This window comes from Sceloporus occidentalis, unplaced genomic scaffold (genome assembly GCF_023333645.1).
Source record: "Sceloporus occidentalis isolate IW3139 unplaced genomic scaffold, rSceOcc1.0.p SCAF_235, whole genome shotgun sequence".
NCBI classification, from domain to species: domain Eukaryota; kingdom Metazoa; phylum Chordata; class Lepidosauria; order Squamata; family Phrynosomatidae; genus Sceloporus; species Sceloporus occidentalis.
The window spans coordinates 177,422-248,997 of NW_028317215.1; the positions used below are offsets into that span (position 1 = coordinate 177,422).

Genomic DNA, 71,576 nt, shown 5'->3' on the forward strand with positions numbered 1-71,576 from the left:
GATCATGTGTGCCCGTTCTGCTGCTCGGGTCCTGGACGTTCCTGCTGAGCGGAGGAGATTAATGTGCAACTTTGTAACTCCCAGAACTGAATGTGAGAATCCGAGGGCTGAGATAATGTCCCGCAAGGGCCTCTGAGCGGCTCATGTTACTGGGCCTGGCCGCAAAATTCTTGCATTAGTTTTCTTAAAACTTATAAAATCCTACAACCAGTACATATATATTCCTATCATTCACCTATACATTCCTATCATTCACCTATACATTCCTATCATTCACCTATACATTCCTATCACTTACCTATACATTCCTATCACTTACCTATACATCTCTATCTCTTACCTATACATTCCTATCTCTTACCTATACATTCCTATCATTCACCTATACATTCCTATCACTTACCTATACATTCCTATCTCTTACCTATACATTCCTATCATTCACCTATACATTCCTATCACTTACCTATACATTCCTATCTCTTACCTATACAGCCCTATCTCTTACCTATACATTCCTATCTCTTACCTATACATTCCTATAATTCACCTATACATTCCTATCACTTACCTATACATTCCTATCTCTTACCTATACAGCCCTATCTCTTACCTATACATTCCTATCTCTTACCTATACATTCCTATCATTCACCTATACATTCCTATCACTTACCTATACATTCCTATCTCTTACCTATACATTCCTATCATTCACCTATACATTCCTATCATTCACCTATACATTCCTATCTCTTACCTATACATTCCCATCTCTTACCTATACATTCCTATCATTCACCTAAACATTCCTATCGCTTACCTATACATTCCTATCGCTTACATTCCCATCATTTATCTATACATTTATATCATTTATCTATACATTCAGGGTATTCCTGCATCTCTTGTGAGTCTGCATTGGCTGCAGTTGAACTCCCACTCCCATGATGTTCAACCAGCAGTAGACATTTTTTTTGAGGATGGTAACTGTTGATTGTGGGTGTTTCCCACCTGTAGAAGGGACCTCTGAGGCTTTGGAACTCTACATTTTGACACCGACCCAGCTCTGACATTACAAAAGGTTCCGGGGGCAGTTGGGGGCACCTTTGGTGAAAATCCCACTGGTGGCCGGTATGAGAATTGCAATCCCTGCTGAGCTCTATAGAGACTTAGTAAATTTAAATTTACTGCGACGGTGGTAGATAAAGGGAACAGCCTTCCAGCAGAAGTAGTACCGGTATATATTTTGGTTTTCTGAATGGGTCCCTAATTAGAGCCCCGTGGTACGCTTTATACCCCAGCCTTGCCTATATTGCCTAATCTAATTCTACATTAATCCCGGCTCAGCGGGGGATGGGACAAAACCATGAATGAAGCAAACAGGATTGACACATTCCTGGGAATTCTGAAAGGTTACCTCACCCTGCCCCTTACGCTGGTCAATGTATGTACTACGTATTAAAATAAATGTTTCCCAACATGCACCCGGCCCCTGATTGGCTGGTGTTGAAATAACTGGTGCAGGAATCAGATGGATTATTCATATGAACAGTGATTCCCATGCAGGTGGACTGAAATCCGTAACCCTTAAAATACTTTTATATTTCTAACACTACACAAAGAATATTAATTAATATAAAAGGAATCGATGACATCATACTACAAAATAAAATTCCGGAGGAGGCCGTTGGATCCGGGGCCGATACCGATTCATTCCATCTATACTGATTAATATTTAAAGCGTATCTTCACTTTATTATTTATATTACTTATTTAAATTACAGCGCTACTGAATATTTTGGCGCTATATAAATGTAAGGTATATATATTAAAAATAAATCACGCTGTCTCCACCTGGTTTCCGATCCTGAATCCCAATCCTCGAGAACCGGTTACCAGGGAAAAGCCTGGAGAACGCCAGAGACAGAGCGCCGGCGACGTCTCACAACGAATAAAAACAGAAATGATGGCAAAACAGTCACAAAACTTTCATTACGTTCTCCGCCGGCGCTCCTTTTCTTGGAATCTCGCCATTTGGGCTTTAATACATCTGTTAAGGGTTAATAAATAAACAATAATAGGAATAATAATAATAATCTAATTCTCGATTTCTTTGGAACGCTGAACTATATCCGCCGGGAAACGTATCCTTCGGATCCCGCTGTTTATGTCCCTTTGTGTAACAATGTATCGGGAATGTTCTCGAGATAATTCCCGTCTTCCTGGTAGAAAAGGCTTTGGGGGTAAATAAATAAACAGCTCAGGGGAGGCAGGGGCAGCAGGCAGGAGACAATGACTAGCGAGGGGCGGGAGAAGCTGCGTTCATTGAATAAAGCCCTAAACTGTCGGACAGGCATGCAGTCCCATGGAGTCCTCCCATAGCCGGGGCTGATTCTGTCTGCCGGACTCGAGCAGGGGGGCAAGAGACAGGGGTGCAAAGTATCTCTGCGTCTCCATGACAATAACCCGGCTCAGCCAGCGACCCCTCTAACACCCCCTACTGGGGTCACAAACACTGTCCCGGGAGTTCCAGACCAAGCAGATGTAGGAAGCGGAGAGGAAGCCGGTCTTCTGGAGAAAGACCAAGTTTATAGGATAAAGATTTGTCTGGGAAATACAAAGGATGGCGCGGGGACTCGGGGTCCACAGCGACGAGGTAAACGAAGCCCCTTTCTACTGACAAATATCTGTTTTTTATTATTATTTCGCTCCTGTGGGAGCTTTTTATTGAATTTTTGTCTTGTGTTGGGTGTGGAAGGGGTTAACTCCGGGGCTGGTTACATTTTACCCACAAATGACATGTTCTGGAAATTCTGGAGATCGCCAGGAATCCAGAAAAAGTTACTTTTGTTTTAGATAAATTAAAATTTTCTTTTGTTATGAAACACATACTTTGTTTACAGATACTTTGTTTACAGATACTTTGTTTACAGATACTTTGTTTACAGATACTTTGTTTACAGATACTTTGTTTGTAAATATCGTTTTGTGTGCGATCCGCGCAGAAAGATAAAAAATCATAAAAGAGAATAGAGCGAAATAGAGAAATGAAGTCATTTCTGTAAATATTTTTTTTTCTGGATTCTCCCTGAGAAGAACGAATTACCTTGAATGTGATCATTTTGAATTAAATTTCATGTTTGTGTTCCGTGTTCTAACGTCTCCGTCCCGCCGGTGCTGGGGGGGGGCCAAGTCGGGGCAATAAAATTGGTTTTGCGTGGAAGTAACACGAGGGGGGCGCGGAAGTTTCTAGTCGGTGGCTAGCAGGGGGGGGGGGTTGGAGAAAAAAATGTGTATTTTTTCTGCATGGAATGCGGCTAATGTGTTTTCTTTCCCGTGAAACATGTTTAATGCGTGTGTCTGCGTGTACACGCGTGTACGTGTAACATGGGTGCTCTCATCGAACATTTTTCTTTGTTCTGTGGATATTTTTACCCCGGTCAATTTAAAATGAACTTTTTTCGCCTCCTTACAGAGCGGGAGGGGGGTGTTGGGGGGGGTGTTGGTGTCCTCAGGTTCTGTTTAAATGTAACAGACGAGGTGGGGGGCTCTTTTTCGGGGGTCGACGAGGATTTCCTTTCCTTCCTTCATGATGGTTTTGACAGTTGAGTTCCTGTTTTTTCCCCCCCTTGAAATGAGTATTTTTAGGAGTTTCTCTATCCCATTGAGGGTAGGGTGGGGGGTGGTGGAGGGGGTGCAAGCTTAACCCTTTGGTATCCAGAAAATTGCATGCCATGTTCTGTTGGGGACATTGACTTTTTAAGTGGCGGGAGAGAAAGACCTAAAGGGTTAAATATGGGAAAGAGCTTTTTTCAAAGAAAAGAAAGGATACAAAAGGTTTAAAAAATCCCCAAAAAATCCCCCCCCCCATATTCCTGCATCTGCTGACGATCCTGCCGCCGCCGAGGAATTTTGCCCCACGGGCTGGGGGTGTAAACAAGGCAGACTCCTCCGCGGGCATTTAAAGGGGCTGCTCGGCCCTGCTGCCATGTCTGTCAGTCTGCTCGGTGAGTCCGGACAGAGGGACGGATTCCCAGCTCCCTCCGGAGCTCTACAAACAGAGCGTCTTTTGTGTCGGTCGGACAATGGGGCCGGACTGGGGCCGGCTGGCATTGATTGTGCCGCCTCGGAATCTGCTGCGTTGGGGAGCGATGTGTTAATGAGCGATCCTCGGGGTCCGGAGTCCGGGGCCGGTGATGCTCCTGTAAAGCGAACGTGAAATTGGCAGAATTTGGTCAACCTGAAAGGGTTAAAAAAGTCTTGGGTGACACGTAAAAAGTTTTTTATCGTGTTCACCATAATTCAACAGGGTTTGTGTGACCTCTGACCTCTAGCCTATGGTGCGTTTGGGAATGTGGGGGGAATCCCCGGGGGTCGCCCGGTCCCATAACCCACATTAATACGAATATCGCCCGCAGTCCGCGATGTACTCGCCGGAACGTTACAGGAACTCGCGCTTTACTCGTTGCCTAGGAAACGGACGACGTCGAATGATTATACGATAAATCCCCGGGAGCTTTACGAGGTTTGTTACGTTTTTTAGATTTGAGAAGAAAGCTGCAGCTCCAAAGTGGCGGTGATCAGGAGTTCTGGGTTTCCGGCAGCGAACCCAACTGGGATCAGACGGGCGACAAAACGTAGAACTCTATAGAAAGTTCCAGTATAGAACCATTAACTGGAACATTCACTGGTTTCCATGGTGACTGCTCCACATTTCTGTTAAGGGGACTCGATGGTTCAGGAGGGACCCAGCAGCAGCCGCCGTTGCCGTGCCGACGTCTCCTCCATTCAGCAAAAAATGTATTTTCAGGAATTTCAGTTTTCTGAAAATGTATCTTTTTTCCCCCACAAAAAATTGTCACTTTTATTGACAAAGATTGAACTTTTTTAGCAAACACCCAATTTATCTCCCGGATTTAACGCTTATTTTACTGCATCGCCAGAAATCATTTCTCTTACAAAGTTTCTTAATACGATTCGCTGATTGGCTAATCTCCACAGAAACAGGCGCAGGGGGAGGGGCAACCGAATATCACATGATCGCCCACAATGGGGAGCTTCTTATTCTTCACGGGGGTCTCCAGTTTATTAACAGAAAGAGACCAGCGGCTCTTTAATAAGCTTCCGGAGAATTCTCTCCCCCCCCCCTCGCCGTGATCCCCTGTGAATGGAAGTTGCTGCGTGTTCAGAAGTATTGTCTGTAGCGAGCGCTAATCGGCCCTCAACGGCCCTCATCTGGGAACCGCAGGAAGGTTATGGATGGCGTTCAAAAATGTTAATCAATTGGCATAGCGTGGGCCGCCACCTGGCCAGGCTTTATCCGGCTTCCAGGGAAATCAATTATTTTTCCGCCCCAGCCCCCCCCTCAAGGTCAGTTTATCACGAGCATTGCAGAAGCTGCCACTTAATGAGCGCGTTTGGAATTAAGGTGGGCGCGAGTAAAGCTGCAGTGCCACTTCTCGCCGAAATAAGAGATAATGGAAAAAGGGAATTCTCCGCAAACAGCGCCTTCCAAAACTTTTCTGCTGATATGGCAAGAAAGAGCTGAAGCCTAGCGATTCTTGTGTGACATCACATTCAGGCTACGATCATCAGACCTGCGGAGAATCGGCATGAGGCGTAACGCGGCGTCACTAATTTATTTGATTCTGAAAATATTGACCCGTTTCCTGCTGTTTCTATACACATTATCGGGGCTTTTAGGGCTGTAGAACCCTGCGATCCCCTCATACCCAGCAAACATTCTGACCTCCTAGAAAAGAGGGGCAACAGGGGGAGGAAAGAGGGACATCAGGGCAGGAGAGAGGGGCATCAGGGATATGGAGGGACTGTCTCTCCAACTCAGGGACATTTGGAAAGTATGTTAATCTGTAACCCCAGTGACATGGAGCGCAGCCCATTTAATCATTACCTGGGTATAGACGAGCGCGCCGTGTACTGCTGCTTTAAATGGGGACGTTATTCCTCCCCTCTGGAAGGATCCCAGGGTGACGCGCGGCGGGTCTGGCACAGCCGGCGCTCCCCGTTTCCAGGGGAATTATTTCTGTGTACTTTTGGCTTTGATGGTCGGATGAATACAAGGTGATGCGGCGTTCAGAGCATAAACATACCTGCGCGGCCTTGTCGGGAGCTCTCAGAACACGCCTGCGGAGACAAAGTAACCGGCCGCTGCCAGGAGCCGACGCGTTTCCCCGGGAGCTGACGCTCTGCCGGAAGCCAACACGTTTCCCCGGGAGCTGACGCTCTGCCGGGAGCCGACGCGTTTCCCTGGGAGCTGACACTCTGCTGGGATCCGACGCGTTTCCCCGGGAGCTGACACTCTGCCATGAGCCGACGCGTTTCCGCGGGAGCTGACGCTCTTCCGGGAGCTGACGCGTTTCCCCGGGAGCTGACGCTCTGCCATGAGCCGACGCGTTTCCCCGGGAACTGACGCTCTGCCATGAGCCGACGCGTTTCCCCGGGAGCTGACGCTCTGCCATGAGCCGACGCGTTTCCCCGGGAGCTGACGCTCTTCCAGGAGCCGACGCGTTTCCCCGGGAGCTGGCGCTCTGCCGGGAGCCGACCCGTTTCCCCGGGAGCTGACGCTCTGCCGCGCCGAACTCCAGACTGAACCCGGCAACAATCTGTAACAACAAACCCCAAATCGCTTTCCTCGACTCATTCATCATCCCGGATGTATCTGCGCTCGGGGATGAAAATCCTCGCGGCCCGCGGGGGCCACACAATTCACAGTAAAGTCAATCATGTGACCGCCCCACCTCCTGATGGCTATAAACTGCAACTTGATGTCACTTTATGACTTTGCTTCTGTCGAGGTTTTAAACAGAATAATATATTGTGTATCGCGTGGGGTAAAAGAAAAGAGAAGAGAGGGAGAGAGAGAGAGAGAGAGTGAGGGAGAGGGAGATGTGATGGAGAGAGAAAGAGATGAGTATAGGGTAGTAGATAAGTGGAACAGCCACCCAGCAGGAGTGGTAGAGGGTAATACAATGAGGGATTAAACATGCATGGGATAGACATACGGCTCCTGAATCTAAGACGAGACCAACGACTGATGGGCCGGCGGGGGCCGATCTGCCGGCAGGTTCTATGTTTCTAGTTATGAAGCTGATTGATACATGCAGCGTTCACCGGATTCTGTCCGGATCTGGAAAGTTCCCGGCTCGTGGTGGGATGTAGTTGTGGTTCATCCAACGCTCCGGCGCTGCGTACAGAACGTGGTTGTTACAAATATCCTTCAGAAAGTCGCCCATTTTTATTTATTTATGAAATATAACCCCCCCCCCCGGAGCGCGTCTCCTCCTCACACATTATATCCAGAAAAGGGAAAATAACATTAATAGAGTTTTGCAGCTGGAGACACGAATTTCATAAAACAAAGTATTGGGACGCCAGAATTTAACAACTCGGCTAAAAAAAAACCTTTTTCATCTACAAATAGATTTACTGAAATATAAAGTTTTTGCCTCGAATCTTGAAGCATTTTGACCGCATTTCTTGATAATTGGCCAAATATATCTATTTTTCAAATCCTCCTCACTTTCATCCCTCAATAAACATCTTCATTTTATTTTATTATTCTAATTATGTCTTTTTTAGCCACAAAACATGACGGAGATTCTTTTTGATGTAAAACTTGGCGGAATCGGTTTCTTCCAAGCTGGTTCTAGACTTTATTTAACTGGAGAGACACCAAAGAAAACAAAACGGGCCATTTCTCCATAAATCTGATTGATCCCGTTGTTATGACTATCTAAGGTAACGCTCTCTCCCGCCGAGCCGCCGTCTTTACTGTTATTCGAACGAACAATAAAGATCCTTTAAGATCATTTTGGGATAATTCTAGAATTATTCTATATTTATGTTTATTTTTATTAATGGGATTTACAGTTTTCAGCTGGAGAGACCACTTTGGACGATTACGTTTTAGACACTTGCTTCATTGAGCCGGCGCTTATGTGAATTTTTTTCCCCCGAAAAAAACTTTTTATATATATTTTTTTTTTTTTTCATTTTTTTTTTTTTACCCAGGCTTGATTCTAGAAATTTTTTTTTTTCAACATTTACACTGAAATATTTTTTAAAAGATTAAATCTGTCTTGGAAATATCTTTCTGGAAAATATATAATTTTTTATTTTTTTTTCTTAAACTTTGATTGATTCCAGAGAAAGAAAAATCTACTTTGAACATAGTTTTTTTTTAATTTCTTTTTTTAATTCGCTTTTAAATCCACTGAGTTATATCTGTCTTAGAAAATAAATTTAAATGCTGCCCCGACAGCTTCCGGAGATGAAAACAGAAATATTCTCCTCTCCCGGCTGCTTCGGCTGTAAAATCTAGAACTGACCAAATATGGCTAAATGTTCTGCTCCTCGGCCGGCCGGCGGACATTCTGGAGGAAATCTCTTTATATGACATATACAAGGCCCAGGGCCGATGTGACGCGCGACACCTTTTACAGTGACACAGCCCTGATTTATGGACCGGTGAAAAAAACCCCGATTCAAGGGGAAAGCATTTCTCTCAAGTGTCCCTGTTTAGTGTAGCCAGTCCCTCTTTAAGCCCCAAATCCTATGACCCTCTTTCCTCCCCTGATGTCCCTCTTCTCAAGCAGCTCTGAATGTTTCTAAATCCCCCAAAAGCCCCCATAATTGACACAGAAAATTGAGAAAATATGATTTTTAAAGATATTGTGCAGCTAACTTACATAATAAGTACAGCGCTACGGAATTTGATGGCGCTATATAAAACAATAAATAATAAAAATAATAAATTATTGTCATTGATATTATTTTTGATTAGATATATCATTATTATTATTATTATTATTATTAGCATAGATATTATTGTTGTTGATTATATTTATTATTATTGATGTTATTGTTGATTATATTATTATCATTAGAATTATTATTATTAATATTATTTTTGATAGTGTTTATGATATTATTATTATATTTATTATTATTATTGATATCATTGTTGATTATTATTATTATTTTTATTATTATTTCAAATACATTCTCAAGTAAAAAAAAAAAATAAAAAAAATACAAAAATAAATAAAAAAGTAATAATAAAAAAATAGTTTCAAAACCCCCTCTCCTTGTAAAAGGCAAAGTGTCAGGTTGTTCGTGGCACCGCTGTATCAGTCAGGTCGCGATGAATAATGATCCATCCTCCGTATTAATGTGTAACCTACTTTACACAGAAGGCTCTTTTGTTGGGGTTTATATCACGGGACGGGGAAAGGCCACATAATTCGCCATCATTTCCATTCGGAGCGGCGAAGTCACGCGGCTGGGACAGGAATGCCGGTCGGTGCCGAGCGCCGATGAATGACCGGACCCATTCATTAATCACCTCACTCATTAATTATTGATAAAGCCGACACAATGGCCATTTGTCCTGATAAAGAGTGGTGAATATGTTATAAAGTGACACGTTGCACGGGGCGTGATGTCATGCGTTTAAATACCTTTATGTTGGGTGGGGGATGTGATATTAATAGAATTCTGTAATATTAACATTTTCAAACACGCAGAAGGAGATTGGGATCGATCGATCAATATGGAGAGGGGGTCCGAGGACTTTGTGGAGTGAAGAAGCTTCTTGGGTCTCTTGCAGCTCTGATAGGAAAGCGTTTGGGGATGAGGAGGCCGGAAATTCCTTTAAAGATACAAAGTTTTCAGAATAGAAACGATTCTGGTTCGAAAGATTCAAAGAATCAAAAGATTTTATAAATAAACTGGTTTCTCTTTTCTGGAGAAGGTGGAATGTACGACATGATCTCCTGAGAGGTCTCTGTAATGCGTGCGGATATTTAGGAGTTTTTCGATGGCGGACAAAGGGCAAGAAGACCAAGAGATTTTGTGAGACTCTAGAACTCAAAGTTAAAGAGCGGGGGGGCGGCTGTGATTCTGGGCACGAGAGATTCGCATGTTCTTTTCCTTGATACATTTTGGGCAAGCAAATTCTTAAGTGAAGGAGACCAGGGGCCTAGCAATCATGGCGCAGGGGTCGCAACTTCGACCAGGCCCGGCCTTCTAGGGGTGACCCCTGCGACTGCTGCCCATATTGGTTGCCTGAGACACAGGCAAGCAGTATGGGGCCTAAGGATGGCACAGAGAGGCTGTTTAGGGGCAAAGATGGCACAGAGAGGCTGTTTGGGGGGGCAAAGCTGGCACTGTAGGACATGTAGCTTGGTGAAGTTCGGGGGACCCGAATCCGCTGTTTTTCTGTTTTTGTTAAAGTTAACTTTGAAGTTAAACAATAAGCCGAGCCTGAGATTTGGGGATAAAAATGCTCTATTTGGTTGAATTTGGTGGACTTGTTACTATGTTACGAGGCAGAAAGCAGCCGAGACTCTTTCCCACGGACGCTTCTCAGCTGTGGATTATCTACGGGTCGGGCGTCTGAGGGATGTTAGGACTTGTAGTCTATCCAGAGCCGCGGAGCGCGTCGGGTTTCTGGAGAGACTCGGTGTCTCTCCCTGGCGCTCGCACCGTTTATGGATGGTGGCCCCGGTCCCCCGAGCTATCGATGTGGGCGATGATGTAATGCGCTGCGTCTGAGTCAGATAATTGGCCGCAGCTGGATGGCTGAAAACCTCTTCCTAATAGAGGCTGTTGTGGTTACTCCAGAAATGTTTATTCTCTCGGGCTCCAGAAGGAAGTTCGCGCATGTTAACTCCGCTCCGCCGCCGCCTGAATGATCGCGCGCAGACTGCCACTTTTCTGCTTCAATAACACACGCGGTGAGATGTGCAAGTTGTTCTGTTTGAATGTGGCTTCCTGGGCTGATGCCGCGTGGGCCCCTGCGGCCCCTGGGTGTTTTTCCACATGGGGGGGTGCATCTCTCATCGAGTTACGCCAAAAGCTTTCTCTTCCTCAGACGGAATCATCATCCTTATTGTTACCATCTGAAAAAGAGACCTCTGAGGCTTCTGTGACACCTTTTCTATGTCAGCCCATCTTTATTCGGATCGAGTATCACCAAAAGATTTTTCTCTGATGAGGGGTATTTCCGAGCCCCGTGACATTTAGAGCTGGACGTCTGCCAACGCGTTTCATTCCACATCATGCAGCTTATTGTCTGGACTCGCGCTGTGTAAGCAGAGATGGAGATACGTCGCTGGGCGTATAGAAAGGCCGTTTTGTGCCGTGCTGCGTTTCTCTGCGCTCGGAGCCCAGTGGCCTTTCTGCGCATGAGAATCACCAAGTGTACACAGCGCGTTTTATGAGCCGTCACCGATAATGGCGTTACTCATCATACGCGGAGCGGGGCTTCATTTCTGCGTGACTTCAGTGTAAAGGAATTCGTGTGACCGGAGCGAGACATCAGCAGGGGGACTGGGTTTGGAAACCGTACGGTTTACCCTCTACCATATCTGCCGGGATGCTGTTCCACTCATCTACCACTCTCTACACCCAATCAGCGCGATTGTCTTGGAGATACTTCGTTCAAAAGTATGGGACCTAAAGAAAATCATGATCGGTGGCAGTCTGTGGCAGAACCTGCATTATCTGATCAATTTCCTGTTCCTTAAAAAGCTGCCTGAGCCAATCAGCAACGATCAGCAACGTAACAATAGGGGAGAGAGAGCTTCATGGGGAGGAATAATCGCGCAGATCCCGAGAACAGGACCAAGTTATCGGAGGTCTGGAATTCTAGAAGTTTAGTAGTTTGGAATTACTCTCCGCGGAGCGTCAGCTTCTGTGACCGAGAGGCCGCGGGGCTCTGAAACAAGACGTGGCGGTCGTGTCTGGAGACAGCGAGGGTTTCTTAATGTCGGAGGACAGCGGGTAGGAAGCCATTATCTCTCCTCGCGGCGAAAGGCAGAGGGTTACGGGCGGCTTGGGGATATCCCTGGATCAATGGAGTCCTTGGGAATCCCGGAGAGCCGCCACGGACAAACTCCTACAGGTATGATGTCATCTTGTAAGTAAACGTGGCTCTGAAACGCGTCGGGGGACTCGCGGGGCCTGCAGAGCTCATCGAGAAGGTGCTGACGATGAATGATGTGAATATGATGTCATCCTAACGCCTCACGGAGACGTCCCTGATTGGAAGGTCAAGTTCACTTTAAGGGGTCTTCTCCCGAGTCACGATGCCTCCCGTCTCGAGCTGCCGGTGCCACGAGCTGAGCCGCGATTTTGCCGTTAAATAAACAAATGGTATCATTCCTAACGGTCTCTGCCGGTCAGGAACCTCTAGGACCGCTTTAGCCTTTCTTTAACAATCACAAAAGAAGCCGTAGAGTCGCATCACCTTTCAACCCCGAGGACAGGGGCGTCCAACCTGCGGCCCTCCAGCTGCTGCAGGACTACATCTCCCATCATGCTGTTTCAGGCAAGGGGCTCCAGTATTAATGTTCCGATTTGGTTATTAACACACGAGCAAAACTATTCATATTTGGCTTTTGCTATAAAAAAGATTGGTAACTTTTCTACCAGATAAAGAATATTCCATTAAGAGCAGGACTAACTCCAATTACCTTCAGCCGACCAAGGCGTAATCGCCTATAGACCGTAAGCTCCTAGGAGCCGGGCCCTTGTAACCCCTGTCATGTTATTGTCACATGAAACATTCTCCCCTGTTGTAACAGCGCTACGGAATCTGTCGGCGCCATATAACTAAATGGAATGCCGTATAATAACGTTGCCGCTGAATCCCTCGCGTCCGAGACGTAAAGGAATCCTTGGAATTATTTGCCCCGGGGGTAAAATCCTGCCATGTGGTGGCTGGAGCGGAGCCCCCGCCGCCGAGGTCCTCGAGCGTTTACTGGAAGCCCCCGAGGAGTCTGACTCACATGTCCTGAAGCGTGGCTTTCATTTTGTCGCTGACGGAATTACCCAAATCGTTTGTTTTTCTGCATTCTTCGGGGTTTAAAGATGTTTCACAATCTCCTTTTTTCCAGGAATCCTCCAAATTCGGCGTTTTTATTCTTTTTTTTCTTTATCGCTCCAAATAAATTTGGATTTTTTTTTAAAGATCTGTGAGTTTTAGTTTTTGCTTTTAATGTCTTTTTTTTAACCTATAAAGCCCGTTGGGTATTTTGTTACTGATGCCCCGGGGCAGATGGGTAACAGGGTCCCAAAAGCCCCTCCGCCTATCCCGATACGATCGCCAAATGGTTTTCATTCCTTCCTTATAAATCTTTATGAGAGGAAAAGCAACAAAATCAATAAATTTCTCGACAAAAAAAGTACATTTATAAGAAAAAAGTTAAACGTCTTTAAAGCTACCGGCGAAGTGCCCAGGACGGCCCCGGACGCTGCATACTCTATGCCTTGAGATGAAATTGCTGTTTTTTTGCATCATCTCCTGTTCGGGGAATGTAATCCGACGTTGTTTTCCGAGCAAACATCCCTCTTTATGGTCAATTTACAGAAATAAAAAAAAGTAACTTGAAGCTAATCTTTGAAAGACGAATCCTTTTGTAATTTTTACCCTTTCAGTGCCTGGGTGGGGGATGGTAACGCGTTCCTTAGCTACTTGCGCTTAAACGGTTAAAAAGCTGCTGGTTACTATCTGGTTACTTTTTTGCTTACTTTCTGGTTACGAGGTGTGTGGGGGGGGGGTTGGGGGGGTGACCAGAAAGTGTTTAGTGAGTACTTGGCCAGAGTAGAGACCGGACCCTGAAACCTTCTGATATGCTGCCCCTTCCTTCTCCCCTCGGCCGAAACCAGCGCGATCCTCCTGGTGCCCCTAGAGAGTGCTATGAAGACCACCGCAGATGTCACCGCAGGAGCATTGGGGGTCGAAAAAGCAGCGCCCCCCCCACCAAAAAGCCAAAACTCCACCGTGACAGCTTCAGAACCGTGAATGTAGTAGCGTCCAGTTTCGGTACCTCTTTACAAAATAAAACAAGAGACACTTCTTTATTTTACAAGCTTTATTAAATGTCAGATATGGAATTATTCGTCCGCGGTGCGGACTTGAAATAACTTCAGCACCGCGACACTCAACCTTTATTAACATGTTACAAAGTGTCAAATATTATTACCACAACCAATTTGACACAATATATATAAATAACATAACCAATTGTAAACATTTTAATAACCACTTAATAACCAACTTAATAACCAAATCAGTAACCTGCTGGTATGGGCGTGTCCACCTGTATCCCTGCTGGTATGGGCGTGTCCACCTGTATCCCTGCTGGTATGGGCGTGTCCACCTGTATCCCTGCTGGTATGGGCGTGTCCACCTGTATCCCTGCTGGTATGGGCGTGTCCACCTGTATCCCTGCTGGTATGGGCGTGTCCACCTGTATCCCTGCTGGTATGGGCGTGTCCACCTGTATCCCTGCTGAAACTGCCGGCGTCCCCTAGCGCGGCAGTCACATGACCTTACGATTCACAGGGGCGCCGGCCCCCGGAGTGTCCTGCACTTACACCTCTGTGCACCACAAGTAACCGCACCTAGATGGTTAACTCCTGCGCCGTACCAGCTTAAAACCAGAGTACCCGGCAAATGCCAAAATCAGGGGAGGGACGGGCGGGAAAATTTTCTTTAAAATGGTTGCCCCTATAGGCCACGACCCTTCCTTATATACCCCTAAGGGAGGGTAATTACCCCCTCCCTTCTGGCCCCTGCACGTGCCACTAACTTAACACTTTCAGTACCAAAATTTTCCTTAGTCATGCCTTAACCCCTTCAACAGGCCTGACCATGGGTACCTCGTCCGCACTAAATTCATGTGGCCCCTCCGTCCAATTTTTTTCCCCTCCGGGGCTGTTCTTGTCTGTCTGCCCTACAATAGACTGCTCGTTTCTCTCTAACTGCCCTGTGTGCCAGGGGGTATCACAAAGGTCCTGACTGGGTCCTTTCTCTGCTCCCTCCATGTGTGTTTTGTGACGCAGACGTTTGTCGAGTCTTTTTTTGCAACATGCTTTCCGTGCCATTAAGTTGTCCCCAAAGTTCACAATTCTGACCACCAAATTTTACCCAAATGTAGGTAAATAAATACACACTTAGTGGGGTTATATTTCTATTATTGTTATTATTGTTATTTTATTGTTAGTATTGTTGTTTTGTTATTATTTTGTGAAACATTATGGTAAAACATGTAAATATCGCGTAACGCAGCCAAGAAACCCTGCAGAATTGCCGAGCTCTCTGTCCGGGGAGCCGGGCGTTAACGGGTTAATTAGAATTGGCTTTTATAATCATTTGCTTTTATTGATGGCGCTGCCAGTAAACCGGATCCGTCTGTTCTGAGGACGGAACCTTTAATGCAATAACCTTCCTTATACTGAAGCGTAAACGATGGGGAAAAAAATCCAATCAGTAAATTATTTCCTGCAGGAAAGAAAAGATTTCATCTCCCAGATAATTTCACGAATATTCCTTTAATACGACGTGTTTGGGAAACTAAAATACATAAAATAAATAAATAATAAATGTTGTATAGGGGGAATCCATCCACGCCATAGGACGAACTGGGTGACCACGCCCACTCCTCCCATAGCTCCTCCCAAAACGTGGAGCCCCCAGTCAACCTTCTGACGCACATCATGGGAAAAAAAGAAAAATGTCTTTTTTTTTTAAAATATAAAACGTTACTTTTGGCCGGAATATCTCACGTCGGACCTTTCTGAGGCTTCATCTGTTTTGCGTTTTGTCCGTTTGTCACCAAAGCGATTCATTTATTTTGACTTCACGGTATTTTGGGGCTGATTCCGGGAACTCTTCACGTCTGTAACATGCAAGCCCTTATCTGTGTCACACGTGGCCTCAATACGTTTATTTCTTTGGTTTTGTTTAAAGATCTCGCTAACGATGTCCAGAGGGATTTGTGTCTCAACCTCACGGAATCAACAGCCATAAAACAATGAAACGTGTCCATTTCTAAACAAATGTATCAGCAGCTGACTTAGGATGTCATGATTGCTTTAATTACCCTTACATCACCCAGATCGGCCCCTGTCGGCCCGTCTAGTCGCCCGTTCAGCTCTGCTGGGAAGCTGTTCCTCTTATCTACCACCCTTGAAACCTGGGGTCAGCAGAGTGTGGCATTCAGGGCTCCGACATTCCGTTTGTGGATTTAATAACTGAACTTTAGTTCGTACGATAACTGCTCTTCTCCAGGAAGCTCTCGATAAAGGAATTTACTCCCCTTATAAAAATATTAAGCGGAGAAATACATTGAAAATTATAAAGAACTCGAGGTTCAAAGAAATGTGTGGTGCGGGGGAGGGGCGGTTATGCTCTTAAATCTTTATCATATTAGGAGATCCATTCTCTGCTCCCACAACTCAAATGCTTGCCATCTTCTGATATGTCTGAAAACTAATGGATTAAATCTTTTATTTGTTAACCCCTCGCCCCGTTCCCAGAGGGGGTCCTTGCCATGCACCCGTTTCATTATTTAAAAAAAAAAAAAGTTTGTTTTTATTATTAGGTTTTATTTAAGGAAAAATATCGTTAGGTTTTAATTTTGCGAGTCGCAGGCGAGGGCATGAGAGTCCACATTGAGCTCAGATTACCTCGCATGCCCTCACCTGTAACTTTCAAATTTTGCACTGGCCAACAAATTAGGGCTTTCTAAGTTTGAATGTAAGACTCTAGTGTTCCGACAGAATGCTCGGTATCTTAGCGTAGCCACAATCATCCAAACAACCCAAAGGGTCAAAACATTAAATAACAAGTTCTCCGACGCGTTTCTGTTCCCGCAGTCTGAAGGAGACCTTTTGGAGACGGGTCATTGTAGTTTAGGGACCGGGAGAAGCGAGAGGCGGATTTGCGGAGCAGGGATGGGGTGTAAAGGTTGTTGGGTTTTTTGGGAGGAACGCGTTCTAGAATCATCCTTCTGATTTGTGCTCCTGTGTTTCTCACTTTAGCTTCTTCCGTCCACCGAGGGCAGATATGACCATGACGGCCAACAAGATCGCAGCCATCCCTCAGAGAGCGGCCGGGAATAAAATCCCGCGAGATATTCTGGAACGGTAAGGCCGACGGGTTTATTAATCCTCATTCTGGATCCTCTAATAATATCATTCATACATTTCTGCATCGGACGGGATGTTTGCTGCATTATCCACTGTTATCCGCTGTTATCCACTGTTATCCGCTGTTATCCGCTGTTATCCGCTTTTATCCAAGCTGTGTGGGGCTGCAAAGCCTTTGAATCTTTCAGTGTTGGCTGAAGTGTTGGGAGTTAGAGATGCTGTGTCTGGGGCAGGCGGTTGTCTTCCTCTTGATGTGATTTGTGTAGCGCTGTGTAGGCTCTTTTGTGTTTTGTACCCGTTGCACGTGGGTTGTGTTGTATTCGCCGGATGGGTTGTGTAGTCTGCGCAGGTCGGTGTTTTTTCTTTCCCGTGGACTGTTTAAATAGCCTGGAAACTAACACTAGAGGGTCAGAGGCTGAGATGGAACAGAAAGAAGTTTTACTTTACTGAGAGGGTAGTGGATAAGTGGAACAGCTTCCCAGCAGAGGTGGTAGAGGGTAATACAGTGAGGGTATTAAACATGCATGGGATAGACATACGGCTCCTGAATCTAAGACGAGACCAACGACTGATTAAGGTTTGAGTCGTTACAGCAGGAGAGACGAGTGACTAGACGGGGGCCGCTGGGGGCCGATCTGCCTTTCTCTGTTGTAGGTTTTGCTGGTTGTCGTCTTCCGCTCTCACACTATCGTTCTGCGGTTCCCCTCTTTGACCCTCCCGTCCATTGTGTGCTTTGGGAAGAGCCCATTAAACACTTAGCGGTCGGATCGCGTCGAAAGCCTCGCTCCTGGATCGCATCACTAAACGTTCTCTGTGGGAAGCGCGGCTCGTCCAAGACGCGGCTCACACTTTGCCAAAAGGAGGAAACGTACGCTGGGATCTTCAAATGATAAATCAAACCTACAAATAAAGTCTCTAACGCAGTCATTCATCGCAAACCGCCTCCCAGCCCCGATGCCTGTACTAGGCTCCCTCTATGAACATTCCTATATTTTTGTCCTGAATCCAGAGGGTTCAAACGCAGAACAAATAAACTTCCCGTTCGAGAAAAGGATAGAAAATTTTCCCAAATCGTAGCATTATTTTTATCATTATACATCTTCCTGGACTTTTATGTTCGTTGTCACTGTTTCTTATGGGTTATTCCTCCCCAGTACTGAATGGGAGAAAATCATATCGAATGGCACTCGCTTTTAAGCACAACAGCATTTTTTCCTCTATCAGCATTTTCCAGGCTGCGTTCCACGCATTATATAGAATATCGTAAAGGACAAAAGTGCCATATTTACTAAACGGTGCTCTGTGCTACTTCATACAATCTGAAGTTAATAATATCATTGTTTTCATTTTAACTCATTAGAGGATGGTTTGTGCTGTGAGTGGAGGATTTCCTTTTTTTAAACCTCAAGTGATCATGGGAAAAAAGCCCAGTTAATTTGGGGAAATATAACCCCGATTAGGGTTACAGGTGTCCCAAAAACCCAAAGCACCCAAAAAGCTATAAAGTTAAAGAAGGCAAGTTTTATAGAAACTGAAATTAAAAAAAGCTTTTTAAAAATTGTCAGTGTGATTTTTATACGTAATGATCTAACATTTAGCAAGGTCCTCAGCAGGTGCTGGAGCGTGCTAGCCTCAGCGGTCTCCTTTAAAACCATTCTTTAACTATTGTTTTGAGACACTAGGCTTTGAATCCCTCGAGCAGGAAGTTTTTTATGAGCCAAAGCTACGAAAAGACACAATAGCCAGACGCGGCGTTACTTGGCGGACAAAGTGCCGGGGCCGGTCGCCTAAATACAGACACAGCGGAGCTTCGGCGTGTTTGGGTTTGGGGGAGGATGCCTCACCCCGGGCTCATCCGTCACAGGTGACCAAGTAACCCAAATAACCGACACCAGACGCTTTGCGACAGCGCATCAGGGGATGGAGAGATTTACTGCTTTATTATTTATTGTTTTATATATCGCCATCATAATCCGCAGCGCTGTACAAAGAGTAAACAGCACCTAACAAGCAATATATAACATAACAGAAACAAGGAGTCTGGCGGGCCCTGCGCACAGGAGCTGACAATCAGGGCTGGCCCAAGGAAAAATGCCGCCTGGGGCGAATTTTAAAATGCCAGCCCCCCCCCCTTATCTACCCTTCCTCTCCCTCCGTCCCTGCTGCCCCCCCCCCCTGTACTTCCCTTTCAGCAGTCCTGCGGCGAGTCTCCCTGTTTTGTCCCGGTGCCGGCTTGTAATGCTGAGCGCCGGAAATGAGGTCATCTTCCAGCACTCAGCATTACAAGCCGGCACCGAGACCCAACAGGGAGACTCGCCGCAGAGGAGAGAGAGAGGGGCGCCGAGCGGGTACTGACAGCTTGGTAACCGAAAACCACTCGGCGCCCCTTTCTCTCTCTTTCGCTTTAAAAAAAAAAAAGGGCTTGCCGCCCCTTCAAAAGTGCCGCCTGGAGCGGTTGCCCCACTCGGCTCCATTGTCGGGCCGCCCCTGCTGACAATCTATATTTAAGTTTAGTGTTTAAATAAACTGCGGATCCTGTAGTCGGGGTTCCAAATCCTTTGCAACAAAGTAACAGCCGACGTCAAGTATCAATACCCGGGTAACTATATATATATATATATACACAGGCTCTGTCTGTCTGTCCTATCTATCTATCTATCTATCTATCTATCTATCTATCTATCTATCTATCTATCTATCTATCATCTATCTATCTATCTATCTATCTATTCTCTATCTATCTATCTATCTATCTATCTATTCTCTATCTATCATCTATCTATCTATCTATCTATCTATCTATCTATCTATCTATCTATCAATCATTATCTCTCTCTCTCTCTCTCTCTCTATGTCTGTCTGTCTGTCTCTGTGTTACCAGTAAATCATGGCTATATGTACGGATGGGGCAAAAGCCAAGCCTGTCACTTTAACTGCCCCCGTGCATCAATGAGTTAATCTTTAAGACGCTGGGAATATAAAGGTATGGAGTATAAGACGCTGTGGAAGTATCCGCCCTTTGGCAGGCTTCCCCGTTGGGACTTTCTTCCTGCAGGTATTAAGTGAGACGAGGGCAGATCCGGAGGTGATTCCAATCCCCGGGTGACGGTACGGAGAGGGGCTGAGAAAACCGGAAGGGATCAGCTGTCTGGGTGGGGGGGTGAGGCCAGATTTTGGGTCGCAGAGCAATGGTCTGACACGTGGGACCTTATTATACGAGACTCAGGTGAGTGCATATGAGGGGGAGAGAGGGCTTGGCCCACGGGGGTGTATACAAGGAGTTAATTGCGCAGTGCGTGTTATGGGGACGGTGGGTGTATAGAGTGGTATTTAAAGAGTTAATTGCGCAGTGCGTGTTATGGGGTCGGTGGGTGTATACGGGGGTATTTATACAGTCTCCAGGTGTGTTGTGTGCAGGTGTACGGGGAGTTGCCGGCTACGGCCTGCACAGGTACCTGGAATAAATAAATATATAAATAAATATAACGTAAAATGTCGAAATAAAGCGGGAATTCATCTCCCTGCATAGCGGGGACAGACGTGCAAAAAAATGAGTACTGTGGTTCGGGTGGAAATCTCTTTTTGAGGAACATCTGGGAATCGGGTTTTATCGTTAATATCATTATTTATTTATTTATACTGCGACTGGACACGTAAAACGAGTCCATTATCGTGGAATTATGGTGGAAATGCATTAACCCCGTATGAACGGAGTGTGTTTGAGGGCGTCTGGAAGGGCGCGATTTCAGGGCGTTTCTCGGGAAAATACATTCTGGGTGAGAACGGTCCAATCATTTATGGAAAAAAAAGAGGAGAAAAGCTTGGCTTTGTGCTTAGTTGCTGTTTCTTTACTTTGTCGATGAGGACGGGGTGTTTGGGTTCTGCTGGTGCCGGGGCGGACGGCCTCGTCTTCTCGCAATGGATTTGCCCCCCTGCGCGTTTTACCATGTGAAGCCGCCGTCGGCAGAGCCGTCGCCTGCGTTATTCTGCGAGGCGGGAGGCTCCAAGCTCGGGATTTGACAGACAGCGAAGAGACGGGGGATTTGGTGTTCTTTAGTTTGGTGGGAAAACAAAACATTTGGGAACTTTTACTTAACGACAACCAATCATTGAGATATACTTACCCGTCCATCCGCGGCCGCCCATCCGTCAGCTGGGGGTCTGGGGGTCGCAGTTCATATAACTCTTGGGTGTCGAGCGAAAGTCTCGGCTGCTGATCCACGACGAGGGCTGTTTGACGACCTGTTTAGTAGAGAAGTCCCTGACAATTGGCCACGATTATCCGACTCACCGGTGATTATTACAGATACTTTCTGATATCTCCCGGCATTACTTGCAGCTCACGGAGGGGATCTCAAGATTCGGAGACCAGCCGACTGCGCGTTTACCCGGCTCCGTCGCCTGGAGTTGAGGAAACCGTATTATTAGATCTTGAAAATTGCATTTAAATGACCCAAAGTGCGCTGCTGGGAATGAAAACATTAACTCTGTCCCCTTGGATATAAAACCAATCAATGGGATACTGGAAGAGTCACCGTAGTGTGCATTCCGCAATCATCCCAACCCATCCTGAAGGCTTCCTGTACCGCAGGCCGACCATCCAAAAACTCAACGTATAATAACCGAGATAGATCCGGACTGGTAAATTAGAACTATTACGCAGCAACCACAACTCCTGCTTGAGTACAGGTGAATCAGTAGTAGGTGTTCAGTAGGGTTTCCATGAGGACACGGACCTCGTGGCCACAACCAGTCACTCCTCACCAAGCGTCACCTCTATGGGCTGCTAAAGTGTCTCTGGCTCATCTAGGAAGCTAAGAATGCGTTTTTTTGGGGGGGAGAATTCCATGAATTGGGCCATTAAATAATAACAACAATAAATAAAGGAGCCGCAAAGGGTTGTCGCAGATCCTTACACGGAGAAGATGCCTCCTGCCTCCAGTATTTACCATATTAGCTCAGAAGCGGCTCCTTGCTGTAGACGTTCCTCGGCACCGGCGAGGCAGCCTTCAGTCTGGCACCCCGTCAGGAGCCCGACGCGACCCGCGGCATCCGTCTGTTTACACCCCATCAATTCACGTGGCAAAGTGCTCTATTCACTAAGGCGCTCTTGGCCCGCCTGGTGGTTTCTAACCCTTTCAGAACCAAAGCCTGGAGACAGCCGGCCCCTACTGCGTCTCCATCGTCTCACGTCCTAGACATGCCCCAGGGGCCGCTAATCTTTTAATAGAGATGCGTTTGAGGCGTTAAGTACCTGCGAAGTACGCTTTCTTGTGCTTAAGGCTTTTTAAGGCATTGCTATGCGCGGCCGGGAGGTTCGTGGAGCGCAGACCTGACCCGTTATGTGTCACAGCTGCTTTTTGTTTCCCTCCAGAAGTTCTGACGATCTCTGCAAGGAACTGGCAGCTTCTTTCGAGAGAGAAAAATGCGAGAGAAGGGAATACAAGGAGTGTACGGGTTACAATAGAACAAGTGGGCCATGTCTTCTAAACAAAGCTCCGAGGCACACGTGGTACCCTACCACTACCCACTGTGGCATGGGGCTTTGGGTGCTTTGTACAAAGGGGTCCCAAACTCCCACCAAAGTCCTAAACCCGTAGAATAGATCATAATATGCATTGAAATTTTAGTAGCTTTTATATTGTACTTTATGTTTTTCTACTTATTTTTATTCTCTGGGCATTGTGCCGACATAACGGAACGTAAAGGGTTAAAAGTACGTTTTATTTTAATGTACAGAAACGTATTCCGTAATCCCTGGTTATTAAAATGTAACGAGCGACACATTGTAACGCCGGCTCTGACCTCCCGGAGAGACGTCTGTCATAACCATGAAACGATGGCGGATTGTGAGAGTTGTAGTTTATCAAAGCGCAGATCGCACCAGATTATTATTTTTATAATTGATGTAGACCAAACTAAAAAAAAACATATTAAAAAAAATTAAGTTACCGGGAAATTTGGTGTTTGTCTTAAATTGTTCCTTTTTGATGTTTTTGGAATTTTGGGCTTCCTATTTTAAATCTTTACGTGGCGTTTATATAAATAGTCGCCTTCCCAATATTTTTGGTCGTTGGGTTGAAAACGTTTGGCGGGTTCCAAAGTTCAAGCTTTAAATGCACCGAGGGAGCGCGAGATATTTGTTTTTTTTAAATGGTTGCCATGTAAATAGGGTTATATATTTGTCTTTGACTTGAAAGCTAAAGATAACGTTTGGCGGACATTTCTGATAGCGTTAGGGAAATATTTATTCTACATCGAATATCTTCCATTTCTAGTTGGCCCTTCGTGTTCTTTACCATCAGAGTAGATACGGCCCTTGATAATATGTAGCAATTTATAGATCACCTGATACAATCATCAAAATACTTTTATTTAACCTCAGATTCGGATAAATGTGTTTCATGCCTACTCCAGCGATAAAGTTTTATGTCTTCTAATTGGGGAAATCATGAAGGTAGATATTCTGGTGGCCTTCAAGGCAGGTTCTCCATGTCTAGAACCTGCTCATCAACAATGAAACGACAATCTATGGTGAAATGTGACCACGGTTTCCTATAAGACATACTGTATATATATATATATATATATATATATATATATATATACATACACTTAAACATGGGTCTATTTAAGGAGGTGATCAGTGAGGCTAAGTCTCGTCAACCTTTCTGACCACACGGTCATCCGCATCTTCATGGGAATGGAGGTCTACCAAGAAGTAATAGTTCATCTTTTAATTGCCGTGGCAATAACATTCCTTTTGTCAGAATGAGGAATTCCATCTGAATTGTGGACCAGAATTTGTTGACTCCACTTTAATCCTCGTTCCTCCTCTTTTGTATTATTCTGCCCACTTTGACCTTGTGCTTTGACCCCTACTTTGCTCCAAAGTTAAACGCTAACACCACTCCGTTTCCTGGGTCAATCACACACGACCAGGACCCAAAATATTGATTGCCGTCCAACTTTTAAGCCCTTCCAAAGTTCAGAGAGCCGCTTGCATTTAAGCAAATGCGGGAACGATATATCTCCCTGCTTCATGCAGCCAGTCCTCTGACGCTGGACATAAAGAAGGGACTTTAAAGGTGATATCGCTAAGAAGCCAACATTTTAAAAGAAAGGCAATAATCAGACTGTTTTTATGTTTAGCGAGTGAAGGGATCGGAACGATTTCCGCTGTTGACTTGATGGAGTGCTAAATTTGACTTTTTTGGGTGTTTTCATTTAATTTCTTTATTTTTTTTTAATTTTCAGATCTCAGTCCGTGTCGCCGCCACCTGTTTTGTCTCCAGTCCGAACACAGTCGTACCCCCTGAGCGACAGCGAAGAGTTCTGCAAAACCGGGAGACTGCCCCATATACCCAGCACCAAGCTGGTTATTAAAGACTGGACGCTGAGAGGGTCAAACCTACAGGACCCCCGAGTGTCGGCCGCCGACTCTTCCAACCATCTCCTTAAGTCGGTCAGCGTCGCCTGTCTGGATAAAAGACTGTCTGTGTTTAAAGGTCCCAACCAAAAAGAAAATGCCCCGGAGAATAAGGACAGCGATGTGATTGGCAACTGGCAGCTCAGTAGGAGCACGCTCTCTCTGGGGTCCGCTGCCAACCAGCGCAGCCGACCCCACAACAGGAACCCCGTGCGCTCCCAAGCTCTTGACATTAAGAGGAAGATTTCAGAATGGGAATGCAGAAGGGACTCCGCTCCCAGGCTCAGCTTGTTCGTGGACAAAGTCGACCAAGGAGACAAGTCTACCAGTGAAGGATGTCCCAGCATGCTGGCGTCGCCATGCAGTGAGAAGACGTTCGACTTCAAGGGATATCGGAGAATGAGCAGAACATTTTCGGATTGCTCCTACCCAGAGACAGAGGAGGAGGAGGCTTTGGATCGAGACTCGCTGCACAGGTTTGAAAGGAGGTCGAGTAGGACGGAACCGGCCAATGCTTTCATCAGAGGGCACTCGAGGAAAGAGTCTTCTGCTGTACTCAACAGAATCCAGAAGATCGAGCAGGCCTTGAAGGAGAATCCAGGGATGGGCCTCCCGCAGCTGCCGAGTAGTTGTTACAGCGTCGACACCGGGAGGAAAAGGTCTGTGACGTCGGGTACTCTTGACCTTCTTAATGACTCTGTGACTAGCAGTAAAAGTGGGAATGTAGATATTATAAGCGAACAGGAGAATTTTATGGAAAAAAATGCCAGAACAAAACAAGGGAATATTTCAAACTCTAATGGTTCCGGTGCTGTTCCGGAGAGCCCCGGGGCCGAGGTCAATCCTGTCCCCAAACCCAAACGAACCTTTGAGTACGAAGCTGATAAAAGTCATAGAAACACATCCAGCAGCGGGGCGCCATCTTCTCCCTCACCAGTTTCCCCGCCACCCCTTCCATCCACCCCCGCACCTCCAGTCACCAGGAGACCAAAGAAAGAGGGGCATCGGAAGGCATCCCAAAACAGGTAAAATATTCTCGACTGGTTACAATAATGCAGGAAAGGGGGCTCCTGTGCCGCGGCGCACGTTCCTTCGCCAGGAACCGTCTTATGTTTTCCTATTAAGTCTCTTAATATTTGGATTTGTGTCCCCTTCTTTTTCTAGAAAGTCTCTAGAATTTGAGGATGCTTCAAGTGTCCCGTCCCTGTGCCCCCCATCACCTGTAGAAAACGGTACGGAGAAAAAGCACCGGTCTAGTTCTAAAAGCACTTTAGAAGATAACACTTATGAAGACATTGTAGGTAGGAGGCTGATCTATACCTGCGCATGTCGTATGCATATTAAAACTTCTAGGACTCGTGCCTTTTATGATGGGGAAAGAGGGAGGAGTAATCTTATTGGCTCTTTGGCTTTGGCCAATTGGAATACTACTTGCTTTTTCAACATGGTCACCGACCAAATAAGCTTAGACAACAAGTCTGGTGCAAAAAAACAGATTTCTTTGGGGGGGGGGGAAAGAAAATTCACAAAAATGGCACAATTCCCAAATATTTATGTAGATATTTAAACTTCCACAACTGTGCTTTTCCTTATAAAGTGATCTAAAGTATTACTTAATTAATTTAGGGTCCGATAAGACGTAAATAAGGCAGCTCCGTTGTCCCATAAATTAATATTTTGAAAATGATTTCCCAGATATTCTAGAATAAAAAAAACAGCTATATATGAAATGCGGGGGTTTTCTGGGATTGACCTGGCTTTAGAAGAGGATAATGAGAGTTGTATTCTATTGTAAGATAAAAAGTCCTTAATTTCCCTTATTTCAGAATAGAATTTTAGTTGTGAGATTTTGGATATCTCCATAAAGATATATTTTTAAAGAAAGGAGATCAAAAGAAAGAAAATACATGAATGAAGTAGCGTCCAGTTTCGGTACCTCTTTCACAAATAAAACAAGAGACACTTCTTTATTTCAAAATTTTATTAACGTCAGAATGGAATTATTTGTCCGCGGTGCGGACTTAAACACCTCAGCACCGCGACACTCAACCTTTATTAATATGTCATAAAGTGTCAAATATTATAAACACAACAAATTTGACACAACATATATCAATAATTATTGTCAAAACGAAAGACAACATAACCAATTGTAACCATTAATAACCAAATTAATAGCCTGCTGGTATGGGCGTGGCCACCTGTATCTCTGCTGGAACTGCCGGCGTCCCCTAGCGCGGCAGTCACATGACCTTACGATTCACAGAGGCGCCTGCCCCTGGAGTGTCCTGCACTTACACCTCTGTGCACCACAAGTAACCGCACCTAGATGGTTAACTCCTGCACCGTACCAGCTTAACCAAACCAGAGTACCCGGCAGAGCCAAAAATTAGGGGAGGGATGGGCGGGAAAAATCTCTTTGAAAATAATTGCCCCTATAGGCCACGACCCTTCCTTATATATCCCCCAGGGAGGGTAATTACCCCCTCCCCTCTGGCCCTGCACGTGCCTCCAAACTTAACTCCTTCCGTGCTAAAATTTCCGCTTAGTCATGCCTTAACCCCTTAAACCGGCTTGACCATGGGTACCTCGTCCGCACTACATTCATGGGGCCCCTCTGTCCAATTCTTTCCCTCCGGGGCTGTTCTTATTCTGTGTTATTTTGGGGTAGATGTTTTAATTCTATCCGTTTCTGAATCTTTTTTCCATTACTTTTTCTTTGTAGTCAACAGAAAAATAAGAATAATATTATTACCTTTGGAATTCTAAGCTCTGAAAGATTTCTGTCACTAATTTTATATAAATGGCAGGCGTTTCGGTGCCCAATGAGAGCCTCTGCTTTCTGCGTTGGGTCCTACAGACAATTGCCTTGGCTTACTATTGGCTGAGAGACGGTCCGTCGGGACAGGATAGGCGGATGTGACGTGTTTTTGTGTTACTATTTTCCTTCCTGCTTAAATATGTCATTTTTCTAGTCATTAAAATAAATTGTTTGGGCATTTAAGATTGTAAACGACTGTCCATTTTCCGTTGTTGAAATAATGAAAAAGAAAATATAAATTTCATTTTGAAAGGTTTAAGATGGGATCACCGGACAAATAAAATTTGGGGTCGGAAATCATAATTCCGGACACTTTCTCCTGGGAATCAGGAGATCTGGCCACACTATCGTGTGACCATTTGGATCCAACAGCTCTACTGTCCCCCCGCCACGGACTGTGAAATAATAATAATAAAAAAAGGAAAATATAGATATTTTCAACATCAATTTGTCTTTAAATTAGAGCGGATTTCCTCGCGGGAAGTAAAGCACATGTTCTGAATTAAACAGAAATACGCCTGCATTTGGGGCCCTTAGGTGCTATCCCGTCCGGAGCCCCCGTTTGAGTCTCAGTCGCCCCAGATTCCCATCCAAAGACGGATTTAAATGCCGGGCTGGAGATGTTATGGAAGAGCGCATTAAAGCCTTAACCCTGCAGACAGCGTGATCTTTATATGCAGGGTGGGTGAGGGGTGGGACTAGGTGGGGAAAAGGGTTCAGTTGTAGGTGGGGCAGATGACTAACCCCACCCAAAGCCACACCCACAAAATGCCTGGAGAGCAGCTTCTGTTGAGTAATGGGTTCTCTTGTACATCGGATCCTGTTACCCCGCCGCAGGTTACCCGGACGATCCCGGGTGAGGCGGTTCCGCAGCTTATTGCCCTCGAGATGGCATTTTGTTTTTGCTGGAAGACGGCGGCCGCGGTAAAACTTGGCAGAAGCTGAGCTGCCGCTGGAAATTTGTTAGATGTATATTTTCCTTGTTCAGCTGTTTGGCTCGTATTCCAGCTACATGCACCGCAGCATTTAACAGGAACAAGTCGTCGGCTGAGAGCACCTGCCGGCGCGTTCCACTAAGCGGAAACGATTAGAGAGTTATTAGGATTAGATTATTATACGTGACTTTAAAGTACGTTTATTCGCCGTTTTAAACTAAAAGAGATCCAAAGGGCTGACCCTACAGAGAATTCGGAGCTGAGAGTCAACGTACCGAGACCCGTCCGGCCCCTGTCCGGCCCCCGTCTAGTCGCCCGTTTCTCCTGCTGTAAAGACTCAAACCTTAATCAGTCGTTGGTCTCGTCTTAGATTCAGGAGCCGTATGTCTATCCCATGCGTGTTTAATACCCTTACTGTATTACCCTCTACCACTTCTGCTGGGAGGCTGTTCCACGTATCTACCACCCTCTCAGTAAAGTAAAACTTCCTTCCCTTCCATCTCAGTCTCTGATCCTCTAGTGTTAGATTCCGGTCTCGTGTTGTAACTTTTCTCCTGCTTTGAAATAAATTTCCCTTCTGTCTTTTGTTAATCCTCTCTCTCTCTCTCTCTCTTCTCTGCCTGTCTTATCTCTCTCTTTTCTCTCCTCCAAGCTATTTCCATCCAAGTGTTTTTTTAATCATTTTACCCAATTACCTTTTTTTGTGACCCCAAGTGGTCGGGGTGAAGTCCCAACAGAGGAGACGGAGAGCGTTACTCCTTATCACAGCGAACTGGGCGTCTCGGGGTTTTTCTGATTAAACAGATTTGGGAAATAGAAGCACAAAAGGGTTGAATCCGCCGACGGCGAGAACTGTCAGAATAAAGCAAAGATGCGTAAAATGACACAATCATTCACGTAAGAAGAAGAAAAAATAACGACTGTTCATCTTTTTCATCCTCTGACATTGTGACCTAAACGGGAAAAAGTGTGGTTTATTCCCAAAATGGAGAGGTTTATATAAAAAAAACAAAACAGTTTAGTCATCTCTTCTTACAAGTCACGTGGCTGTAAAGCAGCTTGAGCCGCGATCGTGCCAAACGCCCGCAGATCTCACAGTTGCTCAATCACAGGTTTATTCTGTGACGGCGCGGTGCGAGAGCGCTTGCTGAAAGCTTTATCACAATTCCCGTTTCACACTTTTTTTTTTCCTCTCGAGCCGTTTTTTTGTATGAATCATGCTTTTTAATCTGGGGTGAAATGTTCTGGTCTTTATCTATGTACGTAGATCGGCATTAATCGGGTAGAACGCGTCGGAGCCGTTACCTGTAACCTGATCTCGGCACAAACCCAAGTCTTTAAAGAAAGTCAGATTTTTATTAACGCTTCTGGAATCCCCAAAATCCTGCATTCCGTAAACTTCAGTTCTAGAATGTTTCAGAATCGTATCGGATAAAATTAGAACCAGAAAGGATGGAGACAAACGATATGCACATGTAGAATGTATCCAGAGCCAATAAGTCATTGTATCTGTCCGGTCTTGTTGCAGAAGTTGTTGCTCAATCTAAGAAATGCTACTTCCTCTTGAAAAAAATACAATTTTGTGAATTTATAAGACGCAAAGGTTTAAAATATTACAAATAGTACCACGAGCTTCTCTGCAATTCCCACCACACAGCGGCTACAGCTTATACCCGCAACGTACATTACAGTTCAAAAGTTTGGGGTCACTCAGCTGTTTTCATGGAAACAAGGAGATTTCTGGCTGTAACATAATTACAAAAGGGGTTCTAACCATCAATTAGCCTTTTAAACTTAAGCTTGGATCAGTGAACACAACGTGCCATTGGAACACAGGAGCGATGGGAGTGAAAAAGGAGTGATGGGAGTGACAAAGGGCCACTGGAACACAGGAGTGATGGGAGTGATAAAGGGCCATTGGAACACAGGAGTGATGGGAGTGATATAGGGCCATTGGAACACAGGAGTGATGGGAGTGATAAAGGGCCATTGGAACACAGGAGTGACGGGAGTGATAAAGGGCCATTGGAACACAGGAGTGGAATTTTTTTCATCAAAATTTGTTGATCACAGCACCATTTTGCATTCGGATTCCCCTCCCCCTTGATTTCTAACTACCCCACTTCCCATGGTCCCACTAGTAGATCCGGGGGTAATTATTACTAATGTTACCCGGGACTTTCCTTCTGCAAAAAAAATGTAAGGAGCATTTTCGGTATAAATAAAAATAAATAAATAAATGAATAAATAAATAATGCAAAACAAAAACTGGAGATTCTGTAAAAGAGCCAAGAAACCTGAAACCCCCCCCACCTCCTTCCATTAAATTCATTAAAAATGAAACTTTTTCAAGAAAATAACCAGCCTGCGGCTCAGGAGGGGTTAACATGCTTTATTTTACGAGAATACTGTACTAGATATTTGAACGTTTACCCAGCTGGTAACTCTCAGTAGCGGGTCTCGGGAATTTTTTTCTTGTCTGGAGTGCATGTATGCGTTAGAAAGAAAAAAAAACTAAAAAAAACCTAAAAAAAAAACAAAACCCTGATCGTCGAAATCCTTGCCAGATTCCAGCTGCGGAGCGGAGAATGAGTCACGCTGGAATCTGAGGAGATTTGGAGCTCTCGACGAGTTCACATGATTTTATTCCTTCTAAACCAGTATCTGTTTCTCCTTCTTCCTAAAAACAAGGCGAATCGCCCAAGGAAAACCCCTACGAAGATGTGGACCTGAAAGGACGACATTCGGGTCGAAAGACCCAGCCGTCGGCCGACGTCTCTTTGGAACCGGCAAACAGGATGTGGCGGCTGCACGACAGGAAGTACACGACACCTACGCAGGTAGACCCTCATGTTTTATGATCCCTCCGTTAGCCTTCAGAGAGTCGAGGGAAACAAGGACAAAGCAGAGGATTTAGAACCCGGCCGTAGATATCCGTTACCGACCGAAAGACTCATTATTACTTTAAAACTCAATGTTTTTTAAAATGTTTTCATTTTTTTTTACTTAAATGGCCTCTCACTTGGTCCGTTGTGAGATTTTCACTAACAATCCGAACGTTATAAAACGACAAATTAAACTGGGAATTAAAAATAGAAACTCTTGCAACATTTTTGTTGCAAATCCAATTATTGCATGAAAAACAAATTTCCTGAATTCTACAAGATTTATAGTGATTTCTTGCCAGTGAATAAAGTGTTTGCCCTGACAGCTGATTAGCATTTTGTCCTCACTTAAAAGTTAAGGGATTTTTTTTTTTTTAAATGAGATATAAGCTTTTCTAAAACATAGTAAAATAATGGCCAATGGTTCATTATCAGAAATACACGACCATTCAAAAGTTTGGGGTGACATCCATTTTCTTGTTTTTGAAAGAAAAGCAGATTTTGTCCTTTAAAATAACATGAAGTGGATCGGAAATCCAGCGCAGACGGGGTTAATGCTGTAAATGACTATTGTAGTTGGAAACGGCTGTTTTTTAATGGAATCTCTTCATTGGCGTACAGAGGCCCTTTATCACTCCCATCACTCCTGGGTTCCAATGGCCCTTTATCAGTCCCATCACTCCTGGGTTCCAATGGCCCTTTATCACTCCCATCACTCCTGGGTTCCAATGGCCCTTTATCACTCCCATCACTCCTGGGTTCCAATGGCCACTATTCCAAGTTTAAGTTTAAAAGGCTAATTGATGGTTAGAAAATGAGTGACCCCAAACTTTTGACCGGTACTGTACATTTACACAAACTGACGGATAAAGGTCACCCATGCCTGGTGCCACAAAGCTTTAGAATCCATAAAATGTAACTCTTTCTTAACTCAAGTTTGTTGGTGTGTTTATTTCCGAAGACGCCCTCTAAAGCCAGCAGCCAGTCGCTAAGGATCGGAAGTGCCCCTGAGCGCAAACACCGCGTGCCCCGGCTTCCTAAACGCCACAGCCACGATGACATGCTGCTCCTCGCCCAGCTCGCCATACCGCCTTCACCCTCCAGCCTCAACGAGGACAGTCTAAGCACAACCAGCGGCCTCCTGGCCCGGCGAGCACGGCGGATCCCCAAGGTAAGCCGTTCCTTAATGCTAGATTTCCATTTAATGATTAAATGGGGGATTAGAAGCAGTAGAGAGGATACTGAATGCGGTATATCATCGATATATCCTCTGAGCTGCGCGGCCCTCACCTGCAGTGTTAATCTCTGTAACTCGTTTTATTATATTTTTTTATGTTAACGTTGTAAATGTAGCATTTTTATTACAGCAGACCTTTTTTATATTCGACTGGAACTCCATACTTTGTAAACCTGAATACAATCTGTTACTTAAGCTGCGATCTTTAGCACTGAAAGGGTTAAATAGGTAATTTCCAGTTTTATAAAGGGGTTTTATTCACACACATTTCATAATCCGGCGCTATCCTATTTCAGTCTGCAACTAGAAACCCAGAACCCGCCGGCAGATCGGCCCCCATTCGGCCCCCCGTCCAGTCTGCCTGTTTTTCCTGCTGTAAAGACTCAAACCTTGATCGGTCGTTGGTCTCGTTTACCCTTAATGACCGAACGAGATCAAAGCCCTCCGCGCGCTCGCTTACAGGCGGGACCTGCTAATTGCTGCGCCCGGGGCCCTTTAAACAAAGGAAACGAAATATCTAAACATGGTGCTTCCCGCCGCGGTGCCTGCGAGTGATAACCCCGCCGGTCCGACGCAGAAATGAAACAGTCGCAGAAGTGCTGACAAGCAGGAGACTTTCATCTGTAAAGCTTTCCAGCGCTCGGCTTCCTCTGCCGTGGAGCGATCCCCGCGCCGTTACAAAGTAGCCGGGTGATCCCTTTGGTCTGTCCTGCTTATCGAGCTCCTCCTGATCCACTTAGGAAACTTTTTTCTTAGACTGCGATTTTAGGGTATTTTATGATTTTAGGGTTTTGTTTATAAGTTTGATCCAAAAATCAAAGAAGACCGTGTTTCGGAACTCATCAAACCGGTCCAAGAGGCAGTCTGTATCAGTCTCGGGTCTTTGTGGCAGGGGCTGCGCCAGATGAAGTTAAACCGCATTTCCTTTTCCCCGCGCAGCTTGTACAAAGAATAAACTCCATCTACAGCGCAAAACGAGGCAAGAAGAGACTCAAAAAGCTGTCTATGACCAACCTGGAGACTGCGTCTTTGCGAGGTACGTTGACGGCATAACTCGTGTGACTTCTGCGCCGTTGCGGATCAGAGAGCGTCTTCCTCGGATTCTTACTCTATAGCCGGTTGGTTCAGAGGAGAGGAGACGAGTTACCAGATGTCACCGTAGAGAGCGCTTGTTACGGAGGTCATTCGAGGAATATGTCGGCAGTGGGTGGCCAGCAGGTGACCCTCCTGCTGCAGCGATGGCTCCCTGCCTGTTGGCCCCTCTGGACTGGTAGACAATGTCTGCCCAGTTTCCTCCGCTCCTTCGAGGGCAAACTAAACCAATATTATCCAAAGTCTCCATATTCACCAATCCTGGAATCTCTTTAACTCTGCTCTGTTTCCAGTGACAGCTATCGGTATTTGTAACAATTATAATTTGAATCTTTTCCGTTATTATTTGTGGTCGGGCCGCCTTCTTTACCCTAATCCCGAAACGCTCAGAAAAACAATTAACAACTTTATGGATTTTTTTTTTTTAATTGGGAAATTTACACATTATGGGATTTTACGAAACTCTTCATTCTGTTGCATTCTAGAACTTTTATTATAAGTTTTAACTTAAAATCATTTATTTATCATATTTTCCCCGCAGACGATAACAGTGAGAGTGAAAGCGACTCGGATGACAGATTTAAAGGTACGGTTTGTCTCTGTCCAATCAGTGCGCAGATATCGTCTGGATACTGAGGACGCTGATACATTTTAACCCATATTTTAGACATTTTTAGGCTCAGGAATTCAACATTGATTTAGTCATTTGTGGGGTTGCCTAACCTCTAGAGAGCCGGTAAAGGGGGCAGCGGTGACCTTTACTCAGTGAGTGACAGCGAAAGTTTCATGAAATGCGATATCCGAGTGTTTGTTGCATTCTCCGCAGCGCATACCCAGCGCCTCGTCCATATTCAGTCCGTGCTGAAGACGGCGCCGAGTTACCGCACCCTGGAGCTGGAGCTCATTGAGTGGCAGGAACGGGAACTCTTTGAGTATTTCGTCGTGGTGTCCATGAAGAAAAAGCCTTCCAAAAACACGTACACCCCTGAGGTCACCTACCAGTTCCCGAAGGTATGCTTCGGCTCGTATCGATGCGATGAAACGCGTTACCCCGCTGCTATCCTTCCTGTTTTCTCACGACGCTCCTCTGATCGCAGCTAGAGAGGCCGACCAAGCAGGTCCGGGAAGCCGAGGAACGTCTGAAGGCCATTCCCCAATTCTGCTTCCCCGACGCCCGCGACTGGCTGCCTGTGTCTGAGTATAACAGGTATAGGACTTGGATGTTCCTTTTCCTCCCCGATTTCCCTCCTGCGCTCCGGCTGCCGCTTCCACGGGGCTGGCGAGTCCGGACAAAGAATGAAAGTATTTGAGAAAGTAGCTGCCAACGGCATGCGGCGAGGAGAACGACTATAACTCGGCAAGCGGCCATTATCTGGAGGGCAGGGGGTTAATACCCGGCTGTAGGACGTGCCCCTCGGTAATAGGGATTATAGGCATTATAGTGCTTTGTGTTTTACAATCCTCTCTTTTCTTTCAGCGAGACCTTCTCTTTCATGTTAACCGGAGAAGATGGCAGCAGGCGGTTTGGATATTGCCGACGGCTGCTGGTAAGGCAGGAAGAAGATGATGCCTCTCTGGCTTCGGAGAGGTTCTGTTTCCTAAAGTTTGTAGCTACTGAGGGTTAACTTGATCCACGTGGAGTTGGCTCTGGTTGAGGGACTCGTGGGTAGATCAGGAAATGTCCACTCCATGTCGCGGTGCAAGAAAGGCCGCCTGCGCCTTCACACAACATGCCACAGACACTTTGGGTGGAAATACTGCATTTTATGTAAATATTCTGAGGGGCAGAAAGTGGGGTTTTCTGCCGTATTAAGAATAATGGTGACAGTTTTCGCTCACTTGGACTCGAGTTGTGGTTAGAGGCGCGGTTTGTTTCCCGTCGAGATTCTCATTCATTTTGTTGGACAATATTTGCCTTCAATTAACCCTTTAATGTGAGATCTCTCAGACCGTTGATAACTGCCCTTTTAACACATTATGTGTCACCTAATCTTCAGTCTCACGACTTAATGAAGTTCCCATCAGCAGGAAGTCCCCAAATCCCCGAGCTCCGTACCCGGATAATTCATGCGTCTGATAATTCATGCGTCTGATAATTCATGCGTCTGATAATTCTGCAGCTAAGACACAAAGTAACCAGTTAATCAGGTGCGGGGCAGATGCGTGAGATTCGGGTAATGACTCTTTCTAGCATTCTATTAACTTACCCCGACCTCTAAGTGCAGAGGAATCGACTTCTTTATTCCCTTTATGTTCAAATTTAGAAAAAATTCTGGTGCAAACGTCATCTCGTTGCATCAGAATCTCTCCTAATAAATCTAAACTTTTTGCTCCTTATTTCTTATTTAAGGGGCTAAATATTCATTGGGCTGACCTATAGCAGGCTTTAGTTGCCTGTTGTGTTAAGGGCCGCTCAGGAAGAGCCCCGGGGTTCCCGTGAAGACATAATTGACTCAATAAGCAGCGTTCTGATTGGCTGGAGTGCCCAGAATTCCCACACAATCCCAGCCGCACAGCCTGTTATCTGCAGAACGATTGGTTGCACGAGTCACCTGCACCCATATGCCTGGAACATAATCTGCCCCAGCTCACCGTATGCCCGTGGCCTCTGATTTCAGAAGGTGTGTGGAGGATGATGGGAGTTGTAGTGCATAGTGGCGTGCCTGCTTCTGTGTTTTAAGGAGTGTTTTGTTCTGTAATACAGACTGAATCTCTGTATAAATAAGTTCTGTTCTATATGTTTGTATGGCGGGAGCGTGAATGAGCGTGAATGTGTGTGAATGAGCGAGAATGTGTGTGCACAGCTGTGCAGAAGTACCACCGATCGCATTCACACGAACAAGCCGGTGCACGTCGCTGCGTGGTAATCACTGAACTTCCAGAACAATCTAGGTGAACAGTTCACGGTCTGAACTCTGTCGCTCCAAACAAAAGGAAAGCAAGTTTAATGTTTAAAGGAAAACGTGCTGATGCTGCATCTCATGCAGGGCTGGCGAGGGGGGCAGGGACGGGAATTGCCCCCGGGACTGCTCTTATTTGAACATTCAGGGGCCACTGCCAGAAACTTTTATTTTGTGTATTTGTAAATCTATGCAGCGTTTACACTATGTCTGGATCCTTTACATCAGGGGTTCTCAAACTGCGGCCCTCCAGCTGCTGCAGGACTACATCTCCCATACTCCTCAGCCAGCCCCTTAGCTGAAGGAGCATTATGGGAGATGTAGTCCTGCAGCAGATGGAGGGCCGCAGTTTGAGAACCCCTGCTTTACATGATCCTATTATGGGGTCCATATTCTATGTAGCCCCATTTTCCACAGAATTATTTTGTATCCCAAATTAGTTCCAATGTAATGTGTTAATGGGCTGCTGGGCTGGGTTCCTGCCCTCCTGTGACATCATCACCTGCCCCCATATGCAAATAATGCAATTCTTCTAATCTAACATTAAACCCACCCCGGGGGGCAAAAGACCGCAGGATGACCGCTAACCACCATCAGAGGTCAGCATCTCCAGACCGTAATCCTACTTTAAACCGATTTATTTGTTTTGTAACATTTTTTGCATCGCGTGTTACTATGACGATGCAACTTTACATAAATCACGGGGTTTTGCAAACGGCAAAATGTTAAATATTTGTATTTCTGTCACTGGCTATAAATATTATATTCAGATTATTTCATTTTAATAAATTATCCTTTTAGAAAAGTCGGCTCCGGTTCTTGAGCCAAACTCAGTCATTTTTGATCGAATTTGCAGGTTGTCATAACAACGGAGAAGTAGTTTAGCATTATTTACTTTTGTGTTTATTGTAGGAGGTTCCATGTTTTCAAAACAATGGTCCTAGCTAATAGTGCGCATGCTTTATAACGGGGGGGGGGGGGTATTAACCCTTTCCAAGGGGTGGGGCACAGGCAGGAATAGGGTGGCATTATCAGTCAAATTTTGAATTGTTCATCATTTTTGCTGGGCGCATGTAATTGTCACATGACAGGAAAGCAGGCCCTGATAGGTTGTTGCCATACAAACGGAAAAAATGTGTATATATATATATACTGTATATCTTAATGATTAGAATAATATGGCAGATTTTGCTGAGAAATTGCAAATAATATTTTTTTATCGTGGACCAAAACCTTTTAAAAACCTTCCCCAGCCCTCCATTATTCTATGTGTAGTTTTTCCTCCCCGTTAGCACAGTAAGGGTGCAGGCTGCAGCCGTGGAGCGCTTTCGCCTGACCCAGGAATTTCATGCTTTTGCTGGCGGATCAGTAACGTTGCTTTTTTTTTTCCTGGTGGGTTTCCAAGCCCCCTGGCCCGCGCTCGGCATTCCTTCACATTCGACACAATGGAGTTTTAACCGAAATCCAACATATTTGATTTAATCGCCGATGTCGGCCGTCTCCCCTTCCTAATAAGGACAAAAAAAAAAAAGATTAACCCCGTTTCTGGGACGCAGATATTAAGGAAGTTACTTTATTTTACCGTTTCCTCGTAGCCTCAAATGCGAGCACCTGTCTGTCCGCCTGGGGCCGAAAACTGTCATTACCTGGGCGGGGGCATTTCATGTTTATATTACCCTAGGAAGGGATTCCTTACCGATACGGCCGCCAAAACCAAACCACATCTCGGAATATTCAAGAAGATCAAATATTTTATTATTTCATTTCTAAAAATAAAAAAGTTTCAAAAGTTATAATTCTCCCCTCCCCCTATTTTATGATAATGTATATATTTTATGGTTATACATATCATTATATATATTATATACGGTATATGAAAATATAATGTATAGAATGGTAAAAGATTAATAAAGTGACAGATCTACGTAACATAATTATATTCATAGAGGGTAATATTGTATGGCTTGTTACTATCAGGGCAATGATAAATGCAATACCATTCTGAGAGGGTGGTAGATAAGCGGAGCAGCCTCCCAGCAGAAGTGGTAGAGGGTAATACAGTGAGGGGATTAAACATGCATGGGATAGACATACGGCTCCTGAATCTAACACAAGACCAAGGACTGATTTAGGTTTGAGTCTTTACAGCAGGAGAAACGAGCGACTAGACGGGGGCCGAATGGGGCTAAAATTTCTAATTATTTTTGACATAAAAAAGTAATTTGCCTTTTATGGTCGGAGTACGTAAGAGGACATTTATCGTAGAAACTGAGTCTAAACTCCCTGTTTTTCTTATGATAATAAAGTAAATGTAATTAATATTAATGAAGTAATGACGGTAATTAGAATATATTATTATCGAGAATCGAATGTTTTTATTGAAAATTTAAGGCTTCTGGTCCTTCACGGAGCTGAAAATACAATAATGCAGCTTTTTAGCACAAATTTGATGCCCGCCCACCCGAGACGCGCTGCACCTAATAAATTGACGTTTAAACGGCGGAAAATATCTGTTCTCGCCCCACGCGGACCACCCGCTGAGCAAAAAATAACAAAAAAATAAAAAATGAGCTTTGAATTGAATGCGGATTGATCTGTGTTAACGGTAATGTCAGCAACGAGGTTTCTAACCCAAAATTATAGAGCGGAGCCCAAAAATTACAGGGTGCTGAACCGCCACAGCGTTATAAGTAACGGGGGCCGGCCGGGCAGCCCTCTTACATACACAGCTTAATAGAAATGGAAACCGGACTCGGCGGCCAAGATGTTTTTTCTGGCAGAATAATATCTGGAATATTTCCACCTCTAGGTGAAGCCGCTGCGGCTCCGCGGGGCCGACGGGTTCCGTATGTTAATGAATGGCCTCTGAAGAGTTAATGTTTGCATTGGCTTCATCATCCTGTATAGAATGCGCTTCATAATTCAGCCGTGGGGGGGGGGGGGATCCAATTAATCAAATCCTATACCGTGGTGGAGCCCTAATCAGTGGTTGGTCTCGTCTTAGATTCAGGAGCCGTATGTCTATCCCATGCATGTTTAATACCCTCACTCTATTACCCTCTACCACTTCTGCTGGGAGGATGTTCCACTTATCCACCACCCTCTTAGTAAACTAAACCGTCCTTTTAAAAGCCTCTGACCCCCTAGATTTGGATTCTGACCTCACTACTTTTTATTTCTCACAGCCGAGCGGAAAAGGCCCCCGTCTGCCCGAAGTCTACTGCGTGATCAGTCGGCTTGGCTGCTTTGATTTGTTTTCCAAGGTAAGATTTGTGTTCATTTGTAGTGTTTTCATTAATCCGTCACCCACCAGGTTACTCAGTACAGGCCATGTCAGGGTGTAAGAATGTCTAAAGACGCTGCTCTACATCAGTAACCTATTGAATTCCTTGGTCTTACTGCCCACTGGGATTTTTTGGCCGATGATGTTTTATAGTTACTAAGCTCTGCCATTAAGCAATAAACACGAGAGGTGATCCCAGATACCACATGATAACAAAAAAATGGCGAGCTCCGTGTAAAAATAGTAAATCATTAAAAAAAAAAAAAATAAATACATTGGAACACAGGAGTGATGGGAGTGATAAAGGGCCATTGGAGCACAGGAGTGATGGGAGTGATAAAGGGCCATTGGAACACAGGAGTGATGGGAGTGATAAAGGGCCATTGGAGCACAGGAGTGATGGGAGTGATAAAGGGCCATTTGAGCACAGGAGTGATGGGAGTGATAAAGGGCCACTGGAACCCAGGAGTGATGGGAGTGATAAAGGGTCATTGGAACACAGGAGTGATGGGAGTGATAAAGGGCCATTGGAACACAGGAGTGATGGGAGTGATAAAGGGCCATTGGAACACAGGAGTGATGGGAGTGATAAAGGGCCATTGGAGCACAGGAGTGATGGGAGTGATAAAGGGTCATTGGAACACAGGAGTGATGGGAGTGATAAAGGGCCATTGGAACACAGGAGTGATGGGAGTGATAAAGGGCCATTGGAGCACAGGAGTGATGGGAGTGATAAAGGGCCATTTGAGCACAGGAGTGATGGGAGTGATAAAGGGCCACTGGAACCCAGGAGTGATGGGAGTGATAAAGGGTCATTGGAACACAGGAGTGATGGGAGTGATAAAGGGCCATTGGAACACAGGAGTGATGGGAGTGATAAAGGGCCATTGGAACACAGGAGTGATGGGAGTGATAAAGGGCCATTGGAGCACAGGAGTGATGGGAGTGATAAAGGGTCATTGGAACACAGGAGTGATGGGAGTGATAAAGGGCCATTGGAACACAGGAGTGATGGGAGTGATAAAGGGCCATTGGAGCACAGGAATGATGGGAGTGATAAAGGGCCATTGGAGCACAGGAGTGATGGGAGTGATAAAGGGCCATTGGAGCACAGGAATGATGGGAGTGATAAAGGGCCATTGGAGCACAGGAGTGATGGGAGTGATAAAGGGCCATTGGAACACAGGAGTGATGGGAGTGATAAAGGGCCTCTGTACTTCTATGAAGAGATTCCATTAAAAATCAGCTACAATAGTCATTTACAACATTAACCCCGTCTGCGCTGGATTTCCGATCCACTTCATGTTATTTTAATGGACAAAATGTGCTTTTCTTTAAAAAAACAAGGACATTTCTAACTGACCCCAAACTTTTGATAGGAAGCGTGTATTTAATACCCAAAGGAAAAGGTTAACCCTTTCATTAAAATGCCTACTAAAAATCTTTATTGTATCCAAAGTAAGACAAACACTTGATAACTTGTCCTGAAATCCTGTGTCGTTGAGAAGTCGCCGGGTGGCAATAATGTTAATATTTTCCCGTCTCAATGCAAACTTCACCAAAAAAAACATTTTTTGGCACAAATTCTATGCAACTCCCCAGCATGCTCTGCACCGATGTCCCCCGGTGAGGTCGCCCTTTGCCCCGTTCCGAGTCCCCCGACCCTTTTTCGTTCTCCGCGGGGAGGAATCTTAATGAACACAAAGAGAAGTCATCGGTTTTTGAGGCAGGCGACGCCAACAGAAACCCGCGGAGAAAACTCGGGACTGGTTTACGATCTCGTGGATCGCTGGTGCTGGTGTTAATCCCCCCCCCCCGTCTATAAGCGCTTTAATGCCGGCCTTCAGCTCGTTTTCTTTCTTTATTTCGTCATTTGCCGCCCCGGCCGTGGTGGGAAAGCAGAGCTGCGGCTTTATTTGTTTTGGCCGAGGCTGGAAGAGGAAAGCAGTCTCTGGAATATTAAAGGGGGCCGTCTGCCCTCCCGCCAGTTTATCCCCCCATTCTTCCTTAAGAATGCGAGGAGGGACCCGAGGTGAACGAGCGGGGGCAGCTTCCCGGGGCAGGGGGCCGGAGACAGGACCGTGGTGTACAGCTGGGGGTGGGTCGGGGCATTCTGCGGGGTGTTAGTGTCACGATTGCGCAATAGTTCCAGGGGTGCATCACTTTGTACCCAAAAGGAATGGCTTCTGGGCAAATAATAATAATAATAATATTACCATCTCTGCTAATAATCATCTAGTAGTTGTGTTTTCCCCCTTTTTTGGGGTGTTAGTGGTGTATTTCTGTAAGTCGTGGTGCTGGCCGCAGTAGTCTGAGGATGGCGTACGCAGGAGATCGTCCGTCTCGCCCCCAAATGCCACAAGTGTCAAGGGCAAAGTGCACGTAGAAAGACACCCTCACTTCTGCTGGGAAGCTGTTCCACTTATCTACCACACCTCTCACTAATCTTCCTCTCTACCCCCTATCCATTTACCCATGAATCTTGAATCGTTTCCCTAGATCCTAAGAAGGGCCGTTTGAGTTTGTTTTTATACCCCAGGGCTCTCGGGGGAGATTTTTCGGCACGGAGTTACCCCTGTAATGCTTTCTCCCTTGTGCTCAGATCCTGGACGAGGTGGAGAGGAGGCGCGGGATCTCCGCCGCTCTCGTGTACCCGTTTATGAGGAGTTTGATGGAATCGCCGTTCCCAGCCCCTGGAAAAACCATCCGGGTGAAGACCTTCCTGCCCGGCGCAGGCAATGAGGTAGGGGCACCTCTGACAATCAGGGGGCATCTCTGACAATCGGGGGCATCTCTGACAATCAGGGGCATCTTTCCAAAACTAGCCCCTCGATAATATCGTCCGGATCCTCCTCCCCCCAGGTGATCGAGCTGCGGAGGCCCATGGATTCCCGCCTGGAGCACGTGGACTTCGAGTGCCTGTTCAGATGCCTCAGCGTCCGGCAGATCATCCGGATCTTCGCCTCCCTGCTGCTAGAGAGACGCGTCATCTTCGTGGCCGAAAAGCTAAGGTCAGGGCCGGCGAGTCGCTTCTTCTTTATCGCTAGGAGGGAAGGAGCCGTCCTCCTGCGCTGACTTCTGGCGCTTCTGTTACGGAGGAAACATTGTTCTTGTTTCTGTTACAATATAGCAAGCGAATTATGTGAACTAATTAATGAATGATTTTAACGAGCATGCGCCATCACACATAGAAACGAAACCGTAAGAAGGGGCTCTGAAAACGGGTTAGATGTAACACTTTCTGGTACGGAGAAACTTTAGAGGTTGAAAACCTTGTGTTGAGTTGCGACATATACGTCACGTGAGGATTTCTGTAGAAGTAGTCACAAAAAACAGCTTTCTGCGTTAACTCCCATTACGATGCGATTGAGAGGGTAGTGGATAAGTGGAACAGCCTCCCAGCAGAAGTGGTAGAGGGTAATACAGTGAGGGGATTAAACATGCATGGGATAGACATACGGCTCCTGAATCTAAGACGAGACCAACGACTGATTAAGGTTTGAGTCTTTACAGCAGGAGAGACGGGTGACTAGACGGGGGCCGGATGGGGCCGATCTGTCGGCAGCTTCTGTGTTTCTATAATTTTAAATATTTCGCCCCAAATCGGGCTGCAGCGACCTGTTAATCCCCTGTAACGTGTGAAATTGTAACAGTGGGAGGGTCTCGTGTTTTGGGCTTCCAAGCGTCAGATCGCGTTGTTTTCTCTTGCTGGGGTAACTTCGGCCCCGAGCTCCGCTAGGGGTATTAGCGGGGGGTAAGGATAATAGTTGTCTTTGGCAGGTCCTTGAAATCCCGGTTTATCTGTGATCTCCGCGGCAGGAACTCTCGGGGAAGTTTTACTGAGCCGGTGATTTCATCTTCTTTTATTATCCTGGCGGGAGTCGGAGCGACACGGAATGTCTCTAAAAACCCTTTTATTACAAGAAATACTTCCACGGAGAGACGTGCGGGGGGGGGGGGGCACACTTCTACCCCTTAGCCTATTGTGCAATTGTCTTTAGGGGGCAGATGGAGGTACCCTGGGACGGGTGGAGGTGCCCCGGGGCAGATGGGGGTGCCCTGGGGCAGATGGGGGTGCCCTGGGGCAGATGGAGGTGCCCCGGGGCAGATGGGGGTGCCCTGGGGCGGGTCCTTGGGTCACGTCAATGGATGTTGCTCAGATTTTAAAGGGACAGAAACTCCTTGAGCGCTCGTTCAGAGCTTCGGGATTTCAGTGATTCACAAAATCAGAAATTTTTCTTTACTGTTGATGGCTTTTTATATAAAATAGAATAAAAAAAAAACAATAAAACAATAACAAAAACAATAAAAAAATAACAATAAAACAAAAACAATAAAGCAATAGAACGCACTACAGGTTTGGGCAGAAAGTGTTGAAATTTGGGAACCCCCGTTATGTGAGCGCACTGTAATCCGGCTTTTTATTTTTATTTAATGTTAATTATTACGTGAAAGCGCAGAACTCGTTACAAACGCCGTCGCCTGCCGGCCGTGGAGTCGCTTTGTGGACCCTGTGGCTGCGAATCTCGGATCGGGAAGCGTTTGGTGAAATTTCTTCCTTCCCGAATGAATGAATTTCAACATCGTGGAAAATTCCTGACGGATTCCTGACGGATTCGCTGAAGGATTGGGTCAAGTGGCAGCAAAGCCCAGGCCATAGGAACCACCGGCCGCTGCTACCCGGGGTGTGCGCATAAAACGGGGGCCAGCTTATACTGGGGTACAGGGCAGAAGGGTTGAGCTAATACAGGGGGTACAGGGCAGAAGGGGCAAGATAATACTGGGGTACAGGGCAGAAGGGGCGAGCTAATACTGGGGTACAGGGCAGAATGGGCCAGCTAATACTGGGGTACAGGGCAGAAGGAGTGAGCTAATTTGGAGGAGGGGAAATTTTGTTATAAAATTCTCTGTCTATTAACGAGGTTATAACTGATATTATGCAGCTGCTAATAAATAATGGTGATAATAATAATAATAATAATAATAATAATAATAATAATAATGTATATTTATGCGATGTCACCGTGCAGACTGATGCCAGGCTATAGGCGGGGAACACAAGGACAAGATACTGATAGGCTGTTTGTTTTGTTGCCATACCAGCAGAAAAATAATGAATTGCTGTTTTGGGCTGGGATTCTAGAAGGGATTTAAAAACAAAAACTACATAGATTTGTAGAAAAGACCTCTCAGGTATCATTTATACAGACATCGAGCGAGCAGCCAGGGAACGGAATTAAATGTTGGGGTTCACATTTGCATTCGGGGGCAAACTTTTTATGATGCATCATGGGATATTGTTCTCTGCATTTTAACCGTCTGTTCGTCAGTCAGTAAACCTGTTATTATCTTTGGGGTGGCAGAGGCCGGCTCAGAGTTGTGGGAGGTGAAGTTCGCAGTGTCACTCTGTGTGTGGCGCTCAGAATAGTAACATTCCTTTCCAGCGCTTTGAGGGTTAACGGTGCTTTTCAGTATATTTCTGGATAATTCCAGACAGGGAAGCATGGGAACAAGGCGGCTTTAATGTATTTGGACCCCGATTAACGTCATTGCCCAGCGCACAGAACTGACAGCAGACAGTAGCAGGATGGGGGGGGGGGTAATGAGAGGATTGTTCTAGAAAAGAAACGGGGTCTTCGTACGTCGTCCGACTCAATATTCAAAATATTTAATCATAAAGATCTCTTTCCACCACTTCTTAACCTCTAGATTGTAAGCTCCTGTGAGCAGGGCCCTCTGTACAGAAATTGTTATGCGATTCACTACGTGTTATGCCCTATTTACTCATCATACAGCGCTATGGAACATGATGGCGCCATATACATCGATAAATATTAACTTAAGGGAGTTCAAGAAACTATGCACTGAGCCTCCGAATGAACATGTGTGACAAACCCCTTTAACCCCAGGGTCATGTAAACACACAGCTTATCTCCCTCCTCTCCCTCGAGTCCTGCACCAGTTGCAAATGATAAAACTGATGCAGATGACAGGGGTTAAAATTCTTGGGCTCTGAATATTGTTGAAAGCAGAAGGAAGAGGGGTCAGATTATAATGTACAGGGTCTCTGGGAATTTAACCTGCAGACCGGGGTCACATTTCAGGAAAGGTCAGAGGTCGGGGCAGAGGTCACGATGTGAAGGCCATCAAGACAGGGGGCTGCACAATTTCAGCCGGGCTATCAATGGGATTACTGTGTATGGCGTGTGTGGAGAGCACCTGAACCCCCAGGTTGTTGTGTCCTGTAATCCTATATGCAGTTGTACAGTGCTGTAGAATATGACGGCGCTATAAAAAACAATAAGTAATAATAATGCAGATACGCCGCTGTCCGTAACACATTTTATTAGCGTTTGTTTTCTTGCGATGTATCAGATCTTTGTGTAACAATGTAAACGTTTGATGTTTATAAACAGAGTGATTGTGTTGGAGCCGGCAGATGTTAAGTGCGCCGGGGCCAGGAAGCATTTAAAGTCATTTTACCCAATAGTAATGGGTCTTCTGAATGGGACTTTACTGCCACCTAGGGGCTGAATTGCTTCATGGCATGCGGGATTGGCTTTGAGGATAATGTTACTTGTGAACGATTGTGAAATTTACAAAAGTACCCAGAATTAGAGAAATTCCCTACCGGTCACTGGAGGCGATGAACAGGATTATTAGGAGGAAATGACAAGTAAATGTCAGAAGGGAGAGAGGGAAGGATGAAAAAGAAATCAGAAGGATAAAACGCAGAGGGGACCAGTATAAAATGTATCAAGAGGATAGGGGGAGAGTAGGGTAAAAGGTATAAGAAGGAGAGAAGAAAGATAAAAGGTATCAGGAGAGGAGAGAGAGGATAAAAGGAATCAGAAGCAGAGAAGGGAAAGGAGAGAAGGATAAAAAGTATCAGAAAGGGGAGATGAGGGAAGAGGGTATGATCAAATATATCACAATGAGAGAAGGAGAGAAGGGTAGGATAAAAAGTATCAGGAGGAGAGGAGAGGATGAAAGATGTCAAGAGGAGAGAAGGGAGAGGAAAGTAGGATAAAAGGTATCAGGAGGAGAGAAGGTAGAGTTCCATTCTGAGGTCTGTGGATAATGAATGATAAAGTGTGATTATATATAATGTTTGGTAAAAGAAGGGTATAAAATATAAAATCAAGACCCTAAGATGTAACCCTTTAAATACTGGCGGACTGTAAAGTGTTGCTCTAAGATGCTTTGTGCCTTTCTCTCTCGTAACGTTGTATCTCTGCCCGCAGCACCCTGTCCAGCTGCTCGCACGCCGTCGTGGCCCTGCTTTACCCCTTCTCCTGGCAGCACACCTTTATACCCGTCCTGCCGCTGTCTATGATCGACATCGTGTGCTGCCCGACTCCCTTCCTCGTGGGGCTGCTGTCCAGCTCTTTACCTAAACTCAAGGAGCTGCCCGTGGAAGAGGTAAGTCCTCCCCGATCCCCGGAACCCCTAAGCTGAACAATCCTTAGTGAAAAAGAGTTTATTTTAGGGCTTTTTATTCACTGAGATTATGACTTTTACTCATATCCCCAGCGTAGTGAATAGTTACACACTCCGATCGCTCACTAGTGACGGTTAGATGTTACTTGGAGTATCTTTTCATCTCTATTATTGCGGTCTATTAGATGTTCTGCTATTTGAGGACCCTCCACTCTCCACCCGTCGTCTCCCATCATTTAAAACGAGCTCCTTAATGTAAATGTAGCTGTAACCAGGACCGGCTTTCTTCTCGTATTGGGTATTCCGTGATGTGTTCGTTATCTGTCTCTTCTTTGTCTAGGCTTTGATGGTGAACTTGGGCTCGGACCGGTTCATAAGACAGGTGAGAGTGTGAATGTATTTTGGGATCTACAGAGTATGTTGACTTTCTCTTTATCGTCACCAAGATCTCTAACGTTTGGTTCGATGGCAGCCAGCGTTCATAGAGTAAGATGCAGAGGACATCTGAAGAAGGGACCTCGGGTGATCTGAAGTCCAACTCTACATCTTACTGCATGAACTTCGGCCACTAAAAGGAATCCCAAAGCTCTTTAGATTTCCTTGTGACCGATCCTCGTAAACCGTCAGCCACATACATGTGAAAGCCCCCTTCGTTAGCTGGGAGCGGTGGCCTCGTTGTCCATGTGAATGTGTTTTGTTCTCGAGCAGATGGACGATGAGGATACCCTGTTACCCCGGAAGCTGCAGGCGGCTCTAGAACAGGCTCTGGAGAGGAAAAACGAGTTGATTAATCAGGATTCTGACAGCGATTCGGACGAAGGTAACGTCGCTTGGACCTTGGTTTGGCCAAAGACACTCTGAAGGCCAAATGAGCCGAGGGACAATGTGTTTTTCCTACTGCTACATCATAATATTCACGGAGCTCTGTTGACTCCGTGCCGGCACTTGTTGGTGACATTTCTGTCTCCTCCATACAGAGTGTAACACGCTGAACGGGTTGGTATCGGAGGTCTTCATCCGCTTCTTCGTGGAAACCATCGGCCACTATTCTCTGTTCTTGACTCAGAATGAAAGAGGAGAGAGAGTCTTCCAAAGGGACGCCTTCCGCAAATCAGTGGCTTCCAAGAGCATCCGGCGTTTTCTGGAGGTCTTCATGGAGTCGCAGATGTTTGCTGGATTTATTCAAGACCGAGAACTCAGAAAATGCAGAGCGAAAGGTACTGCCCCCCCCCATCCTAGAACCCAACGTGCGCCACACGTAACAACGGCGCCACGCTATTAACTCTGATACAATGCAGTCATTCCGTGCCGTATGGACCTTCCGGCTCACCCCGTACTCTGTCATCACAGGGCTCTTCGAACAAAGAGTGGAGCAATACCTAGAAGAACTTCCCGACAGCGAGCAGAGCGGCGTCAACAAGTTTTGGCGAGGACTCGGTGAATATTATCCTTTTTATATATATTTTATTTTATTTAATAATAATTCACCGATCTTATATTAAATACTTTTTTCTATAAAAATATACAAAATCTAATTTTAACCTTTTTTTTTAATTTTCTTAAAATTATTATTTTTTTTTTTTGCAGGGAACAAGATGAAGTTTCTTCACAAGAAAAGCTAAACCCCCCCAAAAAAGCGAGTGACTATTTCCGAGACTGTGCCCCGGGATACAGACCACTTATTTTGATCCAAGATCACGAACAGAAATAAGCTCTTAGAAGCCTTTATTTTTTATTTTTATTTTTTTTACTGGTTATGCTGCTTGAAAGAGCGTCATCATGGCGGCCCCCACCGGCTCCACGTTTTCGACGTTTATATATTTGTAAATATTGTGCTTTTTTTCTTCCATTTCTGTGGGGAAGGCGTTTAGTTTCCGGAACCCTCTTCTCCGCGGCGTGATTTTGGTGCGGTCGGGACGCGCGGGCCGGATCCGGACCGTCTGCGCTGATGACGGGATGACGGATTTTGGTCCCGCGTGAAAGGGTTAATTGTCTTTTTTTTTTTAGTTTTTCCACTTTTTCGAGGCTTCCACGCGGCTCGTGTACATTCTGCAAAGTTTTTTGTTGTTTTTTATTGGTCGGTATGCTGTATATTGGACACTCTGCACTATGACCGCTAACATGAAGAACGCGCTGGGATTTTGACCTCCATGCTGCGAAGATTAGGTACAGCCCTTCATAGTGCGGTCAATAAACCCTGTAAATACTTCAATACCCCCCCCCCCCGCTTGGTGTGTTTATTACGCTTTTTTTATTTTTTTTTTTATACTCATTTTTGGGCTCGGGATGTTAAACTTTGGGTGTTAGCCGTGGATCAAAAACCTGAATAGCTTGGAGGAGAGAAGAGAGAAACATTTAAAATTATAAAGGGATAAAGGACGGGAGGGAATTTATTTCAAAGGAGGAGAAAAATTACAACAAGAGACCGGAATCCAACGCTAGAGAGTCAGAGACTGAATGGAAGGGAAGGAAGTTTTACTTTACTGAGAGGGTGGTAGATAAGTGGAGCAGACTCCCAGCAGAGGTGGTAGAGGGTAATACAGTGAGGGTATTAAACATGCATGGGGTAGACATACGGCTCCTGAATCTAAGACGAGACCGACGACTGATTAAGGTTTGAGTCTTTACAGCAGGAGAAATGTTTATTCTAGGCGGGCTGAGCGGTAGTGTAAGTGTGTGTTAAACTGAGTGTATATGTGTGTTCGTGTTAGTATGAGTGTGTGTGTGCCAGGGTGGGAGGGTGATTATTTGTTATTTTTATTTTTTATTATTATTTATTATTATTTATTATTATTAATTATTATTATTATTATTTATTCTTTGCCTAAATCCCTGGCCTTTGAATGAATTTCTCTGAAGCCCCCCGCGGGTTCTCATTGTTTGCGCTCGGCGGGCTGTTTCATTTTCATGCGCGTTATTCCCTCATCACGAATACAGTCACCCGTGGCAGGGAAATCTGCCCTCTCTGGGGCAATTAATCTCTCCCGTGCTGTTTCAGTCCTCGGTGTTAATGAGGAGCACTCCCCGTTACCGGCTCCTGGGGCCGGACGCAATTAACACATAATAATAATAAATGTATCAGCGGCTCTCGGAACGGAGAACGGGGCTAAAAACCTGACATTTAGTTGCTTTTTACAAAAAAAGTCTAAAAAGCCCTATAAGGGGTTAACACCTCCTGCAACTGGCATGCGCAACTGCATAGAGACCTAGAACACGCCGGCAGATCGGCCCCATCCGGCCCCCGTCTAGTCGCCCGTTTCTCCTGCAGTAAAGACTCAAACCTTAATCAGTCGTTGGTCTCGTCTTAGATTCAGGAGCCGTATGTCTACCCCATGCATGTTTAATACCCTCACTGTATTACCCTCTACCACCTCTGTTGGGAGGCTGTTCCACTTATCTACCAGTAAAACTTCCTTCCGTTCCATCTCAGCCTTGGGCCCTCTAGTTCTAGATTAATACTCCGTAGTTCATCCTCCTGTTATGTATCACAGAAAAGCCCAGTACAGAAGCACGTCACGTGACGACGAATACAGTCTAATGTTACAATGTTACAGACGTGTTCCGCATCGCGTGTTACATGTAGCGATATTTGCCGGTTATGTAAACTTTTTAGTGTTTCCATTTACCGTAACTTATATTGAAAACAAAAAAAGTAACCAAATTTTATAAAAGCTACATTTCGTTGGTGTGACGCGCTGCGGACGCGCTTCCCTGGCAGTTAATGGGTTAAGCTTCACTCTTTGCATCGTATTCCCCGCAGTGGCAACGGAGAGAAAGAAGCTACCGGAAAACGCCTTCCAACCCCCCCCCCCGGGGGGGCAGATGCTGCCTCGTGACCCGAGCGCTGGTCTGGGTCCCATTATCTTTGGCTACAAGCGGCAGATTCATTCGCTCTCGGGGGGGCGCAATTACCCCCCCCAAATCTGGATTGATTGAAGCTCTTGAGCCAAACGCTGGGGTTATTGGTTTTATTCTCTAAATGCAGATATATTTTCTTACAAGTAATTCGATCTCAGGGGCTTCACAAAGCCGGAGCGGGAAAATTCTCTGGGTGAATAATTATATTTCTGGGGTAACAAGCTGATGCTCACTGTATCACCCTGTACCACTTCTGCTGGGAGGCTGTTCCATGAACCTACAACCCTCTCACTAGATCACCATAGCAGGAAAACAAGCACTTTGGCACCTGAAGAGTTAAGGCTCTGGAATTGTACCCCCCCAGATACGTCTGAGAACTCGATCTGGAACCCAGAAGATCCAGAAGCGGGGAGTCTGCAGGAAAAGCCCCCGATAGTCCCTCATTAGATCCCGCAGTAATTGCCCCGAGTCCCCGCTCCCACCTGCTGCCGGCTGGCTGCTGCGGGGTTTGAGGTCTCCGCGGGGGCCAATATGATGTAATTCACAGTGAATGTGTCGCCGTCTCTGCAAATGAATTGGAGACCCACGAGGAGGTCTGGCGAAGGATGATTATTTATCGACTTATATAGCGCCACCATATTCCGCAGCGCTGTACAACGGCCAAACAGGACATAACGAGCAGCCAGGATTCAGCACCAAAGCCGTGATGCATCCGCCGCCGGGCGCATGAGAGGGAAAATTACAGCACAAATATGGGCTTGTGTATTAATTCTATTGTGGTGCAATCACCATGGCAACCAAGTGCAACGCTTCACTCAGTTTGTCATATAATATGTCATGCAAGCTGAGGGCAAACCGCCGGGGGCATCTAGGGTCGGGGAGATCTGGTAATTTAACTCCGTGGCTGGGTCTGGAGAGTGGGAATTGCAGTCTAGAGGGCCACATGCTGCACAGCCTTGACCGAAGGTACGCGGGGATGGTGGGATGGTTGTGAGGCCGAGCCCCCGTGTGGCTGGCAGTGATGGGGGTTGCGCTCCCCGGCAGGTGCTCCCTCCCCTGTTCGGAGCCATTGGCTGCGGCGTCCCAGGTGAGGCTCGGCTGCCAGTCCCTTCTGGGTCCCCGTGCAGACTGCTTGCATCATGCAGGGCTTTGTATAAACAGCCAGCCGCCTGGGACCTGCCGCTCCTCTCCCACCGACACACCGACTCTCCACCGCGGCAACGCCAGCCCGCAACAGGAGCGGAGGAGGCTGCAGCTGGAGATACAGGTACATCTGCGGTATAACCGGGGAGAGACGGCAGCCGGGGCAGCAGGTACATCTGCGGTATAACCGGGGAGAGACGGCAGCCGGGGCAGCAGGTACATCTGGGTATAACCGGGGAGAGAGGGCAGCCGGGGCAGCAGGTACGTCGGTATAACCAGGGAGAGAGGGCAGCCGGGGCAGCAGGTACGTCGGTAGAACCGGGCAGGGAGAGGGCAGCCGGGGCAGCAGGTACGTCGGTAGAACCGGGCAGGGAGAGGGCAGCCGGGGCAGCAGGTACGTCGGTAGAACCGGGCAGGGAGAGGGCAGCCGGGGCAGCAGGTACGTCGGTAGAACCGGGCAGGGAGAGGGCAGCCGGGGCAACAGGTATGTGGGTATAACCCGGGGAGAGAGAGAGGGCAGGTAGGCGCTTAACCTTTTAAGTGCCAGAGGGATGTATAATGGGCGCTTTAGCTTTATTAACACTTTTGGGGATTGATGTTTGTGAAAGAAATCCATATTTGGTGATTTTCCGGCCGATAAATATTTATCTCAAACGGAGCAAAAACTCCGTGATTTCTGATACCGAATTTATGGATAATATTAGAATGTTTAGAATTCTGTGATCAGAGTGTATTTAGTGAATTTGCCCATCGAGCCCCTCCAGTGCCAGCGCTCTCTGTCCCCTTTCCCAGTGATTCAGTTATTGTAAGGTTACTCTTGCTGCTGTACCGTGTCATGGTATATGTTGGTGCTTTATCAATAATAATTGGGCCGAAATCCCAGCCAAGCTTCAGTTTATTCGTCGGAGTTAACACTTTGTATGTTAATGTATGACGTACGCTAACACCTGAAAGGTTCTAAGGCAAAAGAGAGAAGTTTAACTTTACTGAGAGGGTGGTAGAGAAGTGGAAAAGCCCCCCAGCAGAAGTGGTAGAGGGTAATACAGTGAGGGGATTAAACATGTATGGGGTAGACATACGGCTCCTGAATCTAAGACGAGACCAACGACTGATTGAGGTTTGAGTCGTTACAGCAGGAGAAATGGATGACTAGATGGGCCGACGGGGGGCCGATCTGCCGGCAGGTTCTAGGTTAGGTGGTGAATCTGGAGGTAACTGGAGGTATCTGGGGGTATCTGCAGGTAGCTGGGGGTATCTGGAGGTAACTGGGGGTATCTGTGTCATCAGATTGCCTCCGTCGGTCTGCCCTCCGCGGTATCGAGGACTTGTGATGCAATCAGTTTGCCGAGGGATTCCCAGCCACCTGCAGATGAACCGACGGCAGTGCGTGGAGGGTCCGCCGCGGCCCCCCCTCACCCGGCACAGGGGCTTTAAATCTTTCATTTTTAGGGTCTTGTGTCCTATTCTCTGGGAAAGGGGCAGATTGTCGGGGCACAGGGGCAAGTTCTCAGGCTAAGGGGCAGATTCGTGAAAGCTACAAATATGTTATTTTACACAAAGACCCCTCAATATTCCAAAAACCTCCAAATAGCCCCAGTAAAAAAAATCTAGACCAATTTGCACCAATTGTGGGGTTAAAACCGCTGATTTTTGCTGTTATCATCCTGAAAATAGCACCATTTGGCGAATAAGATGATGAAACCGCGCTCAGGCGGCTGCTTTTGAAACCCAGGAGGATGACATCATATCTTACAGCATCTCATTTAACCCTTTCGTGCGCCAAACGCTTCCCCCGTCACCGAGATCGCTGCAGAAAATATCCCAGAAAAAAAAAAAAATTAAAAAAAAAAAGTTAATTCAAATTTCCAAGATGGGAAAATACGTAAAAAACGTTTGTTTTTCCTCAAATAAATGATGCGTTATTTTACGTGTCGGGATTTCTTCCGGTTCCTTCCCCGCATGGGGCTTTTATCACAAAATCACATTTGCAAAATTTCATGTTTAGAACCCAAAAGTTTAATGTAAATGCTCCATACCGCCGTTTATATTCCTTGGAGGCCGAAAGAATATATTTTTATGTTTTTTATATTATATTTTTACTTTTTCCCCCCCTTTTTTCCTGATTTCTATAGTTTTTAAAGGAAAATTGATTCTAATTAAAGCGACGGCGCACTATTACAGAACAATATTATCTGCAGCAGATACATCCTGAGCGTGATGGGAGTGGGAGTTGGCTTTGTCTATCTCTCTGTGTCAGTTGATTTTGATTTATTTCTTTTCTTTTATTAGAGTCGGTGAATCCTGTTTAGGGTAGAATCTGCTTCTTGTCGGTGTTACCCCCGCCCGGCAGGCAGGGAGACGCGCGGCTGAGGGGGATGTGATTGGAGACCCTCGTCTGAAGGACCCTCTATAACATGGCGAAGGTAAGTGGGCACCGCCTGGGTTACGTTACCATCGCTGCGTAAAACATGCAAGCATTTCCGTTAAAGGAAGGAAGGAGTAATATTTCTGAGGCATAATGGGCACTGTGGGCACTAGAAAGAGACCTGGGCGGCGGGGTGCGCCTGCAGGGGGCGCTGCCAGCAGGTTCTCCCCTATAGTATTTAGCGGGGGCATCATCCGCGGCCCCTGCGCTTGGCCAGATGGCGCTGGGTTCCTCTGAAGCTGCAGCTTTGGCTTCCTGTGAATTCCGCCGCAGAGAAGCAGCTGTTTCTGGAGAGTTTTTTTTTTCCGTTAATTAACTTGTTTTCTTCCAGTTCTGGAAAGTCTCTATATTTAGTGGAGAAGCTCACCTTGCGGCTGCGATGTGCAATTAGAGGTCGGCCGTGGGGTATAGACGGCGGCTCGTGGAGCTTCTCCGACTCCTGGGCTCAGATTGGCTGAGCATGATGGGAATTGTGGCCCCATCTAACGATCCAATGACCTTAACGCAAGCGTGATGTGTTTTTGATACATTGTGACAGACAGCGTGGGCTTTCTTACAAAGTATTTTTCATGCGTCAATAGATTAACACTTTGAGTGACCAACTCCCAGCACTCCCACTCCCAGCACTCCTGGCACAAACACTCCCAGCACTCCCAGCACAAACGCAGGCAAGAAATGGAATTTGTTTTAGAATCAGGTGCATTTTTTTAGCATTTATTACATGAAACAGATTTTTGGGGTAAAATTTTTTTTTTTTTGTGATGTTTCAGAGCTGCTTTGATTGCGCCGAGAAAAACCCAGCTCACAGTCTCTGCACCCACTGCAATAAATGGCTGTGCAGCACATGCGCCGAGCAGCACCGACACGGCAAGGCGGCTGGCGACCACTACCTGCCGGCGTCTCAAAGAACATCTGCAGGTGAGACCCTCTCAGAGACCCCCTTCTCACACCTGGCCAGTAACCCGCGCGTAACACGGATTTAAGGGTTTTGGGCAATAATTATAGCAATCTGCGCGTTCGAGCGTTTATCACGCCGAGGGTCTGCGCGAGGGGTCAGTGGGGGTCCCAGCGACTCTCCCGCCGGAGGGTCTGCACGACGGGTCAGTGGGGGTCTCAGCGAGTCTCCGCCCCCCGACGCGCTGTCGCTTCTGGGTCTGCAGGGCTGGCGGTTTTGGGTCTTTTTCTCCCGACGTTAAATGACATAATTTTCTAATTTTACTAAGCAGGGGCAGATGGCGGATCCGGGGGCTTCCTGTTTTGTCATCTTCACAGCCAAGAGACCCTGAGGTTGTTTTGTGAGACGTGCGACCTTCTCATGTGCCGTCACTGCCTGCTCCTGGAACACAAAGACCACAGGTGGGTACAAGCTGCCCCGGTGACATTAGAGATACGGGGGCAGAGATATGGGGATAGATATAGTCCACCCGATGACATCAGAGATATGGGGGCAGAGATATGGGGATAGATATAGTCCACCCGATGACATCAGAGATATGGGGGCAGAGATATGGGGATAGATATAGTCCACCCGATGACATCAGAGATCAGGCCCGGACTGGGACAAAAAATAGGCCCGGGCATTTAAGCCCAAGCAGCCCATTTTTATTTATTTATTTATTTATTGTTAAAGCTGCAGCTCCATCAGCCCCTAAATCAATCCGGCCCTGGTTTGCCCGATGGCCAGTCCGGGCCTGTCAGAGATAGATAGAAAGAGACAGCCCACCCCTGTAACATCAGAGATACGGGAATAGATAAAACCCACCCCGATGACATCAGAGATAGAGAGATAGATACAGTCCACCCGATGACATCAGAGATAGAGAGATAGATACAGTCCACCCGATGACATCAGAGATAGAGAGATAGATACAGTCCACCCGGTGACATCAGAGATAGAGAGATAGATACAGTCCACCCGGTGACATCAGAGAACCACGGCCAGGTACCCCCTAGACGGGTGACATCAGAGATTTGTTATGTTTGGGTCGATACATTTTGTAACAGAGTTCTATTATTTGGAAGGTTCCGGCGCCTGGACGAAGCTCTGCAGAACCAAAGAGTTCTCCTGGAGAACGTTCTCAGCCAAGTGGAGGAGAAGAAAATTGGGGTTCAGGCCGCGGGGAAGCAGATGGAGGAGCGGTAAGAGGTTCTGCGCTAATCTATGGGATTGGCCAATGAAAAACCGAAAGGCAGCGGCCCGTCCGACGCGAGATTACATTCCGCACCCCACAATTTACTGAATGCACCCCAGAAGGGGCCGGCGGTGACCTCTAGGGAAAGTCCGCTGATTAGCGATATTTTGTAATTCTCACAGGGACATTTATATATAAAAAAAGATCTATTTTTGGGTCCATTAAAAAAAGCAGATTAACAAACAATAGGAGACCCCAAAGTATAATATTTAACCCTGAAATCCAGCAGAACCGAGGACTCCAACTCCCAGGATACTTGGCCGAAAGTGAGTTAAATTTATCTTAATACTCGCAATTTAAAATAGGGAAAAAAAAGGCTCAAAGAGCAAAGATTCGGAAATAAATAATAATAAATAATAATAAACAAAACAATAATAATAATAGATAATAATGAATAATAAAAATCAATAATACTAAGAATAATAATAAACAATAATAATAATCATAATAATTAATGGTTTAATAAAGTACGAATCCAGAAATATTTTAGGGACTTGTTATTTACCTTTTAAACCTCCCTTAATTTCTGGGCGGTTTTAAGATTTTATTAACATTTTAACCGGAATTCTCTTGAAATCTGTCCCAAATCCCCCCCCCCCTGCGCCCCCCGGGGAAGGTCACATTTCTTGATTTTATTAATTTATTAATATCTCGTATCCCACCCCAAATTTGAATTCAGCAAAGAATCTGCCTTATATGCTTCGCCAATCAATGATAACAGACCCCGTATGCAAATGTGCCGCTAAATTAGCATATGGGGTTGGCACGATACATTAACCATTCGTGTCCCGCCACGGCCCTCGGCTGACTGGAGGGACTGACCGGCTCCTCGCGTCTCTTCACAGGCTGTTTGAAATAAAACACGTTCACAGGAAGGTGGAGAATCAGATCAAGATGACCAAGATGGTGATTATCAACGAACTAAACAAACGCATCAACTCTCTGCTGGAGCAGCTCGAGGTGAGCCTCCCGCCGACGGCAAGACGGGGCGCCAGGTTCTAGATACCTCTGTGTCTTATGAAAGACTAACCTAGAACCCGCCGGCAGATCGGCCCCGGCGGCCCCCGTCTAGTCGCCCGTCTCTCCTGCTGTAACGACCTTAATCAGTCGTTGGTCTCGTCTTAGATTCAGGAGCCGTATGTCTACCCCATGCATGTTGAATACCCTCATTGTATCACCCTCTACCACCTCTGCTGGGAGGCTGTTTCATTTATCTATCCCATGCATGTTTAAATTCCCTCACTGTATTACCCTCTACCACCTCTGCTGGGAGTCTGCTCCAATTATCTACTACCTTTTTGTGGACACTAATAATCCTTTTTTGCTTTCAAACCGTAGAAAATCACAAGTGAAAAGCAGCACAAGTTTGAGCAGCAGCTTCAGTCCGTTCTGGTTCTGAACCGGCAGCTGGAACACGTTCAGAACTTCGTGAACTGGGCCACGTACGGCAAGAACAGCATCCCCTTCCTGTTCAGCAAGGAGCTGGTACGTCGGCCCCCAGGGGGCCCCTCCTTTACGTCTGATTGCAGCCAATACAAACCCAGAACCCGCCGGCAGATCGCCCCCCATCCGGCCCCCATCCGGCCCCCGTCTAGTTGCCCGTTTCTCCTGCTGTAACGACTCAAACCTTAATCAGTCGTTGGTCTCGTCTTAGATTCAGGAGCCGTATGTCTATCCCATGCATGTTTAATACCCTCACTGTATTACCCTCTACCACTTCTGCCGGGAGGCTGCTCCACTTATCTCAGTAAAGTAAAATGGCTCGGGCACGAGTCTTCTGGGATCTTGTTAATTTGAGAGAGGGCCACAAGGGGCCACTAATGTGGAAGTATAAGAATAAATCTGTGATTGATATCCAACCATGCCAGCCGGTCCAATAAACACCAACGCAGCCGCGCTACCGCAGAAGCTCATTTCTTAAATATTCTTAGACCAGGCAGCCGTCTCGGAGGCAAGGCACGGGGGTCCTCTATAAGCCCACCCATGATAGATATGAGAGATTTGTAATGGAGGGAGGCAGGTGTGTGTGGGGGGGGGTCGCTATTTGGTTTTAACGGGAAACTTTGTATCCAGATCGTCTTCCAGATGCAGCGCCTCCTGGACACCGGCTGCGGGACGGACTTCGCACGCCCTTTGAAGCTGAAGTTCAGTTGGGAGCCGTCCTATTGGAGCAAACAGATTGCAAATTTAGGTAACCCCGCAAATTCCGTGAGCTCATCATTACAGCACGGCTGACTTAGTCCCTGACTAATACCTCTAGGACTGTTATAGAGCGTAGTTTAGGTGACAGGGGCCCTTTACGTACCCGTAGGGGGCAGTAGGGTGGGGGGCAGTAGACGGTAACGATGGCGGATATCACCACCTGTCTTTCTTACGGTGTCTCCAGGTACCATATTGATGGATGGAGCCCCTGCTGCTCAGACGGAGGTCCCAAGCTACGGCCCGGCGGAAGAGGTGCAGTCCCTCTATTACCCAGCCCACTACCCGCCTGGGACCCCCCACCCGCCTGGGACCCCCCACGCTGGGGCTATCACTAACCCGCAGACTTTGCCCTCCAGCGTCCAGTGCCATACCCCGGTGTGCTGCGCCCACTGCTATACTTTGCCGTCAGTCACAAAGGGTCAACCTGCCAACAGCAGCGGCAATCAGCCAATCCCCTACACCCATCCCGGCGGAGCGAAGCACGCGCAGGTCCACCCGGCGCCGTATAACCCGGGCAAAGAGCAGCGATGCGCCTCCCGGCCGGTGAGGGTCATTCAGCCGTGGCTCCCTCACCAGCCGCAGGCGGACCACGAGAACCCCACGTTCTGGCCGGAGAACCAGCAGCCGAAGTCACAGACCGTGCCGCAGACCGTGCCGCAGAGCGTGCCCAGCGCGCCGCCTGTTTGCTCCGTGACCACCCAAGACTTTGGCCAAGTGCACAACGTGCTGAGCGCGCCGTCTCTACAGGCGCCGTCCGTGCAAATGCAGCTGGGTCCGGTGCACAGCGTCAACCACGTCCCGCAGCAGCGACATCAGGTTCAGCCCCAGACCCCCCTGTGCCCCGGCGAGGGGGTCCACGAGCAGGTCGTGCACCACAGCCTGGACATCATCAACCAGCAGTTTGAGCTGGAACAGATGCAGAAAGGTCTAGAACTCCTTCTCCAGAGCCAGCCGTCCAACGTGCAGCTCAGCCAGAGCAAGCAGCCGCAGCACGTCCAGCAAACCATAGTGGGCCAGATAAACTACATCGTGCGCCAGCCGGCCGCCGTACCGATGCAGTCCCAGGAGGAAGTGCCGCAGGTGAGAGGGGGTTTCACTGTTTGGGTATCTTAAACCGGCCCTTTGAGGAATATTATCCGTAGAAGCCGCCGCTAATTGATTCGTTATGGATGAATACAAAGTACCGACGCGTTTCACTCGCGTAACGAACGCTCCTTGTCTCCGGTGTCCGCAGGTTTGCGATGACGTCATATCGCCCGACGCTCACACTGTGGACCTGTCGCCCGTGGCGGCCGCTTCCCCCGGTAACATGCAGACGCAGTCAATCGCCGATGAGATCATCGCCGCCGTGGAGAACGACGCGTGCCGGATGAACCAGTTCTCTGCCAATCCAGTAAGGAAGGTACTTGCGCAGGCCGGGGAGGGGGCAGATCGGGACGGGTATTTACTGTGCCACGAACCCCAACCTTTACCCCAAACCCCTGCCTCTGAAGGTCTCCGTATGAGCTCTAGGCAGAGGCTGATGGGAATTTATACTACCATTCCAACAACGCACAGCCGGACATTACACCATATCGCGTGTTGACTGGTGAGGCGTGAAAGGGTTACAGGGGGTCACAGCTGGGGCGTTAGGGATTGAGGATCATAGGAGTTGTAGTGTGCCGGTGATCGCTCGTTAGCTGTAAACGAAGCTGTGACAGCCGCCTGTTTTTTCCCCCCCAGCGCTCGGCATCCGTGGGCTTCCCGAATACGTCCGACCTGGAGTTCTCTTCCCCGAGGCTGTCCCGCTCCGCGGACCCCCAGATGCAGCCTCTCTCCTGCCAGTTTTTTGCTCAGCCCCCCGAGCGGCCGTACTCCCCCGTCACGCCGGACGCCGAGAGGATTCCGGGCTACGGCAGCGTGGAGGCAGGTGTCTCCGACGCGCTACACCTGGGTCCCGTGGATACCATGGCAACAGGCATGACCCTCATGGGAAACGCCATCTGCAAGGTAAGAGTCCCACCTGCTTCGGCACGCAGAACTCACACGGGGGCAAAAACACCTTTATTAGCCCCGGCTGTATTCGCTTCCTGCCACTTTTGAGGCTACAGCGTTAACCCTTTCAGTGCCAAAGCAGCGGTGTTCCCTGCATTGGGGGGGGCACTCGAAAAAGGAATGGTTAAACGATAGTAAGACTAGGGGCAGATCGATTAAACGGCCAATTGCTTTTTAAATAACGAGGCTCAGGAGGCCGCAAAGCGAGAAATTAAACAGAACGAATACTTTGTATCAAATCCGGGGGATTCGAAAAACGTTTCCGCTACCAAATCCCAGGGAGGAGCTGCTGAAGGGTTAATGTTTTAAAGGGCCAGATCCTTAATGATTCTTTTTATTGCCCCGATAGGTTGAGAATGAGGATTACAGCTGTGGAAACGGCCGCGTGAACCCCGACGCGGGGAGCGAAAACGCAAACACCCTGAGCAGCCTCGTTTTACCGTTAGAAAATATGTTCGAAGAGCCGATTAATCTGTCCGTTAAGAAATCTGCCCCCCCTGACCCGGCGCCACGGAAGAGCGCGACCTGGCAGCCACCCGTCCCCTTAAAACAACCCAAACATGAATCAGGTATTTCTATCGTTAGAGGGTACTTAATGAAAGGACGTTTCACTTTACTGAGAGGGTGGTGGATAAGTGGAGCAGCCTCCCAGCAGAGGTGGTAGAGGGTAATACAGTGAGGGTATTAAACATGCATGGGATAGACATACGGTTCCTGAATCTAAGACGAGATCAACGACTGATTAAGGTTTGAGTCTTTACAGCAGGAGAAACGGGCAACTAGATGGGGGCCGGATGGGGGCCGATCTGCCGGTGGGTTCTGCCGACCCAGATTAATAAATGATTATTCTTTATCTCTATATCGTCCTGGAAGGGCTCGGAGCGAGAGAGTCAGCCCAAGACAATGCGGGGTCGCACCACTTAGTAAATACCCCCCACAGACACACGGGGCGGGAAGGAGGGCAGTTACAGAGAGTGAGAATAAGATATACAGGTGAGGACCGAAACTCCTATCATCCACAGCCAGCCTTCAGCTACAGGCAGGACGGGCGACGCTCGACGGCAACCAAAATATAACCGAATCTCATTTTTTTTTTAGAGGAAAACCCCGGTTTTCAGGTGAATTTTAGCGAAGACGTTAAACGCAACGAAAACCCAAACAGGTAAAAATCCAGCGCGGCGGAACCCGTTACCGGAAATCCAACCGCTAACCCGGCCCGCGGCGGAAGATCGGAATAACTGTGCGTTTTACACCCGAAATCGGTCCAACGAATGAATATCTTCAGAATATAACAAAAAAATGTATAAATTGATAAAATAGAAAAGAAAATCCTAATATTCGGATAACCGGAGGATTACTTTGTCTCCTCCTGGTAAAGGTTTAATAAATTTGCGATGTTGGAGGTTTATTAATGCTGTTAGATGCTTCCTGTTAACCCTTTCCTAACGCTCAACATATCGAGTTTTATAGAAACACCAATTAGAAAATTACATTTAGTGAAATGTAAAAAAAAAAAAATTGTGAATAATCCAAAAAATGTAAGTATATAAAAAAAAATCCCCTCTCCCTCCCAACAAAGCCCCGCGCTATGTGTAGATCAATTAGAACATGCGCGGTTATTTACGTGTGTGGGGGGGCACTTTAACATACCCTAAACTGGGGGATTTGTTGCCAGAATCTGAACGCAGGTCCGAGGATTACGCGCTGAGGCTGACTCGCAATAAATCGCTTTGTGTACACAGGCTGAGGCGATATAATGTCCATGCGCGGAATGTATAATACATAACACCCCGCAGAGCTCTGAAGAGGTTATAAGTCAAGTCCTGGGAGAGAAGTGTATAACGCACTGTAGAAAAGTTCTCTACATGGGGCAGTCACCATGGAAACCATGGAAACGTTCCTATACATTTTTCACAGGAGGCTTGTGAATGCAGCCCGGTGAGTCTGACCTCACACCCAGGAATGTGACGTCATTGATATCGTTTCAGGTCGGAAGCGAAGGAAACTAAGATCCCTTACGTGCGTTTGGAGAGGCTGAAGATCTGCACCCCCGCTTCCGGAGAGCTCCCCGTCTTCAAGGTGCAGCCGCCGAAAAAAGACGAGGACGACGGCTCGCTGCGTTTGCTCGTTCAGTGCGGGGCCAAATCCAAGACCATGTCCATAAAGGTCAGGTTATCCGTTTCACAGAGCCGCCCCCGAAACGTCTCACGCCAGTCCCGTTCCTATGGCTGTGGGGTTTGCTTACGCTACAAAAACTCACTATTTAGTAAATAAGTCCCTGAAAGATGCTGCTCCGTCTACTCGCCTTCACTTTAAAGTCTTATAACTAAACGCAGCGTCAGAAACATTCCGCGTCCTGCTGAAACCCCAAACCGTTTCCGGAAATGATTCCTTAATCACGTAACCTAATGCATAAATTTGCAGGGAATGCTTAATTGTCATGTGACACAAAAGCTAGCGCTGATAGGCTGTTGCTATAGAAACCAAAGACTTGAGATGTCCTTTAATGAAACCTTCATATATCCTGACCTGCAATTTAAATTTTTATGTTTTAGGTAAATCCAGAAAGCCCATTCCCTCCCCCGCTAGCCACGGATACGACCCCGCAGCCCGCAGCGCCTTATAGGGCAGAGTCCTTTCCTCAAATGCCCCCAAGGTCGATTCATCAACTACCCCAGCAAGTGAAACCCTATTCCAGGGCAAGTTCCCTGGCTGGGAGTTCTCAGGAGTGCAGGAACCCCCCGGAGCTTCCCGCGGGTCCGATGAACGACCGACCGCCAGAATCCAAGGGCCACGGCGGGCCCCCGGCGATGAAGACTTCCTCTGAAGCCGCGAGGCAGATCGAGAACGAGGACTTCTGCGCCGTGTGTTTGAATGGCGGGGAAATGCTTTGCTGTGATAACTGCCCCAAAGTGTTTCACCTCTCCTGTCACGTCCCAGAGCTGTTTAGCTTTCCAGGGTGAGCATCACGTTCTGCGCAGGACATCAGGTGGGAGGGGGGGCTTTATCATATGTCTTGGAGAAAGAGTTGGTTGCAGTTAGAGTAGTCGTGGCGGGGGCGTAACTAGAAGCCACAGGTCCCCTGGTGTAATTAATTGCCCCCCACTCCCGATTACACCAAGCAACGTGTTCAAACAGCCTGTCTGTGCCATTATACCCCCACAAACAGCCTGTCTGTGCCATCTTACCCCCAAACAGCCTGTCTGTGCCATCTTACCCCCACAAACAGCCTGTCTGTGCCATCTTACCCCCAAACAGCCTGTCTGTGCCATCTTACCCCCACAAACAGCCTGTCTGTGCCATCTTACCCCCCAAACAGCCTGTCTGTGCCATCTTACCCCCCAAACAGCCTGTCTGTGCCATCTTACCCCCCAAACAGCCTGTCTGTGCCATCGTGGTGGGTCTGGCCCCCGTAACTGTAAAGCCTCTGAGTCATGGCCCATCAGAAAAATAGTTTCCATTCTTATGGATAATGGAGTGCGCTTTACAATGAAACGAGCGATCCTGGGGGCCACGAATGTGCAGGGAAAATGTATGAGAGGTGATGGAGATCACAGACTTTCACTCGCAAATTCATTCAGATACATTAATTCAAATTTTGGTGAATGGAAGGAGGAGCCGTTGTTGGTTTTTCTGCAACATTAAGCACATTTTTTCTTATAAAAATTGCTAGACCCATGTGCGGGGGCCGGTGCTCTCTGTTTTGGTAGTAAATGGGTTTTTTGGTGTCTTCCAGCGGTGAATGGGTCTGCACGTTATGCCGAAATCTGACCAAACCCGAAGTGGAATACGACTGCGATAACACCCGGTACAGCCGCGAAAACAGGGCCGCCGACGGGGAGACTCTGCCAAAACTGGATGAATATGATCAGAGAGTAAGTGAAATGCTCACAGATTCACTAAAAACGTGCAAAAAAACCCAAATACACTTTGAAAAACTGCAAATGAGAGAGAGAGAGAGAGAGACAAGGAGAGAGAAAGGATGGAAGAGAGAGAGAAGGGGAGAGAAGAGAGAGAGAAGGGATGGGAGAGAGAGAAACTTTACAAGAGACCAGAATCTAACACTAGAGGGTCAGAGGCTGAGATGGGATTAAAGGAGGTTTTACTTTATGGATAGGGTTGTAGGTAAGTGGAACTGCCTCCCAGCAGAGGTGGTAGAGGCTAATACAGTGAGGGTATTAAACATGCATGGGATAGACATACGGCTCCTGAAGATGAGCTCAGACTAGATGGGCTGAATGGGACTGATCCGCCGGCAGGTTCTATCTGTCTAATTAATATAAAGCGAGTCGAGGTTGCCGGGGGCATCCCTAACGCTTCTGGGGCAGATGACGGCCGCGTAAACCTGAACTGGAGATTCGTCCCCAAAACGTCTTTTTATTAAACAGAAAATCAACGCGTTTTACAAACATTTTTGTCCCGATCAAACCGTATATGTGCGATGACACTGAGCTGCCCCGGCACCGGCACTCGGTATAACGAGCGCCCCCTTTCTGTCTCTGCAGCGCTGCGAGAAGCTGGTGCTCTCCCTGTATTGCAGTAACCTGAGTGTTCCCTTCCAGGAGCCCGTCAGCCCTTTGGTGAGTAAACGGCACTTTGCGTTTCATCGTCTCTATAATTACTTTTGCTGCCTTCTGCTCAATGACAGGAGAGAGAGAGACTGTTATGTCCTCTCGGCGAGGGATCCGTCACCCCGCAGACATTTACACATAAAAGGCGACGCTGCTGATTGCTTTCTCTCCGGTGCCTCAGCCGCTCTTTGAAGTCTTCCAATCATTCAGACTTAATACAATTTATAGATGTGTCAGGACAGAATATACTCTAACTTTGGGGGTAAACAGTAGGCAGTGCTTATTTATTTTTTTTACTTTACAAAAATGGGTGGTGGGCGCATGGAACTGCCTGACAGCAGAGGTGGTAGGAGAGATAAATAATCCCTAGAATATACTGGAGGAAATGAAGGAAAAAGGAAAAGTTTTATAGCTAAGAAGGATAGAGAGAGAAGAGATACATTGTATCTCGCTCCGTTTATAAACAGAATGTTGGAGGCGGAATAAGCGCGAGGGGGCGGGGCTACGGATAAAAGCACCGATTTCTCCATTTTTTTTACATCAGTGCCTCAAACTTTTACTTCTTTTTTTAAAATCGGTTCCATAAAGTGACACGAGAGAGAATGGAAGTTAATATTCTTGCTTGTGTTTTTAATTAAGGCACGTCACTATTTCCAGATAATAAAACGGCCGATGGATCTGTCCATTATCCGGAAGAAGCTGCAGATGAGGAGCGCCCCCCATTATTCCTCCCCCGACGAGCTGGTGTCTGACATCAGACTCATGTTCTGGAACTGCGCAAAGTTTAATTACGTGAGTAACACGAGTCTTCCCTTTCTCCTTCGGCATAAACCCCGGCGCTGTATACAGTAATAACCCACCTCGGCACTGTATACAGTAATACCCCCCCCAGCTCTGTATACAGTAATATAAACCCCCAGCACTGTATACAGTAATATAACTCCCCCACCCCAGCACTGTATACAGTAATATAACCCCCAGCGCTGTATACAGTAATATAACCCCGAATGCTGTATACAGTAATATAACCCCCAGCGCTGTATACAGTAATATAACCCCCAGCGCTGTATACAGTAATATAACCCCCCAGCACCGTATACAGTAATATAACCCCCCAGCGCTGTATACAGTAATATAACCCCCAGCGCTGTATACAGTAATATAACCCCCAGCGCTTTATACAGTAATATAACCCCCAGCGCTGTCTACAGTAATATAACCCCCCAGCGCTGTATACAGTAATATAACCCCCCAACGCTGTATACAGTAATATACCCCCAGCTCTGTATACAGTAATATAACCCCCCAACGCTGTATACAGTAATATAACCCCCAGCTCTGTATACAGTAATATAACCCCCAGCTCTGTATACAGTAATATAACCCCCAGCGCTGTATACAGTAATATAACCCCCAGCCCTGTATACAGTAATATAACCCCCAGCCCTGTATACAGTAATATAACCCCCAGCGCTGTATACAGTAATATAACCCCCCAGTGCTGTATACAGTAATATAACCCCCAGCGCTGTATACAGTAATATAACCCCCCAGTGCTGTATACAGTAATATAACCCCCCAGCGCTGTATACAGTAATATAACCCCCCAGTGCTGTATACAGTAATATAACCCCCCAGCGCTGTATACAGTAATATAACCCCCAGCGCTGTATACAGTAATATAACCCCCCAGTGCTGTATACAGTAATATAACCCCCAGCGCTGTATACAGTAATATAACCCCCCAGTGCTGTATACAGTAATATAACCCCCCAGTGCTGTATACAGTAATATAACCCCCCAGCGCTATATACAGTAATATAACCCCCAGTGCTGTATACAGTAATATAACCCCCAGCGCTGTATACAGTAATATAACCCCCCAGCGCTGTATACAGTAATATAACCCCCAGTGCTGTATACAGTAATATAGACGTTCATTAGTCAGAGAATTCAACTGGGTGAATAAGACAGAGTCATTCTATTGCCCCCCACAGGCAGTATGATAAGGAGTCGGGGTGTTTAGTAGATCGGGGGTCAGATACAAATGGCTGATATGCAGTTGCCTGGTAACTGTATTATATTGTATTATATTATATTATGGGGGCAAAAACTACAGCTGGTTTTAATAAAGGAAGCAGCGATATTTATATTTCGGATCCCTGATATTGATCGTCGCTCGCGTTGCGTTGCAGCCGGATTCGGAGGTGGCGGTGGCCGGCCGGAAGCTGGAGTTGTTTTTCGAGGACATGGTGAAGGAGTCGTACCCCGGCAGGATGTTTCCTTATCCCCAGGAAGACGACTCGGACGCCGAGGACACGGACAGCGAGAACTGCCCCCTAAACCTCAGAGGGCTCCCCTGGCTGCCCTACGGGCCGGAGCACATGCAGCCCAAACGCAGGCGGCGCCATACGGTCAGCCACAGGGCCAAAGACTTCACCCTGTGCTAAACTACGAGGCTCGTCAGCGGTGTCTGGGGCCAAAGGTCCAGAGATTTGGGAAAAATCACGAATAAATGGAGATAATGGATAAAAACACAAAAAGGGGCATTTTTACCAATAACTGGGTTATTCTTCCAAAAGTGACCATTTTTATACAGACTCTCGGAAGTGTAACGGACGTTTAACGTGGATCTGTTACCAGCCCTTAACTTATTACTTTATATATATAGCGCCATCATATTCCGTAGTGCTCTTTTTTTTACCGGCGGATCGTCGTGATGAGGCGATGCCACGGCCACGATGCCTTCTCCTATCACCCTCAGCCACCCAGGCTGCAGCTTCCCAATGTGTTTCACCGACCTAAACCTTAACCCTTTGCATGCTGTTATGCTGTACCCCCCGATCTCCCGCATTTGACAGAATTCTGGGTTTTACCCCCGAAATAAGTTTCCTAAATGTATAAAAAGTATACAAAGCTTTATTATTAAAGGGCTGACCTGGGATGTGGGGCGGCATCTTTAACTCTTTAACCGCTCTAGATCGAAATGTTCGGAAAATGTTGCATTTATAACATTTATAAGATGCATTAATATCGGGGCAAATGTATTATTTCTAGGTTGATAAGAACAAAATACAGAAGATTTGTCAAAAAAATCGGTCCTTGGCGGCCATGTTTATTTGGTGCTTCTTTTTTTCGGGTATATCTGGAGTCGAAACGCGATATCAGATTTTATGCACTGGAATTGTGAGAAATATCCAACATTCTATTAACCCATTCTGCAATTATCCATGGACAATTTAGTAACTTTCTATAATTTTAAAGAATTTCAGAATCGGAATGTTCCTTATTACTAAAAAAACCCAAGAAGAAACAGATGAAAGATTATAAAAAAATAAAAAAAAAATTGCCACCTTTATCTTTTTTTTTACCCAGGCGGGAGAAAAATGGCTGAATTTTGGTATGTTTATTCCTCAGATTATTTTAAAGCTACAAATTATAAAATATTTTTTTTTTACTAAATATTTTTCCGGTCTTTTTGAAACTTGGTGGCGGAAAGCGCGCCTGCATTTTGGTGCGTGAACAGGAAAAGTATTTTTTTTAGGTAAAAAGGGCATGGTCTTTATTTCTTAAATAGCTTTTTAGAGAATACGTTGGAAAAAACTTTTCAACAGATTTAAGAAAAAAATGCTGCTCTGAGGTAAATTGCGTGTTTTCTCCGCGCCGACAGATACATTTTGACATTTTTAATTACTCAGCACAGACGCTTCCCGAGACGTCTCACTCGGCTTCACCTTATATCGCGTTACAGTTGCGTTTCCGCCCATAGATTAATTATAATATAATTTCTTTCCTATAATTAACAATTAATTATGCATCACTTTTTTTTTTAGTACTCTGAGACTAGGAACGGTGTTTCTAATGAGACATTTAGTTATAAAAGCCTTCAATTCAGCAGAGTAGGTGGAACAGCAGCTTTAAAGAACAATGTTAGTAATTTAACACTAGGGGGCAGCATTGTAGCTGCTCATCTACCCTGCGGGGGCTGGAAAAATTAGTAACCCCTTTAAATAAGGATCTCACCTCTTCTGAGGCGAAAGTAACGCCCCAGGGTCGCGCTGGGGTTAACAAAGCAGTCCTGGCCCTTTAACGGCAGCGGCAGTGGGGTGACCTGCCCCATTGGGGTAACTTGTGCCAAAGTATTTAGCGTTGGGGCAGGCTGGATCCCTTCAGCATCTATGAAGACCCTCTTATGGAACGACCCCGAGGAGCGGCCACATCCTACAAAAAGGCAGATTTTGGGGATGAAGGGGCCAATTCTCAGAGCGAAGGGGCCGATTCTCAGAGCGAAGGGGCCAATTCTCAGCAGAAGTACCTGCTTAAAGACAGGCAGGGCCGGCCCTACCATGGAGCAGAGTGAGGCAATTGCCCCAGGTGGCACTTTTGAAGCGCCTTTTTTTTTTTGAGGCGGAGGAGAGGGGCGCCGAGTGGTTTTCGCTTACCAAGTTGTCAGTACCCGCTCGGTGCCCCCTCTCCTCTGCGAGCCCTCTAGCTCGGTCTCGGTGCTGGCTTGTAATGCTGAGCGCCGGAATATGATGTCATTTCCGGCGCTCAGCAGTAAAGCAGCGCGCACAGCGGCAGAGCAGGGAGACTCACCGGCAGGACTGCTGAAAGGTTAGTACAAAGGGGGGGGAAAGGGTAGATAATAGGGAGGGAGGGTAGATAATGAGAAGGTCGGCAGGGGGGCGATGTCTTGGGCCGGTTACACAGGTGTAAATGTACAGGTGATTTCTACTTCGAATATATAATGTGTCTGAAGAGGAGACGGGGGTCACCTGGAAAGCTTGCACTCTATTGGCTTCAGTCAGCCGGTAAATCATTGTATTCACCCGATTCACCTGCTCTTATCCGGCCGCTTCGCCTCGCGCGGTACCGCTCCGCCTGCCGGCAACAACAGCAGATCTAATAATAATAATAATAATAATAATAATAATAATAATAAATCATAAGTCAGACCCTTTGAATGTATGGTAAGAAGCGCTGCAGGAATTGTTGGCGGCAAATAAATAAAAGAAAAAAATAATAAAATTAATTATAATTAATATTTTGTCATATGGATTCTACAGAAAAACACAAGAATAACAAAAACAACATTAACGCTCCTAACAATAATAACAATAACCAAAAAATAACAATAATAACAATAACCAAAATAATAACAATAATAACTGTAACACTAACAATAATAATAATAATAAATTAATAAACACTAGCCGGGTGGGCGGAATTGAAGGCCAGGCCCTCACTGTAGTCCCACCCAGTGTAGCTCTTTTGCTCCGCCTCCCACCTGAGCCATGCTATCGCGCTGAGGCCCGCCCCTCCATCTATCCCCACCCCGTCCCGCTGTGTAGCTCTCAGGCCCCGCCCCCGGTCCCGCCGCCCGTGGCTCCGGTCTCCTCCGCTGGGAGAGTTCCTCCGAGTGTCGGCTCCGGAGCTGCCGCTGACTCCGTACGTTCTCGGGAGAGGCACCCGACCGAAGGCTGACGGTAAGCGGGTTGTCGGGGGTGGGGGGGGGGCGGAGCGCAGGCAGAGTTGTCCGTTACCATGGCAACGAGAGCTGCTGGGAAAGCGGAGAGTTACTGGGCAGACTGGCAACATCCGGGCACCCACGGAGAGGGCATGGGCAGAATACAGGGGGCCTGGGGGAGACCACGGGGGCATGGGAAGAATACAGGGGGCATGGGGGAGACCACGGGGGCATGGGAAGAATACAGGGGGCATGGGGGAGACCACGGGGGCATGGGAAGAATACAGGGGGCATGGGGGAGACCACGGAGGCATGGGGAGAATACAGGGGGCATGGGGGAGACCACGGGGGCATGGGAAGAATACAGGGGGCATGGGGGAGACCACGGGGGCATGGGGAGAATACAGGGGGCATGGGGGAGACCACGGGGGTATGGGGAGAATACAGGGGGCATGGGGGAGAGGGCATAGGGGGCATGGGGAGAATACAGGGGGGCATAGAGGAGAAGGCATGGTGGAGAATACAGGGGGCATGAGCTTGGTAGGGCATTTATTGGTGCCAGGCAGTCGGGGGTGATAAAGGGAATGGCAGATATAGAGAGGGCATGAGAGGATCCCACATGGTGGGGGGCAGTGAGGATGGTGCCAGGCTGGCTGATAATTCTGTGTGTGGGTCCGGGGGGCCGAGCCGGTGAACAATA

The 71,576-nt window shown here is 46.7% G+C and overlaps 2 protein-coding genes across 5 annotated transcripts; both read left to right on the forward strand.

Annotated features, from left to right (window-relative positions):
* The first annotated feature begins 16,879 nt into the window (after positions 1-16,879).
* On the forward strand, positions 16,880-48,606 carry LOC149276520 (DENN domain-containing protein 2B-like). Of its 4 annotated transcripts, XM_089503519.1 has the most exons (19): positions 16,880-16,959; positions 24,220-25,416; positions 25,556-25,692; positions 30,839-30,987; positions 31,994-32,203; positions 33,209-33,305; positions 33,903-33,947; positions 34,188-34,372; positions 34,459-34,568; positions 34,839-34,908; positions 39,447-39,524; positions 42,147-42,287; positions 42,407-42,555; positions 46,789-46,966; positions 47,325-47,366; positions 47,693-47,804; positions 47,962-48,201; positions 48,335-48,421; positions 48,572-48,606. In XM_089503519.1, exons 1-19 carry the CDS (start codon positions 16,880-16,882, stop codon positions 48,604-48,606), a joined length of 3,342 nt encoding a protein of 1,113 aa, XP_089359645.1. The 4 variants fall into 4 exon arrangements, with proteins under 4 accessions (XP_089359645.1, XP_089359646.1, XP_089359648.1 ...); XM_089503520.1 differs by lacking the exon at positions 24,220-25,416; XM_089503522.1 differs by lacking the exons at positions 24,220-25,416; positions 31,994-32,203.
* A 6,565-nt stretch (positions 48,607-55,171) lies between these two features.
* LOC149276521 (tripartite motif-containing protein 66-like) lies at positions 55,172-67,859 on the forward strand. The gene is made up of 17 exons (XM_089503548.1): positions 55,172-55,328; positions 55,637-55,766; positions 56,433-56,549; positions 57,448-57,562; positions 57,941-58,087; positions 58,676-58,793; positions 58,989-59,884; positions 60,039-60,197; positions 60,527-60,793; positions 61,188-61,279; positions 62,827-63,040; positions 63,428-63,455; positions 63,620-63,797; positions 64,575-64,713; positions 65,344-65,418; positions 66,049-66,201; positions 67,605-67,859. The coding sequence occupies exons 1-17, from the start codon at positions 55,172-55,174 to the stop codon at positions 67,857-67,859; spliced, it is 3,240 nt and encodes a 1,079-aa protein (XP_089359674.1).
* The last annotated feature ends 3,717 nt before the right edge of the window (positions 67,860-71,576 follow it).

Coding starts and splice junctions, on each gene's coding strand:
- LOC149276520 (XM_089503519.1), top strand. CDS start 16,880: ATGACCATGACGGCCAACAAGATCGCAGCCATCCCTCAGAGAGCGGCC. Junction 25,693..30,838: donor CACTTATGAAGACATTGTAG/GTAGGAGGCTGA, acceptor CCTAAAAACAAG/GCGAATCGCCCAAGGAAAAC. Junction 47,367..47,692: donor CGGACCGGTTCATAAGACAG/GTGAGAGTGTGA, acceptor GTTCTCGAGCAG/ATGGACGATGAGGATACCCT.
- LOC149276521 (XM_089503548.1), top strand. CDS start 55,172: ATGTTTCAGAGCTGCTTTGATTGCGCCGAGAAAAACCCAGCTCACAGT. Junction 63,456..63,619: donor ACGACCCCGCAGCCCGCAGC/GCCTTATAGGGC, acceptor ACCGACCGCCAG/AATCCAAGGGCCACGGCGGG. Junction 66,202..67,604: donor ACTGCGCAAAGTTTAATTAC/GTGAGTAACACG, acceptor GTTGCGTTGCAG/CCGGATTCGGAGGTGGCGGT.